At 35.6% G+C, this 72,089-nt stretch overlaps 2 protein-coding genes and 1 pseudogene across 4 annotated transcripts; 2 read left to right on the forward strand and 1 right to left on the reverse strand.

Moving 5' to 3' along the window:
- The first annotated feature begins 9,853 nt into the window (after window positions 1–9,853).
- LOC148875996 (NAC domain-containing protein 73-like) lies at window positions 9,854–12,628 on the forward strand. The gene is made up of 3 exons (XM_088942121.1): window positions 9,854–10,899; window positions 11,046–11,235; window positions 11,514–12,628. Exons 1-3 carry the CDS (start codon window positions 10,744–10,746, stop codon window positions 12,074–12,076), a joined length of 909 nt encoding a protein of 302 aa, XP_088798247.1. The 5' UTR covers window positions 9,854–10,743; the 3' UTR covers window positions 12,077–12,628.
- A 1,618-nt stretch (window positions 12,629–14,246) lies between these two features.
- Window positions 14,247–50,607, reverse strand: LOC148875997 (uncharacterized). Of its 3 annotated transcripts, none has more exons than XM_088965897.1 (14): window positions 50,179–50,607; window positions 39,204–39,365; window positions 29,568–29,633; window positions 29,277–29,420; window positions 29,031–29,144; window positions 28,625–28,726; window positions 28,339–28,524; window positions 28,145–28,234; window positions 27,942–28,076; window positions 26,014–26,136; window positions 17,058–17,143; window positions 16,373–16,985; window positions 16,201–16,278; window positions 14,247–15,850 (listed from the first exon to the last, which is right to left on the reverse strand). In XM_088965897.1, the coding sequence occupies exons 1-14, from the start codon at window positions 50,446–50,448 to the stop codon at window positions 14,807–14,809; spliced, it is 3,213 nt and encodes a 1,070-aa protein (XP_088822023.1). In that variant the 5' UTR covers window positions 50,449–50,607; the 3' UTR covers window positions 14,247–14,806. The 3 variants fall into 3 exon arrangements, with proteins under 3 accessions (XP_088822023.1, XP_088822024.1, XP_088822025.1); XM_088965898.1 differs by having other exon boundaries at window positions 39,204–39,354; window positions 50,179–50,563; XM_088965899.1 differs by lacking the exons at window positions 39,204–39,365; window positions 50,179–50,607 and adding an exon at window positions 30,048–30,187.
- On the forward strand, window positions 36,811–38,239 carry LOC148875998 (flotillin-like protein 4 pseudogene; annotated as a pseudogene).
- Window positions 50,608–72,089: the final 21,482 nt, after the last annotated feature.

Here is a 72,089-nt window from a genome sequence, read left to right on the forward strand (position 1 = left end):
ATCGTTGGATTTCATCTTCGAATTTCATGATACTTATACTTAGGGCCCGTTTGGTTTGCGAGAATAAGGTTATAGGTGTCTCCAACAGTTTGGGTGGGCAGAATTAGAATTTCATTCTCATTTTTGGTAGAATGGAATTCCCCAATTTGAACGAATGGACATTCCCTCCCCCTCCCTTAAGAATGAAATTTCATTCCAGTTGATTTCAATTTCCATTCCGATTAATTCCCGTTTAAATCAAAGAGACTATATATGAGAATACACCATTCTGATTCTAATTCCAACGGATTTTGATTCTGGTTCTAAGTGTGAACCAAATGGACTCTTAAATGAAAATAGGGAAGAATTCTGAGTTTTAATGGTTTTGAATATAAGGGTAAGTGGTCTTAAGATAATCAAAAGTATAGTTACGACATTTTTAGAAAATTTTGAAGTTACACATATTGTTAGGGGTGCAAATGGATCGGATCATAATCCCATTCGATCCTATTTGGTCAAATTCGGATAACCCCTTTTCGGATCTTTGGATTGGATCGTATTGGATTCGGATCCCCCCTATCCAATCTGATATATGTTATATATTTATTTATATAAATATATAATACATATATATATATATATATATGTTATTTATTTATTTATAAATATATTATTTATCTTGTATTTTATAAATTTATTATATTATTTAGTTTTTTTATAAAAAGATGTATATATATAATGAAAATAATTAAAAAATACTTGTATTTTTTGTTTTTTATTTAAATTGGTATATTTTATTTTTCTTTTAATAATTTATTAATTTTTAAAGAAAACAAGTCGGATCAGATCATATCCGAAGATTCGACTTACCGATAGGATTCAAATTCAAATTGAAGCCCATCAGATCCAATCGGATCTGACATGAACAGTGTCAGATCAAATTCAGATAACCCTGATTCGAATCCGATCCGACCCGTTTGCATCCCTATCGTTATGTGCTATAGATAATGGACAGAATGCCAATAGCAAGAACTAAAATGACAATCTTTAGGAGTTCTAATATTACAATGGCACGTTTATGAGACAACCCCCAAAGTGCTAGGATACTATTCTGCAATTTATGTTGTGTTTGGTTGCAATGCAAATAAATTTGCATTGATGCAAAACTATGACAATGCAAATGATTTGAGTGTAATTTCTAACCTATTTTGTTTCAAATTAATGAAAGGTAATTTGGTTCTCCGAATTACATTATGACACGTGGATTTCAAGTGATACCTTGGTGCTGAGTAAGCGGATCACCTTGGCAGGTTAGCTAGTAGCTCCTCACTAGGGCCAACCTAAGGTACCTTGGCCTGGCAACCTGAAGGACCTCTGAGCAAGGAGGGACCTACCTCAGAGACCGAACGAGATAAGAAAGGTACTATTGACGACCTACAAGGCATGCTCATTGACTTGTCACATCGATCTATTGCCAGACCGAGTTCTCTGGAATATTAATGAGTTGACTGTTAGGCCGACCTACCTACATCACGCGCACTAGAGTCAATCAGACGAACCTTAGCCCTCTACGCAGATTACGTAAGCGACGTCACTACTCTCCCGTGACTTAACAGAAATTGTTCTATAAGAATTAGGGACGCATTACAAGAGGTCTCATGTCACTCACACCTATATAAAAGTCTCATTTCCACTTCAAGAAGTATGTGTGATTAAGCTCTCGCACTCTCTAATCCCTTAAGAATCTCTAAGAACTCTTCGTTGACATAAGCATTAGAGTGCCCACCCTAGGTAAAAGCAACCCAGGTAATTTAATTCTCTCTCTTGCAGAATCATACAGTTTGGCCAGACTTATCTTGGCGAAACTCAGCTTGCCCACCATCAGAGGAAACTTTCAATTTGGCGTCCAAGTCATCTACCATGTGAGATCCATTAGATTACGAGCCATCACAAATTTTAGCTTTACTTGATTGCAGTACAAATGAAGTAAAATAAGACATAAAGCAGAATTAAGTAAAATCTAAAACAAAATTAAACAATAATTTGTATTTTTCACATTTGCACTCCTATACATTTGTAGTAATACAAATAAATTTGCACTACAACTAAACACAGCCTTACTCAAATACATAAAATAAGAATAAAGATCAGTTTATAACATATAAGATCTAGAAGGTTATAAATCTTGCACACTTCGGCCATAAGCTTTGCATTAATTGCCCCACAAAATTATTGTACAGTGGTATTACAAATCTGGCAAAAATGGACTAAATATAGGATTTAAGGGTTTCGCTACAGTCTAATCATTTTACGAACTGTAGAACTAATGAAATCTTATATATATATATATATATATTCGTGCGAATTATTATTATTATTATTATTATTATTATTATTATTATTATTATTATTATTATGGATATGAAATGAAATGATTCCATTTGCTCTCTTTCCTTGTCAACAGAAAGGACTCCATTCTGAATAAAATATCATTCCACCGGACCAAGACAAGATATATTTTGTGTATATATGTGATATTATACTATTTTAAGTTATATAAAACATTTTATGAAAATAATAGTATAACATGACACATAAGACAGTGGGGTCATATGTCAATCAATGATAAAATCCCACGTCAGTCTCAATTGGGGAATGCAGTTGTACAGATTAGCTGAATTGTTAGTTAGATTTAAAGTGTTTGAGAGAAAAGTCAAAAGAAAAAATGATTGATGTTAGAAAGACATGATATGAGAAGAAGGGCTTGGGCCAATCAAAACTTTCGTGAATTTTGATAAAAGCCCACTTGATTGATTATTACTTTAATTATGCCGGTTGAATGACTATAAAATTTTTCTAGTATGATGCCTTTTGAGCATCGTTGTGGAACTCAATTCAAAATATATGAATCTTTCTCCCTCATGGGTTGAATGGCCCCAACCCAAGTTTAGACTGATTCTATATATAACTTTATACAAATTGGGCTTGGAATTTCAGTTCTTTAAAAATTGGGCTTTTTAACTTTTTGGAGTAGGGCTTGGGCCTATGCCTTAGATTGCCCGAACCCAGCCTAAGCCCGAGCTAACCTTATAAGTATAGATAAGGAATTAGGGATTCATCACTGAAAATACATTATAAATTGTGTTCACATACTTGTGGGGGGTTGGGGTAATGTATAAACATTGAACCTTTTTAACTGTTTCTTATTTTTTATTTAACCGTTTTTCTGTCTTAAACCATTTTGCCTTTTTCATTTCTTTGTTGGGGTGTTATTATGCATTTGGGTGGGTGTAAACTTTTTATAAATAAATAGTTAGTCGACCCAAGTATAACTTTTATATATATTATCATTATCTTTTTACTCCAATTCTAATCATCTAATTTGGGCATTTTGTAAAGTGATTGAATGAGGGCGAATTCATTTATAAAGAGAATAACCAGGTGGCACAATTCAGCTCACTTCACACTAAAAGTACACCGTTGATTTGCATGATCCAATGGTTAATCTCATCTCAACTCAAATAGGGTGTTTTAGTTTATTATTATTATTATTATTATTATTATTATTATCTTAACTTCCTCAACGTATATGTTTGTATGCCTCTTTCTGAAGCATAAAGCCTAATCGTTTAATAACAGCCAACCTTAACCTTATTAATCGCGGATGAGATTCCAGAATAATCATAAAGAAAGAGAGAGACGGAGATAGCTGAGTTATACTTGCACTCAACTATTATCTTCTGAAAACCCAACCCAACTGCCAGTCTTAGCCCTTTATATCATTAATTTTGCTTTGGCATTGGACGTGGTCTCAATCTGATTTTTGGAAGGCTCCAAAGCAACAAGTAACATGCACACTTTGGCTGGCGTCCTTTTTTTTTTTTTTTTCTAAGAGCTACGTATATATAACGACAAAACTAGATGGAATGTCTATATATATATTATCTCAGAACTCGAACTCAGAAATGACGTGTGATAGTTTTCTTCAGTTGTCCGGAATGCGTGGAGGCTCTAATATATATTTGACATTCTCCCATACCTGCTTTCCGCATGATTTAATTTGTTAACTGTTTGGGTTTGAGAAAGATTTTAGTCTCCAAGATTCAACGATGGAGCTTATTGGGCAACCTATCTAGTCAAAAAAAAAAAACAGGTGCAATTCACTCAAGCCTGCCTTATATTGGAATTTAGAAATGGGACTGTGTTTCTTCTGCATCATTAATTTATATAATCTATGGTTTCCTATTGGGGTGGGGCTAGGTATTTAAGTAAGTCTCATCTCTTTCTTTCTTTATTAAAATTTAATTAATCAGATGACCACTACCCATTCATCTGGATTAATTAAAGTTTAAGATTTGATTCAACTGTCAGGTAATATGAACGTTGAGAATTGGGGGAGGAGGGTTATACAATCAAGGTTTAGTCATTAATGATCTAGGGGCAAGACAAGATTAATTATGATTATGAACCAACAACTATAATATGTTAATTTGTTACCAATGCATGAAAAACATAATAAAAAAAGGTTTTGCAAAACAGTGCCCAGATTGACGCAATGAAGCTACATTTTCAGTAAAGATTATTCAGAATAATAATGTATATTAATTAAATGTATGCATTTGTTTCGCTTTCAGATCTAGATAGGGAAAATTTGCTTTAAAAATGGAGGGTTAACCGTTAACCGAAATGAAGTATAGTAATAGTCTATCCAAAGCTAAGAATAAGTCATATGACCTTTGCCAAAAACTAAAAATCCATACTTAAAAAGAAGTGCGATTACGCAACCCAGAGAGCTGCATCTGGCATCGCTTTCGCCTTTGCTTCCTATAATCGTTACTTAAACGTTTTATTTCTTTCTTTTGAAGGTGGGTGATGATTGCAGCAGTTAGATAGGACTTCAGCATCCACACCCCTGATTGGCCTTGCATGCGAGCCAAGCCAAAGCATACGGTGATGGGTATGCTATCCACAGTACTTGCCCATCTGCATCATTATATATATAATTAGTTTTGCTTTGGCATTGAAAGTGGTCCTTAATCCTTCTAAAGTACTTCGGTTATGATTTTTTGTAGCTTTTCTTCATGGAAATCTGATGATGAATTCATAGGACACCCACCTTATTCGATATACATATATGGGTCTTTAACTTTATTTAGGCTAAGTTTGGGAGTTTTCGTTATTTTAAAAGGCTTATCCCTTGAGGTTTGAGGCCCTACATCTTGAGGTGAGGCGCATAGATTATGTTTCAAACCTTAAACCTCACAACACAACTTTGATGTGAGGTGTAAAAAGGCCTAAGCCTCCAGTACCAGTTATTATTTAGTGATTTAATGCAAAACAATATATTTAATGTTCTTTTAGTTCAAAAATATATGTAATAAATACTTCAATAATTATGAGCCAAATAAATAAAAAGTAGAAATGAAAAATCAATTCGGGAAATTGAGTTCAATTCAAAACAAGTCATTCAAGTTCTTAATTTTTCTTGGATATATCAAGTGATTTTTCTTATTATTCTAATTCTCCTATTATTTTTCTCATTTCTTTTCTTAATGAATTTATTTTCTTTTGCATAGACCAAATTAACTAAGCCATTTTCTTTCTTCTAAACTATTGAATGACCATAAATCTTATGATGAATTAGGAATATAACTTATCTGGATATTATTATTAAGGAGATTCGATCAATCATGAATGTGCTGATCAATTAATTAAATTGGGGAGGTACCCAAATGGCAGATTCTCTGTAAAATCGGCCTACCAAGAACAAATGAAAGGGTGATACGAAAGATTAAAATTTTCTTTGGGTATTAATCCAAATTAAGTTGCCCTCCAAGGAGTAGAGGTTTTCAGGTGGACCCTGAGTGTGCTCATTGTAGGGAACGAGAAGATGAAAACCACATTTTCACTGAGGGTTCTCTGGCAAAACAGGTTTCGGAATACTTTAGTGGACCAGGAGTTGGGTCCAAATGTAGAAAGGCAAGGCATAGAACAATGGTTCACTAGGATGATGGATAACAATATTATTGCAGAAACACATACGAATAATGAGTGTGAAAGAATAATTAAGCTTCCTTTTTGGCATATTTGAAAACAAGAAATGAAAAAAAAAAAATTTCTTTTCAAATATTAAAGGAAACTCTTATAAGGCATGCAGGTAGGCAGTTAAAAGAATTCATGGAGAAGAATGTGGATAATTGTGAGGAAAATGGTGCAAATTGACCATTATGTGTTAAATGGGAATCTAAGGCAAAATAGTTAATTTTCAAACAAGTTTCCTAGTAGGGATGCAAACGGATCAGATTTGAATTAGGGCATATTCGAAGCTGTCTAAAACACTGTAGGTTCGACCCGTTTCAAGCTCATAAACATCAATTTGAATTCGAATCTGATCAAGATGTCGAATATTCGAAATTGATTCAATCCGAATTGATTTAAAAATAATAATAAATTATTAAAAAGAAAAGAAAATATGACTGTTTAATAAAGAAAAATAAAAGCACAAGTATTTTTTCAACTATTTTCATCAATATATATATACATGTTTTCATAAAATAAATAATATAAAAATTTACAAAAATAAATAGCATATATACATATATTATATAACTAAATAAATACATAACATATATATTGGATCTGATGCTTCCGGATCAGAAGGGGTGATCCGAATCCAATCGGATTCAAAAATCCATTTGCACCCCAATTTCCTAGGAAGATCTACAATCAACTTAACAACAGATTTCATGGAGAGAGAAAAATGTGGATCGAAGGAGATTCAAGGCTGATCATTGACAGTCTGGCGACTCCATCGGAGAGAAGGCAACTAGGCTGCTGACTGGTCAGCTAGCTCATCAAGAGCATTTTGGGAGTAACATTTTGCAAGACAAATTGTGGGATCTCTCCTATGTTTGTCTAGGGGAATTCTAGGGTAGGGCAACTCTGAGGTTTCTGGTTGGTTCTTTTCTTCTTCTTTATGTATTAGGGTTATTTCTCTTGTCTTTCATTTTGAGACTTATGCAGCAAGAAAGCTAAGGAGGTGTTCTACAATGTGAAGCAAAAAAACAAGTTTGGTTTTGTTTCGAAAAAGTAATTCATGTTTTTGAAACCATCAAAATGATGATTTTTAAAACAAAAACTAATGTTGGAGTAAAATATTGTACGATTTACGTACGAAATATAATGGGATATATTGGATGCATGATTTAAAATAAAAATATGTTTTACATAAAAATAAAAAAAAATAAAACACATTTATAGCCAAGAACATGTTTTCCATATTTTTGTTTTAAGAAACAATTTGTTTTTGGAGGTCACAACAATAATAAAAATAATTCACATTAATTGAAGAATTAAAGAACACCCACTAAAAGTCTAAAACTATATAGCTAAGTAGGTAATAAGAAAGAAGAAGAATGGGTAGTTGTATGATGGGATATATATGGGATGAGACGGAGAAACAAGTGCCCCAGATTGGACAGTTTCCACTGCTGAAATTCTTGGAGCGCTATCATCAGTTAATAAGGCCAAACAGTTTATCCACTTGCTTGAAAAGAAAGGACCAATGTACTATCCCGATCCATCAAGGTCCATGAGTATGCCATTTGAATTGCTTCCAGTGTGACCACTCGATCAGTTCAACAACCCATTAGAATAGATGGCTTTGTGGAGGCTGATGGTGAAACAAACTACCAAACAGAGCTCCTCAGACGACGTACGTGCACAGAAACTAAATTAGAGAAGAAATCCTTTTCATTATTGTTGTTTGGGCATTTGACTGGATCATAATGTTGATGTTACAACATACAAGATACAACCCCCCCTCCCCAGGCAATAAGGATGTATAGTTGCTGATGCTGATGCTGATGCTGATGCTGATGCCGATGCCTCCGTCTAATTTGCATCCTCTTAAGTAGCCAAGGGACCCCTGTTGGATCTTCGTCGTGGGTCTTTCCTAGAAATTTCACTTCACATGCATGAAAGATGGGGACTTATTCGTGTAACCATGTTTATTCAACCAATGAACTACACTCAAAAACACACAGACAGACAAAAAAGAAAGTAGTAATCCACGTAATTGAAAAACAACCATTTGATAAATTTGGTCCTGTGCATGGCTGAAGGAAGAAGATAATTAAGCCCTTTTCAGTTTTCACTCGCTACAGCTTAGCGCTTATAGCATTCAATTTCAGTTCTCAAGTCAAGTGAGCGATGATTAATTTGTTCATTCCCTGCCATTGCCATTTCTCCACCACGCCACTGCATGTATTCATACATTGAGAATTTGAGAGCGGACTCATCTTGCTTTTAATCTTTAGATTACACTGGAAGCCCATTAGAAAAAAAAAATGGGTTAATTAATGGTCCAGCCCACCTGGCCCAATCGTTGTTGGGCTATGGTCCTCCATGCTATCCATGCTGATGCTGCAAAATACTTGGTTCCCCACCTCCAGGTCCTTCCAAAACCATTTTATATATTAGGATTTAGGGGTTTAGAGACTTCTAGGCTTTTTTAAAGCTTAAAGGTTTGGAGTTTAGATTTTAGAATTTAAAGTTTAAGTTAGAATTTAAGGGTTTAAGGATTTGTGCTTTAGGGTGTAAAGATTTAAGTTTTAGATTATGGGGGAGAGTTTTAAAGGTTATATAAGGATTTATAGTTCAGATTTTATAATTTAGGGTTAGGATTTAGACTTTAGGTTTCAGGGTTTAAATATGAAAATCAAGCGGTGGTTGGACGCATGTCATCCAACTAGGTTGGAGTTAAGTATTCTTTGCTACTTACACGGCAACACCAAAGGATGACAACTCAAAACCCACAAAAGGCAGTTGTGATTGTGGGCCAGGTGGGCCAGGTGTTCTTTATATAAAAAACATTTAGAATTAAAATAAAAAAAAATAAAAAACAGAAATGGAGGAATGCCATCATGTCATGCCCACATTATCCTAGCTATTTTATTGTAATTTTTATAATAAAATATTCTTAGGTCACGTGATGGATTCCAAAACCAAAAGAGCGATTCGGCGATTTCGCTCTTTAGTCTTTACGAACCCACATCCCAAAAAACCGTTTTTATTTTCTTTTTTTTTTTTTAATTTAATTCGATTTTGGGTGAACTGCTCAAGCTCAACGCTGTACGTTGAGATGAGATATATGACATCAGTTGATCGTATAAAGAAAGTCATACACACCGAACAGTTTCTCAAATGAAATGGTACCAAACACGAATCCAACGGTTGGGGGTCGTCATCAATCAAATCAAGAAGCGTGAAACCATACATTCCATTCCTAAATCCAGAAAGGGGAAACACATATTAATTAATCAAAGAAATCAAAAACCCTCCCCCAGAGTCGCAGACGGGCAGACCCAGAGCCAGAGCCAGAGCCTAAACAAAACATAATCCACACGTAAAAGTAAGGCCTTAGGCCTTAGATATATTATTATCTTCGATTCCTCCTGCTTGGCTTGGCCACTTCAAAAGACTTGTTTGGGTGGCGTGGCTTTCCACATAAGCCAACCCTTATTCTATGTATCTGCATTAATAAACCAATTTACGTGTAAATTGTAATGGTTGGAGGTGGAGCTACGCAACACCACCAACCAAACAGAGGAAGCTACCTCTACGTATATGCGTCCGTATGGTATGGGTTCTGTGTTGCCGACGCTGTTGTTGTGTTAACACACCAATATCCATCACCCAAATCAATTCAACGTACGAATCAGAGGGCTGCCATTCGATCCATCTCATGGAGAAGTCTACGTAAAGAAATGGAATTCCTTTAATTCATTCTTTGGTGGGTCATGTGTTTGATCTGCGTCCTTGAATTATTTGGTATTATGTGTATATATATATATATATATATAGCTTTAAAGACACTCTAGGGCGACATTGTATCTGAATTCTGAACCCAAGACTCTCCCTCTCTCCTTTTTCTCTCTCCCTCTCACAGACACACACAAAGACACAGACACAGTCTCTTTCTTTCTCTCTCAGAAGGAGGAGGAGAGGAGAAAGGGTCTGTGGACTGTGGGTGTGTGGTGATACGTCTTTCATTGATGTAAGGTGTAAAAGTAGTTGGTTTGGTATTTTAATCAGATGAATCGTCAGAATTGCCCCATCTCCACTCCATCCTTTTTTGTTTTTTTAACGTTTGGCTTTGTTTTCGTTTGTGTCTGAGAATTTTATCCAGTGTTTTTTACGAGATAAAACCAGGCCGGCTACTGTTAAATAAAAAAGGAAGCACCACCCTAAACTGCATTTATTCTTCCACAAGTCTTGTTCCTTGTTTTTAAGAAAACTTGACTTCCAAGTAACCTTTTTATATTATTTCTTGAAAATTCAGTCCCCTTCTTTCCTTCTCTCTTGATTTATTTTCTTAATTCGCTCTCATATACTCACAATTACATACATACCCATCTCTCTCCTCTCTCTCTCTCTCTGGTATAGTAGGTTGGTAGGAAAGGAAGATACAAATCGTTGCTGCAGATAGAAAGGCGAAAAACTGGAGGAGAATTTAGTTCCTTCCCTACTCTTAACCAAGTGCTCTAGGTTGTAGCTGTTGTCGTTGATAAAAGAGAGAAGCTGCTTTCTTCTTCCTCTTCTTCTTCTTCTTCTTTCTCTTTTCCTTTTTTTTTTTTTTTTGTTATATCTATGTCTGTTGTCTCTTCTTCATAGAGTTTGCTTGCTTATTTTGGAGAAGTGGAAGAAATAGGAGGCCAGGGTTCTCCATTGTGGGATGGGCATAAGAAGAACACAGGAGAGGAGATGACATGGTGCAATGACTGCGACGATGACACCAACGACAGAGCCATTCAGAGAAGCTCCCCGTCGACGACCGCCGTTGTCGATGACAGACCACCCCAAGATCGTCGTTTCATAACCTGCCCTTCTTGTGGTCATCGAATTGAATCTCTGGACCAGGTTGGTTCTCTTTTATTTATTTCTTTCTTTTTTGGTTGAATGCTTTCAAAAAAAATATATATAAATCTTCGTTTATTTATTTATTAATCCTCGTTTCTTAAGTATATATCGATCTGAATTCTGAGCAACAAATCTGGTTGGATTAGGCGGGAATTCAAGACCTGCCGGGTCTACCCGCCGGAGTGAAATTCGATCCAACCGACCAAGAGCTTCTCGAGCATTTGGAAGGGAAGGTGCGACCTGATTTGCATAAGCTCCACCCTCTGATAGACGAATTCATACCTACCCTCGAAGGGGAGAACGGAATCTGTTACACCCACCCAGAAAAGCTACCGGGTGAGTGAATCCAACTTCCACATACAAACAACCCCATCACACTCTCTCTCCTATTCAACCCTTGTACTTTTCTGAACAAAATCACACTTTTACCTGTCTTCTGCTCTCTGCATGGACATGTCCATATATGGTATGGCATATCCTGTTGCATGCACCCATCTTCTGTAACTGTTCTAATATGTCTCACTTTGATTGTTTCAATCGCTGAATTGCATAAACAACAGAAGATTTGATCCATTTTATGTATGCTGATGTTGATGGCGATGGTGATCATCCAGGCTTAAGCAAGGATGGCTTAATTCGTCACTTCTTCCATCGGCCTTCAAAGGCCTACACGACTGGAACCAGAAAGCGCAGGAAGGTGCACACAGACGCTGACGGGGGCGAGACGCGATGGCACAAGACGGGCAAGACCAGGCCGGTGTTTGCAGGTGGGAAGGTAAAAGGGTACAAGAAGATACTAGTGCTTTACACCAATTACGGTAAGCAAAGAAAGCCTGAGAAGACGAACTGGGTTATGCACCAGTATCACCTTGGTAATAACGAGGAAGAAAAGGATGGAGAGCTGGTGGTTTCCAAGGTGTTCTATCAGACACAGCCCAGACAATGTGGCTCAATCGTCAAGGACGCGATTCCAGTTCCAGCTGCTAAATCTAAAGCTCTAGTTGGGCACGATAGTTCTGGTCTCAAGGACACGGGCCACGCACACGCTGCCCTGGTCGAATACTATAATTCCTCCTCGCTCATTGCATATGAGCAAAGTGGGCATAATAGAGCAAGCTCACCTCAGTTAATACCTGATTTCGTTGTTCATCCTGATGGGTCTTCATTTCTTCCTTGAGAGAGATAAGAGTCGCCTCACATCGCTAACCATGCAAATTTCAGACAGAGAAAAGAAATAAAAAAGAAAGTGAAGCAGTAATAGAGAGAAACGTTTAATTAGTTAGTATTTTGGGCAACAATGGCAGCAAGGACTAATTGCTGTTCTGTCTACTAGTTAGTGAAATAAATTATATTGTCATCAGTGATATGTCAAGTTGATATAGGGAAAAAAAAACGAAGGGGTGATGGGGGGAATAAGAGGAAACCATTCCTTCATTAAACACTGAAGTTGTTATTCTTTTAGGTCTGGAACAGAAATCCTTGTGAGACCAATATTGTTTTTTGTACTTAGTTATATAGATCGATACAGGCTTTATCCAATGACCACTGCAGCTTTACATGGGTCATGGCACTTTAGTATGAGAGAGGGTAATGTTGATGTAAAATTGTACAAAGATGATTCTATTTCTAGTCTCACAGGTCCTTACTTCGACCCTTTGTGTTAATGGTCCATACTCCATACTTTGCTCTTTTCAGAATAAATTTAATAAATGTAAGAACTTTTATTTCATATTTTTTCTTATTTTTCTTCTCTCTCTCTCCCAATGTTGTATTGGTGGAATTTCTTGAAATATATATACTTGCCTCTGGACATTGTATGTTTTCTTCTATTTGGTAGAGAAAAAAACTCTACTGATAACAATGCAGGGATGCTTGGAAACCATGATTCATGAAATGGCTCTGGAAAGTGGAGAATGAATGCAGACTTGGCAGTTGAGTGCAATCATCACAGCTTACAACAAAGAAAAAGAAAAAGCAACCATGGAACAAACAGTATTTTACACTGGCATCTCTGTAGGACGCGTGGTACACGAGTAGGTAGCAGTAGGACCACATAAAAGGCTGAGCATAAGCATTCTATCGAACTTTTGGTGTATAGGTACTTGATTCTTTCTTGAGAAATTCTCTGCCTCAGTGGTTTGGTTTGGCACTTTGGCACTTTTCTGCATTAAGAGCAAGGTACTCAAATGTGATGCATGCCTGAGGACATACCTGCTTCTAGTTTTGGATATAAATTCCATTAGAAGATTCTAGAAGCCTCTAGAGAAAAAAAGATGGGGAACATTCTTTTATTTTTTTTTTAAGGATCTGGGTGTTACAGAATATAGGTCAAAGAAAAACGACTGGATGCAGATATCTAGCTGCAGGTGTCTTGATAAATGACGCTAGAGAAAGGCTTGCTCCTAACCAAACAACCTGACATCTAGTTTTTCAACTTGAACGCCATGTTGACTCAACTGCACCCAGTACCCATTTGATTTATCAACAAATGCATCTCTACTCAAAACAAAGAGGTTATTTTTCATTGGTGGTAAGCTAGGTTAGCTAAAGTCATTCACAAGAGGAACCAGGAATACGTTCAGTGTCAGCTTCCGCAGCTCCTTCAACGGGGAACCCAGGGCCTGCCGGCCTGGTGCCTCCAAGGCTCTAATCAAGGTTTTAAATTTCGAATATTTAAGCCATTTCGAAGACTTTGTCTACAACGAATACAAAATCCAAATTCGCCCTTTATTTCTGGACCTAATTAAATCTGCTCGAAGTCTACATCGAATAACAAAGCATTTGAGAGAAAGTCATGTGGAAGTGACCAAGTAGCTGGTCTTAGATATGACAAATACGGCCAGCAAAAGTAACTGAGCAACGGTAGACTTTGGTTTTTGGAGAGGGTATCTCTGTTGTCAGTCAAAGTGCTATAGGTGATGTAGTCATCTCCACAGAGTTAACCACAAGTGCATCTCCCCGAAAGATAACAAAGTCCAACCTCAATAACACCAGCTTCATGGTTTCAATTAGGCCAAAGCTTCGCATTCTACAGCACATACAACAGGAAGATTGATGGTTCATGTAACTATATATGATCAGCTACATAAATCCTGTTTCTGTTATGTTAAGTGCCATATCCATTGTTAAATTATAAACATTAGAATATCCTTTTCGATCTGCCCCCAGATCCAGTCCCTTCAAATTGTTACGGATCTGTAACAAAATAAATTGTTAAGAAATATCGTTAAACTAGTGAAATTTCAAAATCTTAACACCCAAAAACTTTTCGCATATCCAAATCCAAAATTAAACAAATTCACCGACACTTAAAACCATGCCTCAAACGTACCGATGAGAACCAAATATAAAAGCAAAAGCTTAATGACAATCCCATACAAGGGGACAAGGCAATATATCCATTAATGGAGTCCATACTTGTACAAAACTACAAATAACACAGAAATGCAATCAAAAGCTAAAAACAAAAAGAAAAAAAAAAAAATGAATGCAGAAAACAGACTCGTCCAGTCCAGTGGCACTCCAATATCAGTGTAACACTCCTCCCCGCTTTCATATAAAAAGCTTCAGTGGAACTGTGATAAGAAACTGAACAAGCACAAAGTCTGTGAAGTAGCATTCTCAGCTAGGCAACCAGACAAGTAGAATAAATCCAAAATGGATGGGGTAAAGGTAAGTCTTGTAGCCCCATACCCAAAATTTTGCTGTCTGAAGTATGAATAACTAACTACAAAAATTACAGTGCTAGGATGTTTCTCAAAGCCGTGTACCTAATTAAGGCGGGGCATTTCAAGGGGATGAGACCATCAGAATTCCACTCTAATGGGCGACCTGATCTATGAGTACTTTTAGTAATAAATTACAGACTTCCCTATAGAAAGTCATATGCTAAAGAGAGGAAGAGGTATCATTTCTGGAGGACATGTTTCTCATACAAAGAGAGAATGTCCTTCTTGTTGGGATTCCTTAACTGAAGCAACTCTGCACCAAAGCCATGTTTTGTGAGTTCTTGCTTCAGTTTCAGTACAGTAAACTTGGTATAGTCCTCTGAGTCGGTATGCTGATTGTGATTGTTATCATCACCTGCCTTAAAAACCGATCCCCCATCTTCTAATTGGGTATACTTCTGAGGACTACTTGTGCTCTTGGACCTCTTCCTTCCTCTGGTTATTTTGTCATCAACGTCCATGTCTTGAACAGATTCCACACCCCCATCATAGTCATCGTGCCTCAAACGTTTACCATGTGATGCAGTTTTTAGTTTACTATCTAATGCTGTTTCATTTAGACGAACTGAAGTCAATTCCTGCTGAAGTTGATCCAGTTTGCCCTGAGTTGATTGCAATTGCATAGATAGGGATTCTGCCCTATTGCTTGCCTCTGTCCTGGCTGCCCGTTCAGTAGCAAGAAGGCCCTCAAGAACCTGGACTGTGTTTGCCCTCTGTTCATTGTTTGATTTCAAAAGTGACTCAATCTCTTTCTCCCTCTCCTCAACCCTGGCCTCTAGTAGTGCAACTTTGGCCAAGGCATCCATTTCAGAAGCACGAAACCTCTCTACTTCCTCCACCAGGTCAGCTTTCTGTCTCTCCAAGGTCTCAATATTCCTTTCTGCCCTTTCAATTTGGGCTAATCTCTCCATTGCCACCCGCTGGACTTCACTCTTTTCTTTTTGAGCTGTGACTGCTTCTGCCCGTGCTTTATCAGCCAATTCGGTAGCTCTCTTAGCTTCCTTTTCGGCAATTTTACACCTTTCCTGAACCTCCTCAAGCCTTTTGAACTCAGAGAGATACTTTTGCTCCAGATGGACCTTCTCTTGCTCCAATATCTTGGCTTCTCTTTCAAACGACTGAGATGTGGCTTTGACAGCATCCAACTTGGCAGCCAATTCTTTGATTTCAAGTTTCAAAGCTGATGTTTCTGAATCATAGCTCTTCAATTTTGACTCAGCAGCCTGCAAATGGATTATATTAGGTGAACTTCATTATTGCTATCATCATCAAGCATGCATGTATACATGGAGAAACAGATAAGCAAGCAATGCAGGCGAACACATACATAAAAGGTGGTTTGTCTATGTTCAAGACAAGTACTGTCATCATTCTTGGTCCTTGATCTGTGGTTTGTAGCCTAATTATATGATTATGTTCATCTGAAGGTGCATGCTTTATGGTCATAATTAATACACTGATGCACATTTCCAACAATTTGATTTATGTTTTGCACAAGTGATAGCATATACAGAAAGCTGAATAAAAGAGATAACAAACATAAATACTCCATCTAGGGACTTGAAGCCTTTACCTTCAGTCCCAAACTCAAAGTAGTCACATGCTGCTCAGTGGATTCAAGTTTTGCTTCCTTCTCCTTGATTTCCTCTTCCTGTCATTTATATATGGAAAATGAAAACCATCATCATTATCTGATGTCTTCCCTTTTATGGCTGGGGGATTGGAAGAAGGGGGTTGCACTTAACCTTTTCAGTCAGAGTTGCTGAGAACTCTTCCCTCAGAGCATCTTCTCGTAATTGTGTCTGTTTGTTTGTCCGTTCCTGCACTGCTGCTGCCTTCTCCAGAGCAGCCTTGGCTTCTCTAACAGCAATACCATACTTCCGTTTCCACTCCTCTGCCTCCTCTTGAGCAGACTGAGCTTGTTCACGAGCAGCTGCCAGTCTCGCTTCAGCCGCACTGGTTCTGGATTTGAGAACTGCTATTTCTGAATTTGCTTGGTGTTCCTCAGCTGTCTGCTTTGAGAAGATCTGCTCATACTTTCTTTTCCATTCCAAAGAATCCTGCCTGGCAGAATCTGCACTTTTTGATAAGCTTGAGCACCTCTCTTCCAAGGAACTGCATTTGCTTTGTAAGGAAGTAATACGGTTCATATATTCATCAGAAAGCTTCTTTTTGTCACTGATAGCATCATCATAACGTTTCAGATATTCAGTTTTATATTTTTCACTTGCTTCCAGTTGCTTCTTGAGTAACTCCAACTTGTCTTCAGTTGAGCGGCATTTCAGCATGAGGCTACTCTTCTCTGACCCAATTTGATCTTCACGCTTCTTGGCAAGATCAACTATTGACCCTTCCAAGCTGGGAAGTTTAACAGCATCAGCTGAAAGTAATCATTAAAGCACAAATGATACAGAAGACAATGACACAAACCTCTGCTGTAAGAAGACTGCAAGTTTTTGCCACTTTCCTGGACCATGAGATGATACTTCATACTCAGATAGAAGACCTTCAAGAATCTACACGGGTAATTCACAACCATGTCAAATAAGAAGATATGCTGATAACTAATACAGTATATCAAACACCATAGAAAAACAATTAAATGCAGAACTTGCAGGGGAAGATTACCGCCCCCCTTTGTTTTTTTATTTTCAATAGTGATTTTTTTAAAAGGAAACTTTCATTAGAAACAAAAAGAGAGAGGGATGTACATTAAAGCAGAAGCCCAAAAATCCCAAGAAACAGATTCACCTGGACAAAGTATTGGACTATACAAAAGAGCCTTATCCTCCCCCGATTTGGCTAGAGAATCAGCCACAGAATTAAAAATAAAAGAAATACACAGGTGGTACATGTGCATTGTGGCATCCCTTTCCCCTTATTTTCCTACTCTAAAACCAAGAAATACTACTAAGACACTAGGAATATGACAAACCCTGGTAACTTCTGACATGGACTGAGAGAATAAAAAAATTCCTAGTTGACTTAGAACTAGGATTCAGAAAATCCCTATTTGATTTAGGGGCATTTGATAACAGCTCAAGTGGCTGAACTGAAAAGCTTATCACTTTGTCTTTTAGTGAATAAGTGGCCTGAATACTTGAATTTGAAACACTGAAAAGAAGAATCTCCAAAGGAAATCAAATCTGAGCCACCTTACTAAAATGAACAAATTTCTTGTGTTTCCCCATTCCTTGTTGCACATAGTTTTCAAGGCATCTAGGCGATTCTGGGCAACACTGGGGAGCCTAGGCTTCACATAGGCGATAAAAATTCTATAATATAAAAAACTAACTTTTGGATAGTTCCCTAGTTTTATATACCATTCAGCATGTATATTAATTGAAAAATAGCAATTCTCTTTAGTAAGAACAATAAATTTCCTCTAAAAATGTAGCAAATCATCACATCTAAAAGATAAAAATCTTTTACATAAACTAATTTCATTATTTTCAAAAATAATACTACTATAATAAGTATTTAACAGAGCAATTTCATATCAATTAGCAGCTAAAGAAGGTTATTAACTTTGTATGATAAATATTCAAGATGGAAAGTAAAATAGAAAAAAACAAGGATGGAGTTTCTGTTTTATTTAATTAGAGAGAGAGAGAGAGAGAGAGAGAAAAGAAAAAAATAACCTCTTTATAATTCTATTATTTCTTTCCTCTTTCTTTTTTTCTTTCTTTTTGCTGAGAATTTAATCAGTTTTGTGAAGATTTAGCAGTAATCTTTTATATGTTTATTGTTTAGATAGGAAGTAGGGACCACAGCACTCTTGTTGAGCCCTTTGTTGATTGCCTTTTAAGTGTTTTATGCAGTTTTAGATGCTTGCCGCTCTATAAGGGTATATTTGTCATTGTACTCCACTTTATATTTTAATATAGATACTAGTGAAGGGGGCAGCCAGATTAAGAAATCTCTTTTCTCTCTCAAACCTCTTCCTCTTCAAGAAAACATCTTTTCTTTCACAGATTTTTTAATTCAGCAAGATTTCTACTTGGTACCAGAGAAAGGTTAGGGTTTCTTGGAGTTCCCCCATGCAACCCTAGATCAGCCGATTGCATGAGGAGATAAAGGGCTGATTGATCTACTTCAAACTACCCAGTTCTTGGGTTTTTTTGTGTATTTCAGTCATCAAGAAGGTGATTTAGGTTTTGGCATCAAAACCAGGAAGAACTGGAGTGTGGGAAAGAATCCTAGGTAAGTTGGACTCTTCATTCTTGATCTGATCTTGGGTGCTTGGACCTTGTTGGACTTCTCTAGGGTTTTTATAGTGGGCGGTTGGGTTTCTGGATATTTTTAAGCTTTCTAGAGTGATCGAACTACTCTTCTCTCCAGTGGGAAACGGTGGGAGAAGAGGGTTTTCTCTCCAAATAGGGTTCTCCTTCCGAAAGGGTTAGCCGCCACTATGAGTGAGATCGATCTGATCTTAGAGACTTTTTACCTAGTGTTTTGCTGTTTTTAAATTGTTTGAAGCCGAAATGGAGGGCTGGAGTACTGAACAGAAGTCCACCGATAACATGGGTCCAGGTGTTGGAGGTACAAGTGATATGTTTGGGTCTAGAATTATTGCCATGGTCAAATTGGATGGTACAAATTATTTAGAATAGGCAAAATCAGCCAAGATGGCCATTGGTGATGTCCTGGCTATGTAATTCTATGTTACCCCACATTGGCAAAAATTTTCTATGGGCTAATACAGAAAATGAGATTCGGGATGGAATTACTAAAACCTATTCCCAAAAGCAGAATGTAGCCAAAGCCTATCAGTTAAGGAATCAGGTGATTAGTATAAAACAAGGAGATAAACCACTTGCCATGTATTTCTCCATGCTGAAAACCCTTTGGTAGGAGATAGATCACTTAGAAACTATGGTTTGGGAAAGTGTGAATGATGCAGCAAGCTATCAGAAGTTGGTAAAGAAGAATAGGGTTTTTGAGTTCTTGGCTGAGTTAAACCCTAAATTTGACATTGCTAGGCAACATATCCTTTCTAGAGAGAGTGTGACACTTTCTCAAGTCTATGACTTTGTTTCTAGAGAGGAGAGTAGGAGGAATGTCATGTTGAAACAACCTAGGATTGATCAATCTACTATGGTTAGTACAACCAGACCCAATCCAAATGGAGTTAGGGGGAGCAGTGAGACTAAGAGGGAGAACAAGAAGGACTTGGTGTGTGATTATTGTAAGAAGGCTAAGCATACCAGAGACGCTTGCTGGAAGCTCTACCCACACCTCACACTAGCTCAGGTCAAGAACAAAAAAGGAAATGCAAATGTGCCAATTACAGGAGACTCTTTGGGACCCCTTACCCAAGCTGATTGGGAGACCATTGCAGTACAGCAATCAGAACCGAATTGGAGAAGGTTGGACAGCTTATGAGTAAGAAGGATTCAGCCGGTTCTAGTTCTTCAGATGGACAGCAGAGTGCAAGAGCCAATCACACCACCTCTTATTGCTCATACAGGTAGCTCATATGCAACTACAAATTATGCATCCACCTCAGGTAAGGAGGAACCTCCCTAGATTATAGACTCAAGAGAATCTGAGCACATAACTAACATACCTACCCTTTTCAGTTCTTACCAATTGTGCTCTGGTAAAGACAGAGTTTCTACAGCAAATGGTTCACATGTCCCCATTGCTGGGAAAGGGAAAGTTAGAGTGACCAATAATATTACTTTATCTTCTGTCTTACATGTCCCTAGACTTAATATTAACCTCTTTTCCATTAGTTCTTTGACAAAAAATTTAAACTGTTCAGTGACCTTCCTCCCTAGTAATTGTGTTTTGTAGGATCTGGAGTCAAAGAGGACGATTGGGAGTGGTCATGAGGTGAATGGGGTCTACCTTTTGGACAAAATACCAAGACATCAGAGCCACCATGTTAGTAGAAACAATAATAGTGGATCAGAGTCAGTGAGTCAGATTATGCTCTAGCATAGTCGGTTAGGTCATCTTTCTTTCAGGTCATTAAAGGTTTTGTTTCCAAAGTTGTTTGAGTTTATCCAGTTATCTAGTTTGGAGTGTAAAAGTTGTCATTTAGGAAAGCATTGTAAACATTCTTTTAAATCAAGTAATAAAAGAAGTACTTTTTCTTTTGATGTTATTCACATTGAAGTATGGGGCCATACCATATTCTTTCCATGGGTGGCTACCGTTATCTCTTGTTTGTGGATGATTACACGCGGTATTCTTGAACATATTTGATGAGATCCCGTGATGAAGTACCTATTTTGGTACAACGGTTCCACCAGATGGTTCTCACACAATTTGGAGTGAGAACTAAGGTCTTCAAATCAAATAATGCCAAAGAATACTTTGAAAAGGATTTGGCCACATACTTTTTAGAGCATGGTGTAATTCATCAGAGTAGTTGTGCATATACACTGCAACAGAATAGAGTAGCAAAGAGGAAAAATAGACCATGGTTTCAAATGTTGTGAAATATCGCTAATGTCACCCGACATATGTCAATGTTGAGGCTCAACGACATGAAAATAGATGGTAATATAAAAATTACATTATTTCAGTCGACATTTCCTATATTTCGGAAATGTCGACCAAATTGGTCCAAATAACCAAAAAAATTACAGTTTTTCCTATTATGTCGATAGGATGTCGATAATGTCGACAAGATGTCGACTAATGTACATTAATAATATAATATATTAGTATATTAATAATTTCTATTTAATATTTCAAATAAAATATTAATGAAAAATAATTAACAAAATATAAAAACAAAAGAATAAATTAATTACTTTATAATATAAAACATAAAATATTTTTCAAGTAATAAAATATTAACTAGTTAGTATTTTTTAAAATATTTATTAAAATCAGAAAGTGTTTATTAAATTTTATAATAAATCATATTCTACATTTAATATAAAAAATCAGAATAAATTATTAAATTTTATACTAAATCATAATTTATTATAAGTTTAGTATTAAAAATCATAATAAATTCATTAAGTTTTATAAGAAATCAGAATTTATCATAATCTTAATACTACAAAAAGGAAAATCGGTTTATTAAATTTATAATAAAACATAATGTATTATAACTTTAATATTTAAAAAAAAAATCAGAAATGTATTTCTATTTACTAGTGTGAAATAAATATATTAAAATTTATAATAAATCAGAATTAAAATAAGAAAAGAAAATATCAGATGACTTTGTAAAAACATCAAAATGCATAATAAATCAGTAAATCGTCATTTACTAATTTGTTATTGATCTTAGTTTCTTAGCTTTATATAATGGTTGGGAATAAGATAATAGTCTAGAAATATGTATTAATGCTTCTTTTATCATTTTACAAAATATCATTGCATATTTCCACATATTTCAAAATATTTCCACAATGTCTCTAATTTTTATAATATTTCCCCTCGACATTTCCGACATATGTCCTATATTTTGGTAAGCGACATTTCCATCGACATCGACATTTTAAACCTTGAAATATACACATTGTGGAGGTGGCAAGAAGTCTTATGGTGTATGCTTCAGTTCCTATTCGTTTCTAGGCAGTTTGAAGTGTTTTATGTAGTTTTAGATGCTTGCCGCCCTACACGGGCATATTTGTCATTGTACTCCACTTTATATTTTTAATATAAATACTAGTGAAGGGGGCGGCCAGATTAAGAGCTCTCTTTTTTCTCTCAAACCTCTTCCTCTTCTTCTTCTTTCTTCTCTTCTTCAAGAAAACATCTTCTTTCACAGATTTTTTAATTCAGCAATATTTCTACTCTTTTCTCTCCTCAAAACCCTTTGATCTTTTAAATTTCAATAGTAAAACATTAAAACAAAGTATAATTGATATATATAACATATAATAAAATCTTCTAACACAACTTAATAAGATATAACAATATAAATGATATTATAAAAGGTGCCTGCCTTGTCATTTTTGTCGCCTAGGTGGGCACCTAGTTGCTAAAAGTCAAGGCATTTGGGCAAGGTGCCCAGCCAAGGGTGCCTAGACGCCTTGACAACTATGTTGTTGCATATATAACAAAGGGTCCATTTGGTTCACAGTCGGAATTGGAATGGTCTATGTCCATAGTTTGTTTGGTTCAGACAGGAATTGGAATAAGTTGGAATGGGATTTCATTCCCAAGGGAGGGGACAGAATGGCCATTTCGCCAAATGGGGGAATGCCATTCCACCAGAAATGGGAATGGGATTCTGATTCCCCCCAACCAAACAATTGGAATCGGAATGGCCCATTCCAATTCCAATTCTAGACCCCTATTTCCACGAACAAAATGGTCCAATTAGTTCTCCATCTTGAAGCTTCTCTTCTTCAATTGCGAGTATACTACCAAACACCAACAGCCATGCAAATGCTTCCACTAAAAGAGGAACCAAATTGACCCACTTACCTTTTTTAGGGTGGATACCAGAAATTTTATTGATTATAAACAAAAAGAGATGTACAAATTTTACAAGTAAATCAAAGAGAGCATAGAGACATCCTATCACTCCACGTATATTCCTTTTACAACTGTGCCCAAAACAAAAGATCCCTATTTACTCCTTGTTTGGCTAACACATCAGCCAAACTTGGTACCCATTTAATTTTGACTTGTATATTTCTAACCAGCCACTTAAATCTTTTTTCAGTTCATTCCAATAGGTCCACCCCACCTTCTCCCTATTCAATAAGCAGCCTATTGCCACCTTGAGTCACCTCCAATGATTAATTTTATTTGGTCCACATACCTTTGACATCATTGTTCCCCACCCAGTTTCGAATAATAGCATTATAAAATGATTTAGGGTAAATTACAGACTGCAACCTTCTACTTTGGGGGTAGTGACATAGGATTGAAGACCAAGAAATATCTCAATGTGGCCTCTTTTTTTAAATTTGTTCAATAACCCATAAGAAGGGAGAGATTGATGAGGATGTTTCCCATAGAATTAGAGCAGGAATGGCAAAATTGATGGGTGCATCAAGATTCCTAAATGATGGGAGAATACCACTTAAGCTAAAAGAAAAATTTTATAAAATGGTTGCAAGGCTAGTGATGTTGTATGGAGCATTGTGTTGGGCAATCAAAAAATAACATATCCAAAAAAGGATTAGCTCCAATAGGTGATTAAATGAGGGAAAGTAGACTAAGATGACTTGGTCAAGTACAAAGAAGACTATCTACATCACCAAAGAAAAGAAGTGACCTATTACAAGTTGAAGGGTCTAGATGAGATGGGGCCAGACCAAAAAGGACAAGGGTGAAATCCCAACTAGAACAGAATGGCACAACATGATTTATTTAGCTGATCTCATATAGTTGCCTAGTTGGGACAAAGTTTAGTTAAGTTTAGTTGAAATCCTAATTCCATTAGGAGAACCAACTCCTAATGCAACTAGGATAACCATCAATGACTCATTATCAGAAAATAACTACTGAAAACTACCATGTAGATGTAGAAGTACTTAAAAATGCACAAAACTCCAAATATCCCACATTTGATTATTTGTTCCTACATCATTAACTAGCTCAAATAGAACAAGTCATATGAATTAGGACCAATTAGCTCCCAGCTCTTCCACAAGAATCCAAAATAAAACTAGCATGCATGATAGCTCTACTACATGGGCTGAGATTAGGGAGATCTCTCAACATAAAAAATCTGTGAATAGAAGGTGATTCCAGAACTGTCATCGGATGGTTGAGCCAAAATAAGCCAGGCTCACGGTGCTAAGGCTTTTGAGGTGTTCAAGAGAAAGAGGATGGAAGAGATCAAGAGAAGCTGAAGAAATTGGAAGTCAAGGAAAGGGGTGAGATGTAGAAATTGACGAGGAAAGTCTTGAGGAGGAGATGTAGGGAGATTGGGTGTATGGATTCTGATTAGGGTCTTTGAGTTCAGAGTTGCTTGAAGGTGGTTGATGTGGAGTCTTTATTTTCTCTTGATTGTTTTATGTTTTTAGGCAGTTCTGGGTGTAAGTTTGTTAGTGTCTGTTTTCCTCTCTGGTGATTACTTGTCACCTTTCTCATGTAATCTCTTTTTCTTTAATAATTTTTTCTTTTATCCTTCAAAAAAAAATATTCACATGGATACACAGATCAGCCAATGGCATAGCTGCTTCCCTTGCAAGACAAGGACCAAGGGATCAACAGAGATCAAATGTTTTGGGGAACCATCTAAGTGATGTAATGCTAACATGGGGCTGCAATGTATTGATTGTGAGTAAATTTGGGACACATTCTATTTTAACAAAGTAATAAATCAGTTTATAAGTTATTGACAAAAAGAAAAGAAAAAATGCATGGTTTTGAGATCCCAAGGAACTCATCAAGTAAAAAATGTTGGCATGTTTCAGTGGATTTCCTCAGCGAAAGAAAACAAAAGTTTGCAATCTTGTTTTCCCAATATAATCAGATTCAGACAGAATGGAAAACCAGAATGCTTGCTGCAATACACATTTGACGGTTTAACTATTAATTAAATTCCCGATCATCCAGCCTGCAAAACACATCACAAAAAAAAGACCCAAATTGCTGGCTGAATCACCAGTTTACCAGTTCAACCACCAGGTCCAATTTGAATCTGGCAACACAAGATTTTTTTTTCATCGGTAACAAGATCAAAAACCTTCTATTAAAAACATAAAAGATTTTAATTCTGCACTATAAGTCAAAAAATAAAGACAATTAAAAAAAGGTGATTCTCAATCTAATCAGAACATGTAGTAGTAAAAAAGGAAAAAGAGGAGATTTTTTCATGGTAATGAATTAAATATTTTCAGTAATTGATATACCTATTTAAGTCTCTTAATCTTCTCTTATTTCATATAGACAGTTATCTGCTATGGTTTCTTGAGTCTTAAAATGTGCAATTGTACTTCGTATACTCCTCAAATTTCAATAAAAAATTTCATGCTTTAAGTAATTCATCTCTTATTTCTTTAGATTTTCCAAATATCTCAGAAAATTTAGTGAAAATATCCCCAAAATTTCCCTGTTTCGGCATGGCAATACATCCATTGATATTAAAATTATGAATCATGATCCTAACTGAAAATTACAGTGATAGGACATGGATCTTTTTGGTCCCCTACTAGAATATACCAGATTTAAATGCTAAAAGTGTGGTGAATCAGGTGCTTGTAGCCCAAACAATTCTTGACTTTAGGCAAGAAGGTGATACAATGTTTTCAGAATGCAGACTATAATAAGAGAAAGAATGACTACCACACATAATATGACCTTAATGGGACAACAAAGCTATATGAAGAATTGAAGATAGTGACTACCATCCTAAAATTCGTAACTTACAAAATAGAAATCCAAATATTCAATGATATATTAGAGAGTTCTTTAGCAAAAAAAAAATGTAAGAATGATTAATGAAATAACCTACCTTCAGAACATCATCAATTTTTGCACCAGGAACAAGACATGCTGCTCTTAACTTCTTTTCCATGCCTTGTATAGCATCTGAACATCTTAGGTCTGCCTCCATAAAAGCATTCCTCTTGTAGTCCTGCATCAATTACCAGTCCAGATAAATAACACCACAGGCTCAACATATTCTAAGAACCACACATGTGAGTAAAAGTGGATATTTAACTTAAAGAAAATAAACCAGGGTAAGAAATTTGTATCATATATTTCCAGAGAAGCTAAAACATTTGGTTTACCATTCCCCCCTACTTGTAGCTTTTGAGTGAATAAAAAAAAAAAAAAAAAAACAGCTAACCATCTATAGTTTGCATGAGACATGATTCCCTCAAAGGGAACGATACCACTAGTGGATATTGATAAACAAAAGAACATAAACAGAAAATGCAACTTCTATATTTTTATGGTGCTTGTGGAAAACAAACATAAACAAGATGATAAAAAACAATCATAAGAAGAGGAATATAATCCAGAAAGCTATATTCTACGATTCATAATTCAAACATTTATAAATCACGGTAGAACATGAAACACACTCCTCAGCCCTCTCTAGTCCCTCCCATCTCTCCCTCTAACTTTTTCTTATTAGCTCAGACCACAGAGTCATCTCCACCCATCACATCATTCCCCTCTGTGAGCTCTGGAAAGCCCACTGCTGGTTCCAACAAAGGAGTCATCACCCAATTAATTCAAGAGGAAATGGATCCCCTATAAGCTTTGAAAATTGATCTTGTTTGTCTCTCCTTTTTTTTATTTAGTGACTCCATTGTTCCACTCATACAGCAATGTACCAAGAGACCAATGGATTCAATTGGATTGGGAAAGGGAAGGTATTTGGCACCCCTCTCTCCAAGCTGCAAATGGCAGCCTGATATTAGCTTTGTCTAGGATCAAGAACTTCATGAATTTAAATCGAAAAATGATGAAATTCCAAAATCTTGTGAAAAAATTCCTTCTAATATCTCTTAATCTCAGATTTCCAACAGGACCAATCAGGATGCCATAGATCTTCAATACACAATAATGGAAGAAAGTTCCAAGAAATATGTAAATCCATGTAAGATACTGTTGCCTCCCATTATTGTGCAAACAGCTCAAATATGTCTTGAGTGGGCTTTTGGCTTCTTTTTTTTTTTGTATCAAAGCCCCACTTCTGCTATATCCTTTCTTGTTTCTTCTCTGCTTATAAATATAATACCTTTTCCCAAAAATAGTTGTCAAACCAAACCCAGTCTAAAAACTGGGAACAATTTTCTTTGTTAACTCAGACTACCTTTTTCGATCTGTAATGATATCAAAGAATTTATTAAAATCAGCAGTAAAGAAAGCAAACAAGATATAAATAAACAAAGTATAAACCCAAGATTGTCTATAACCTTAGTTTCTTGGTTTTATTTGATGCTGTCAAATAAGATGATAATCCGAAAGGATATATTTATGCTTCTTTATCAAGTCATAAAATATCATTTGTATTTCCATTTTCCACATATTTCACAATGTCTCTGCTATATCTATAACTTTTACATTAACATTTCTGACATGTTTACTGTGTTTGGATAACTGGAATTTCAAACGACACCTACATTTTAAACCTTGTATATGAAAAACTAGAACCCATATGTAAAACAGTTGTATGATTAGGTTTCATGTATGGAATTTAAATTTATTATTGGTTAAGCTTGTTGACTCCAGTATATAATACCACCAAGTGCTGAACAGTAAAGGTGACTAGATTGTACAAAATACAAAACAATTCAAACTCCATCAGTAAAGTTTCTATAAACCTCATTAGTATGAATTGTCTGTAGGAAAGAATATAGATAGCCGCACTTAAAAATTATACAGTTATCTATGTCACCATCCTAGGAAAAAAAATATAATCATTACCTCAAATGCCTTTTTGAAGAAGTTCTGAAGAAGCTTTTCATACTTTTGTCTTGCTGTACCAGCCCCCACAGCACTAGCATTAAATGCAGAAACCGCTTTTTGAACTGCCACCTCATGTGCTTCTCTTAGAGCAACCTAAAATAACAAAAATAGAAAATTAGAAAATAGAAAAAATAACCAAGTCATTCACATGTTGCACTAACCTCTTCAGGAGGCTTTGAGCAGTCAAAAGCAGACATGTAAACTTCAGTTGCAGAATCGTAAGCCCTTCGACATTCTGCTTCTTCAACACTCTGCAAAGAAGAGTGGTTCAAACACCTTGTTCATAATTAGGTTTCCTCATAATGACATGCTCACACTACTTAAATAAATGCAATCAATCTTCCTCATCATTCACCTGCCATGAGGAAGATATTGTAGGCACTGCACCATTATTAAGAGCATCCAGAAAAGATTGAGTGATGCCAGCAAGAATGGGACCTGTCATTACTGTAGCACCCACTTGCTTGGGCCTGGTTCTCTCGAACACAAACCTGGTCAATGCATCCAAGCCAGATCTAAATTCTGGTCGTAATTTGTCCAACTGTATAAAATGAAACAATACCTTAGTTTAACTATGAGGTACCATTCCAATCTCATTTACAAAGGACAAGAACATACATACAAGGAGTAAGGTAACTCACAGAGATCTGGTCAAGTCGTTGGAGATCATTTTCATTGTTCAAAGGTCGAACAAGGGTGAAACATTCACGTTCTGGAAAAAGAGCACGAATGGACTCCCGGATCTATTGAACGTTACTTTATAGAATCAGAAATTCCATTTGAACATAAACAACAAAAAGAATTGAAGAAAAAAACAACATACTTAAATTCTAAAAGCACACTTTTTACCATATAACATGCAAATCTGAGAATTTAATGGATGTCCAAGAAGCCCAATATAAGGCTCTTTCTCTTAGGTGGAATAGTAACAAAAATAAAAATAAGTAGTGGATTACATGCATTTGGAATGTTGGGAAGAATGTACCATTGCTTATAAAAGCTCATGCAAATTTTCAACATAGGAAATAAGATCAGAGATCATGGTACCTCATTCTTGGCAGCTACATCTTTCCTGCCCCCTTGCATTGGCCTCAAGGCTAGTTCTAGATAATCACGTGGTGTTATTTTCCTATTATCCTCTACTAAATCCAAATAAAAATCCTGACAAGTTACAAATTAAATATTATCAGGCAATGCTCTGAGCATATAGTTATTTATTTAACCAAAAGTTAATTTGCAGTATTGAGCATGTCATGTCTCATCAAAATATTTCCAAGGCATAATGAAAATCACCCTCAGAAGCCAAACAAAAATCGGTGAAAACTGCCCAAGCTCAGAAGCTGTACTCCTTCCTCCAGAAGCTCTAACACGAATATGTTTAGTCATTTCAGTAACAAGAGAAAGACGATCAAGGGCAGCTTCATCAATACCACCCATCTGAAGTAAGGAAAATAAATTAGACAGATGAACCAAATAATCAAGTAAATATCAGAAAACTCCGAAACTCCTTATGAGGCTAAAAAAATGCATCAAACATAAAGGATTAACTTTCAAAAACACTCCATTTGCACAATAAGCTACAACCTGATTGTAGATAAACATGCTAGATAAAAGGACAGCCAAGGAGAATATCTGAGTGCTGTATGTTCCCTGTTGAAGAATGGAGAACACAGGAAAAAAAATTAGATAACATAATTACAAGAGTGTAATAACAAAAATAAAATGATCAATGTATTGCAAATTTAATAACAGATTGGTTTTATGATTTTTAATGGATACAATTCTGCCGTTACAATGACATAGTTGAATAAATTCATGCAAGAAAGGAATTCAATCAAGAGTAAGTTGCATGATGACTGGACATTACAGCAGTTATTTGAGCAATAAGTAAGTTATTGACACTCAGATCTTAGTTTTTATATTTTTCTCAAGAAAGCTAAAATTGATTTCAATTCATCTCATAATCAGTTGCAGGATATGATTTCTAAAATGGACAAAGAAGAAATTGAAAACCAACAAGAACAAAAAATAGAGTTGTTTCAACTACATTACAGAAACAATTACCGTTGCAGAAGAATAACTAAAGTTGAATGACAATCAAAGTAGCATCAAACTTTCTAATGGAGTAACAAACTCAACATTTTCTACAAAAGAAAGAACTTCAGATTACTGATAAAAAAAGAACTCCAGATCCTAGAAAGAAGAAACAAAAGAACATGTAACAAAAAGGTCATCAGTGGAGTCTTCATTAACCTTGCAAAGTATGCACATGAGGTAACAATAGCAATTAGGACTTCAACGTAGAAGCAGATCAAGAGTTTATTTTAAATGTTAACGTGGAAAACCTCTCAACAGAAAGCCCGAATCTTTGGTCAATTGAACCCAAGTCTTTGCAAGAAATTGAGTACGGTACAGGAAAACAATAAAGTGTAACTGTAGAGTCTCACCACCAAAGTTTTCCAGCTCCTCCCCCACCCCCACCCAAAAATTAAACAAAAAAAAAAAAAAGAATTTATTTCTACTAGCACATTTATATCTGATAAATTAGGCAAAACCAAAATATGGATTTCCAAGGGCATACCAATGTAGCCCTCTTAGCAAGTCATGCATCATAAATCCTAACCATTAGAGATGGAGCCATAACTGCTTCAGATGACAGAATGCCAGTCTCACATTCAAAGAAGAACCTTAGTAGCAGCATAACAAAAGAAAAGTGTTCTCATATTTGAGTCTACTCAAATACAGTCCCCTTTTCATTTCACCAAACACTGATTCATCACAGTTCAGGAGTATGTGGCCCCACCGATGTTACATAAGTGGACGAAGTGTTAGTGTCAAACATACATCAGATCCAACAGTCCATGGTTCTTGATGGACACTTCAATATAACATTTCCCTTTATCTACTTGCTTATTTGACATAAATGAATGACTAACACATACGGTGAATGCCATTCTTTCTAGAAACCATTTTTTGACAAAATTAACAGAAATTGAAAGTTTGAAACCGCTATCAAGTAACAAAGATAAGGTTCTTGGGCTTTTTTATAATATATAATGCTAGAATTTGAAAAAACTATGGACTATTTTAGTATAGGCATCTCCCTGCAAGTCCTTGCTTTTCCTTCTTGCCATCTAGCTGCATCAGACTCCCAGACACACGTTGAGTCCTGAATCCCATATCTGTGTCCATGCATCACAGAGCCCCACCATGGAGGGTTTGGAGACTGATTGTTGAAACCTTAAAAGAGAGTTCAATTGAATGACTATACATCTTATGTCTTGTCCTAAAAATACAAGCCATGAACAATTGAATTATCAAGTAAAATTGGTTAACCCAACTAAATTTTAACCTTAATGAGTTACTGCAGTTTATTAGGCAGTAGGAACTTTAACTAACCAAACAAAAGTTGCACCTAAGTAATCACTTGGCAAATTCAAGGCAGCAGGAGATGAGGAGAATGCACATATCTCAAGGTTGAACCAATTGCAATTCAAGGATTAAAACTAGCCTCTTCGTTGAGATTAATAGGGTTGATGCTGGAATTAGAACTGTCAAGTGGTGATCGGATGGCTTTGTTTTTTTATAAGTAAAAGATCATTAAAATTCATTGAAATCAATAATGAAAAGCACTATTACAAGCATCCCAAAGGGAGGCGCGAGATGCAGCCTTGCTATTAAATCAGAGCTAGCACAGTAATTACAATTGCGTCCAATACAACTGATCCCTTGTTAGACAGTTTTGTATGCCCTTAGCTTCAATCAAAATTGATGTACTTTATGAGTTTATTGTAAATGAATAAAAGTGCATATTTGATTCATGTTCCCTTGGTGTGTTTCTGTGTAATACCCTTAAACTGGACACTTGTTGAGACTCGTGTTAGTTTAGAAAGTTCACAACCAGTGGGTCGGTCTGGGGAGACCTATCCTGACAAGGCTGACACTGTGATGCCTTCAAGTCGGTTGAGGTGGCTTGTCTCAGCCACCGGGGTGAGACCCCAGGCACATACAGTGTGGGATTAATTGAATCTTTGAATTGGACCAGATTTCCAATATTGCCCTGGACCTGGAGATTGATGGGCAAAACTGGAAAGTTACACCCGACCCCTAGACTCGATTATGATACTGCACTAGGTGTCGGATTGGGGTGTCTTTGATGTACCAATCAGTGAGATCCTTAGCGGGGGTCAAAACCTGGGTATGTTGGGACAATCCGAGAATTCATCTGAGTGGGTGATCATAGTGACAGGATCAGCCCCTTTGTCAGACAAAGGTAATGATCGGGGATGCGCTCTCACTATTGGAAACCAAGACTACCGGCAGCCGATTTCAACCGTTGAGATTTGTTTTGCAAAGTATATTTTATATGAGATATAAAAGTATATATATTATGGTTTCTAAAATGTTTGCAAAAAGGTTTTAATTCCCGGGATCCATATAAGTGGAGAGTGCAACACCGTTCCTTGCAGCCGAGGGAGAGGTCCTCTCTTGTCGGGCAGTGTATGATCATTAAGGGCTGAGAGGTTAAGTGTAAGACCATTGAGGATAATACCTGATGGGCTAATCTTGCATCTGCCCACAGTCCCTGGGTGTTACAAGGTGGCTTGGCCCAGGGACCACTTAGGGTAAGTGTTGGGCCCATAGAGCCCATTTGATGGGTTTCAGGGGGTGCATTGTCTTTAACAGTGTATTCGACCAGGCCTTGTAACAAAGGCTGGGCCGAACCCATGTGGCTGATGTGTAGATCAATGCTTAGGTCCCACGCCATACAAGGAAGCCCAACTGGGCAGCAGTTAGGAAGGTTGAGTGAGCACATAAGCTTAATGGGCCTAAAGCCCATTTCGAACTGGGCTATTTATTTAGTTAAAGGGGCGAATTCTGAGATGGATTAGCAGATAGGATAGGGTCTTAATCCTATCCACTCAGAGAGTCCAGATCTGAATGTGATTCAGATCTAAAAACCTCCTAATGGGATTAGGATAAAGCTAATCTAATCTGCAGATAAGATAAGGGTTTATCCTTATCACTAGAAGAGAAGGCTGATCCAAAAGAAGGAGGGGGCGGCAGCCTTGAGAGAGACCAACAAGAAACACATCAGATCCTCCTTAGTGCTGAAATCAAGAAGAGAGAATTCTGCAGTCTGCGAATACTCTCTTGCCGCCTCCCTGCTCTTGCCGCCCTGTTTGCCAGTTCGATCTCCAGCTGTGGGAGAAGTCAAGATTGGATCTTGACATCAGTTCGTTGAGAAATGATTGAAAAGGAAGCTGTGTTCACGTTCCATCCTACTGTTTCTTGCGAAGGACAGAGTTCTTGGAGAAGAACACTGTTGATTCTGCTCCATCCTGCACTGCGCCATCTTCAGTGGGAGCAGTCTTTGGATCCTTCCTTAGGCGTGAACACCTTCGTTGGGAGATATTACTTCTCCGTATCAGGTATTATTCTCTCCCATTCCTTTTGGTTCAGATCTGGTTCAGTTTAAAGTTCAAGATTTATCCTTGAAAATATGATTTTCTAAATAGGGAATGTGATTCCCAGTTGAAGGGAGAAGAAAATTTTTGAAATTCGCCCCTTATTCCGCAATCTTTGGGCGTCCATGTGATGGATCTCTCATCCCTTTCATCCCTAACTACCCCTTGCTTAGCTAATGAATCAGCCAAAGCATTAGCCTCCTCTACACCATAATCTAGCTACTCTCTCCATCACAGTATGGATGACGTGGTGATGGGTGGCTTTCTCAAGTACAAATGCACCCATATTCAAAATATGGAAACCAATATTGGAGAGAGTTAACAGGAAGTTAGCTTCATGAAAAACTACATTATTTATTTTAGGGAAGGGGGGGGAGGGGGAATTAAGGCCCCATTTGGTTCGTGGGAATGGCATTCCCCTATTTGAGGGAATGGCCATTCCCTACCCCTCCCTTGGGAATGAAATCTCATTCCTGCTTATTCCAATTTTCATTCCCATTCCTGTCTGAACCAAACAGACTATGTGAATAGACCATTCCGATTCCAATTCCAACTACGAACCAAACAGACCCTAACATTAATTAGAAATGTGTTAACTAGCCTTCCAACTTACTATCTGTCTCTATTCACTATCTCTGTGAGGGTGACAGAGAAGATAGAAAAATTTATGAGGGATTTTCGCTGGTTGGGGTGGAAAGACTCAAAGAAAAATCATCTTGTTGTTTGGGATCAAATTTGCAAACCCATGGATCAAGGAGGTTTGGACCTAAGAAAAGTGAAAAGTTTCAACATAGTTCGCTTGGGAAGTTGGTTTTGGCAGTTCTTCACCAAACCAAATGATCTGTGGAGGAGGTGATAGCAGAGAAATATGGGTTTCATGCAAATGGGTGGGGTGCAGAAGACTCCCAGTTATCCTACAGCTGTGGTGTGTGGAGGGATATAAACGAGGTCTTCCTAAATTTTACCAAAGGAATTAGGTACCAATTGGGATATGGCAGAAGAACAAGGTTCTGGAAAGACCTATGGTGTGAAAATAGGGTGCTGAATGATTGTTTTCCAGAGCCATATAGAATAGCCACTAACTGAGAAGCCCTAGTAGCAGATTCATATTCAGTTGCAGGAACATCGCCAACTTGGACTCCTTCAAAAGGAATTTCAATGACTGGGAGATGCAGCAACCAGCAAGTAGCAAATTTGATAGATCTACTCCAAAGCAAATTAACAGGGAAGAACAGGACTCATGAAGATGGAAGTGGACTAAATCAGGCTGTGAGTGGTATGGTAAGGCTAAGTGTGGTGGTCTCCTTGAAGGACGAAGAAAGGCTGGAAGCAAGGGTAGGCTCAAGGGTTTCTATTGATAGAGTTCTATGTTCATTATAATTAACGCCTCCTTTTATAGGGAGAGACCTTGAGGTCCTAAAAGAAGGAGCCAAAAGAGTTTGATTCCCATTTGGAAAGGGAATCTTTAATTCGGTGTCAGTCATCAGGGGGACACTGCTAGGGGTTCGCCATGTGTCTTATGAAATCTCTCCAGAACGAAGTTTCCTTTCGTCTAAGGAATATCATAATACACGTGTGCTACTTCCTTTTGCAGGTCTCCCGGGCTGACATGGTGCAGATGATGTCAAGACTAGTCTGACGTGTCCAACTTAATCCTACCGTAAACGTTTTTGGCTAACTGTTATTCTTTCGTTCATCACCAACCTGCGATGGCTTTGAGCTCAATCATAGGTCTATGGTGGCTTTGAGGCTTTGAGCTCATTGCAAATCTGTGATGGCTTTGAGTTCATCACAAGTTCATGTCGAGTTGTGAACTCATCGCGGGTGTCTCTGTAGTATTGGTTTAGTACCTTCATTTCCATTGCAGTCATGGTAAACATGTACCTACACAGGCATGTTTTCAGTTAAGTCATTTGGTTTGATTGGTGAACCAGATCAGTATTTTACTACCAAGGCCATTTGGGATACAACATCTCCTTCAAAGGTCAAAAAAATTTTTTTTTTGATGAACAAAGGTCAAATTTTTTGTCGCATGGGAGAAGTGTTTGACCAAGGAGATGCTTGTAAGGAAGGGAGTAGGCTTACCTGATCTCTTTGCACTATGTGCAATATGGAGACTGAACCTCCAAATCATCTATTTCTCTTTTATAAGTATACTCCAACAGAATTTGGCTCCATTTCTGTAAAGTAATTCCATTGTACTGATGTTGTCCAGCTTCAGTGAAGAGTCTCCTGGCAGGTTAGCAGGTTCAAGGTATGTCTTAAGAGAGGAAGAAAATGCTGGACAATAGTGCCTCTAGCAGTTTTGCGAGCAATTTGGCAAGAGTGGAATGGTAGGATTTTTTAGCACAAGGCACACTATGTGGAGGTAGTAATTAATATTTTGTAGAACTGATCAAAAGCTGGATATCTAATCTAAAATATTTTAGAGGAGAAGAGGACTTTTCTTCATATTTTTTTGAGAATAGACCTTTTTGGGAGTCCATAGGATTTGTATAATGTACAGAAACTCTGTACAAAGGACCATGTATACTTTTTGATATTAATACAATACAAATGATAGTTTACCTTTTTCAAAAAAAAAAAAAACAACAAAGAAAAAAAAAACATATCATTTAGCCTGAACTGCTAGTTCAAATGAGTCCATATGACAGCAAACAGAATGGTAGAGAGTTCTAAAAAGGCAAGGAGTATCAAGGACAGTCTGATTTGAGAAAACCCAGTGCTTTAAAACTTAAGTAATAAGAAAAGCACAGAGACCTAGGGGTGAGCATTCGGTTTATTTGGTTAAAAACCAAACCAAATAAACCAAAATTTTAAAAACCAAAATAAAAAATGAAAACCAAACCGAAACCAAATTACAAGAAAACCAAAATAACCGAAATCAAAATTTTCGATTTGGTTTTCAGTTATTTTGGTCAAAACTGAATTTCATTATAACATATTATTATAGATTATATAATATATTAACATATAAATATATAGTATAGGGTAAAATACAAAAACCTCCCCTATAGTTTCACTTTAGCAAAAACCTCTCCGCTATTTAAAAAGAAAATTGACAAAAACCTCCCTTCCGTCAATGATCATGACGGAAAACGTTAAACAGATGATCAAATATTTCCGAATACCTATTTTACCATTTTGCATGTTTTTATTAAAATACGCCTGTTGACATATTGTCGTCTTTCCCTTCCCATCGACCTCTTTACCGTCTTCTTGTAACAAAATCCCATGCCATGCACGGCTCCCTACTGGTTATAAATATACAAATTTCGCCCCCTTTTACATTCGATCACTCTCTCTCTCTTCTTTTTCTTCTTCTTCTTCTGTGTCTCTTACAATACTCGCCCACAGCCATGTATAAAGTGGCAAGCCCGTCAAAGTACTTAGTGATCACCAGCGTCGGGACGAGACATCAAGCTCGCCAAGAAGGCATGGGTCCTTTAGGGCAATCTTGCACTGTCTTCGTCATCTCTCCAGTAAACTACACGTTCAAAGTACAGGCTATGAGCGCAGAAAAGCTCCCCTTCGTTCTCCCGACGGTGTCCACTATCGGCCCCCAAGCCGACGATGAAGCCAGCCTCCTCAAATATGCCAAGCTCATCACCCCACATGACAAGCTCTCTAGCCACATTAAGGAGCTTGTTCAAGGGATCATCAAGGGTGAGACTCGAGTTCTAGCAGCGTCGATGACCATGGAGGACACCTTCAGAGGAACCAAGGAGTTCAAGCAAAAAGTGTTCGAGAAAGTTCAACTAGAACTCAACCAGTTCAGCCTTCTGATCTACAACGCCAACGTTAAGCAGCTGGTCGACGTGCCTGGTCATGAGTACTTCTCGTACCTTGGCCAGAAGACCCAGATGGAGGCTGCCAACCAAGCTAAGATCGATGTGGCTGAGGCCAAGATGAAAGGTGAGATCGGAGCAAAGCTTCATGAAGGGCAAACGCTGCAGAATGCGGCAAAGATCGATGTGGAAGCAAGGATCATATCAACCCAAGGCAAGGAGAAGGGAAGAAGGAAGAGATTAAGGTGAAGACAGATGTGAGGATATATGAAAATCAGAAGGAGGCCGATGTTGCAGAGGCCAACGCGGAGTTGGCGGAAAAGAAAGCGGGGTGGAATCAGCAGGCTCAGATGGCGAAAATGGAGTCAGCAAAGGTGGTGGCCATCCGAGAGGCTGAATTGCAGAGAGAAGTTGAGAGGATGAACGCATTGACCCACACAGAGAAGCTCAGGGCCGAGCTACTAAGTAAGGCCAATGTGGAGTATGAAACCCGAGTATGGAACATTGCCGATCGATCTAGTCATGCTCTTTCTGTTTTTTTTTCTAAATAAATCCAACTGTTCTTGATGAAATTTCTACGATTTCTGAGGAATTAACATCCAAAGTACATATTTGTTTGTAACGCAAGGTTCAAGAAGCAAATTGGGAGCTTTATAAGAAACAGAAGGCAGTAGAAGCCATACAGTATGAGGAGAAAGAGGTTGAGGCACAGAAAGCAATTGCAGAGGCATCTTTTTACGCTCACCAACAAGTTGCAAACGCAGAACTGTATGCAAAGAAGAAAGAGGCCGAGGGAACAATGGTGCTTGCACAAGTGCAGGGCGTTTATCTGCAGACTCTGCTGGAAGCATTGGGAGGCAATTACAGTGCACTGAGAGACTATATGATGATCAATGGCGGAATATTCCAACAGCTTGCTAAGATGGAAATCGTCAAGGCGTATTTGGAAAGATTTAGAAAGGGTAAAATAGGTATTTGGAAAGATTTGATCATTGGTTAAACGTTTTCCATCATGATAATTGACGGAAGGGAGGTTTTTGTCAAATTTCATAAAAATTGTGGGGAGGTTTTTGCTAAAGTGAAACTATAGGGGGTTTTTATGATTGTCAAAAAGTTTAGGGGAGGTTTTTGTATTTTACCCTATAGTATATTATATATTACATGTTATATAATGAAATTTGGTTAATTTGGTTCGGTTAACCGAATCTCTAATTCTGAAAACCGAAACCAAAACTTGCAAAAACTGAATTAACTGAACCAAATTAACCAAAAACCGAAAAAACTGAAACTGAAATTTTCGGTTCTGTTTTTCAGTTTTTCGGTTTCGGTTTTTCGGTTTTAAGGAATCTCTAATTCCTTGTAGTGACTGAGGTACAAGGAGAAAGGTAAGTTGTGCATCCAGACAACGTAAGGCACAAATTTTTGAAAAATTCAAAAACTGAAAATATTAATTGAAAAAATGCCAAAAGGTGAATTTTAAAAGAAATTAAATATTTTAAAAAGCTTATCAGCTCAAATCAGAATATATAAACTAAGATTCAAACAAATTCAAAGTGAAAGTGAAAGTGAAAGCAAACAGATGTAGATTGTACTTTAGTGCCTCAATAGTTCAACCACTCAACAATTTAAGCATGTGAAACTCCCAACATTTTTGTCTACCTCTTAGTTGCATTATTTCAAGTAACTAGTATGATGTTAGACATCTTGCATTCCTAATCCTATGTGGCTGCTTTCGTGATTTTGGTGATTTAGTCGCAGTTCATTCTATTTTAGGGTCGTAGATCAATGATCAATTGTATCACTTTTGCTTCTTTAGTGGAAATTTTGCTGCCCAAGATCCTATCTGCAATAACTAGGGCTTCAAGTATTCACATCCTCTTGTTGTAACCGTTTTTTATTTTAAGTAATTAATAAAGTTTTTATGTGTTGCTGATAAAAAGCAAACAAATAGAGTCAGAACTAACCGTTTGATCATAAGCATCAATTCCTTCACTGTCCAGAAGTAGGAGATTGTATTCGGTTCCATCGAGTGCAGTTCTCTTTAAAGGTGTGCTCCACATCCAAAGTCCTTTAGTGCATGGCCGATGGGTTGATGCAACTTGAAATCCAGTACTCCTGCCGAGAAGCTATAAAGATTTACACAGGAAACTCACTCAAGTCACATGAATATTCTATTTCTGAGATATAACAAAATCTTACAACACAGTAATAATTAAATACTCCAACAAAAATGACAAACAATTTATCAGGTTGCTATAGTTCTTTCATATAGTCTATGACAAGCCATGCATAATTAATAAAACATAAAAAGATTAATGGCATTCACTCTATTTGCCGATCAAAGAAACAAGAACAACAATGCATACAAAGATACATGTGTGTGAATGTATATATGCAGAGAGAATGACAGGGCATGAAGAAAAGTCTAGGAATAAAGACAAGTAAATAATTGATTGCCTTGCCAATTGATATGGTCCCCTCATATTCCGACCAATATCTGCTTCAGATGGAGCCAACCGATAAACTTCTGTACTAATCACTTGAATTACTCAAACAATTGCATATGTGAGCCACTTTGAGGGGCTCAATCCTCCTATTAATAGAAAAGATGAACTGAGAATAGGGAAGGGGTAAGAAAGAGAGGGAGAAGAGAATTAGAGGGAATCTCGATATTTTTCCTTAGTTCTTTTGTATCAGGATCTAGCTACTTATAGCCTCATTACAATCAAAGTGTCACACCAATTGCATGTCTTGGTTCTTGCATGGGTTTGGTTCAAGTGGTGTGGCTTCCTCATGTATACGTACTTAATAAGAGGTCTTCTTATTCATCAAAAAAATAAGAGGTCTTCTTGCCTAGGTACACGTTGAAGCAACCTGAGAATGGGCTGGCTGTGTATAGGCCACACCTGGACTTGTGTTTTAGGATCTATCAATCCCTCCCTCCTTAGGAACAACCTTCTCTTCAAGGTTGATGTGATGACACTGTTGCTGCAGCTTAGTAAAATCTTCCCATGTGGCATTATCAGGCAGCAGGTTCTTCCATGAGACCTGAGCTTGTTTGATGATTTTTCTTCCAACCTTGATTCATCATAATTCCAAGACTAGTCAGGACCCGTACGACACGCGGGCTTTATTGATCAGCAAATTTGAAGATGGAGCTCTATGACATTTCCAATTAAATGGTGTCCATCTAAATTCAATTCAAGTATTATTTTTTAGGGTTATGTCTAGTTTACCTGATCATAATCTAAGTTACGCTTTAGTGAGGGTTGCCAATTTCCTATTCTCTAGATAAAATTTGTATTCTTTTTTTTTGTATCTTAATGCTAATTTTTATTTTTATTTTTGAAAAATATTTGTTTATTAATTTTTATTGGTTTATTATTATTTTTGTATTATTTTTAGGTAAGTTTATAAAAACAATCCTCTTATAACAATTCTATAAACCACCTTTGTGTTTTGACCTAACAAAGGCTTTCCCAGTAGCTTTGAGAAAGAAAAAAAGTGCAAATACCTCCTTTCCCTTGTCTCTTCAGTAACAAAGACACTAAAGTTACCAAAATACCCTTATCATTGTTAGTGCATTATCATAGATAACTTAAAGTTTCAACTTTACCCTCCACTAACTTATTTTGCTAGACGACTTTCAAAGAATAATTCTCCTTACTCTTCTTGGGCAAATGTAAAAAGGCTGAAGTGAAGTAAAATTAATGTATTACATCAACATTTTTTTTATTTGGAATGCCGAATGCTGACTAAAGGAAGGTATTTGCACCTTTTTTCAAAACAATAAAGGTTTCGTTAGGTCAAAAAAAATAGGGAGTTTCATAGGATTGTTAGAAAACTCAAGGTCCTTATTTTTAAATGGAATTTAAATTGATTTTAAAATGATTAAACTATGTTTAAAACTAATATTTATTATTAATTTTTGAAATTAGTAAAAATTGAATTTATTTAAGTATATTAAGTTTTTATTAAATTTAAATTCCATATGAAATTTAATTAACTATATAAATTTTTATTTTTTAGTGGAATTTAAGTTTGTTTTAAATTAATAAAAGTTAATTATAAAACCAATAATTGTTAGATAATTTTGTATTAGATTATATTAATTTTAAATTGATATTCACTTTTAATTTATCTTATTCCTTTTATTAATTAAATTACTTTTATTATATTAATAAATTATTTTTATCAATAACAATAATTAATAATTATTTTTATTTTACTCAAGTAACTTACTAAATTATTTTTATTATTTTCAAATGGATTATAACTTTAAATGGAAGTAGGTTATTTAGTACAATAATATATCATTGAATATCTCAATTTCAATATAATTAATTTTACTAATAATTATAGTTTAGTGCAAATATATTTAATATATATTATAGTTAAATTGAAATTGATATATATAGCTAAAGTTAATGAATTTTATGCAATTTAATGGAGTAACGGAGATGAGAGAGAATTAGTGGCATGAGTTATTGAAAGAGAGAGTTAATGGCATAATTAATGAGAGATTATTAAAAGGTCAATGGGAAAGAAGAGAGAGAGAGAGAGAATGATTTTTTAATGAGGAGTGTTAAAAGTCTTAAAAGTAATTGGTCACTTGAGTTATTTTGTTCAATTTTAAAATTAGAAAATTCAAAAAAAAAAGAAAAAAAAAGATAGGTGCCTTTGAGAAGAAACCAGGAAAAAAAAAAAAAGATAAGTGGCTTTGAGAATAAACCATAGAGCAGGAAAGTGCCAGCTTGGCACATTGCATTTTAATATATAGATATAGATGCTTTGGGGTTCTACAAGGAATTCCCCCTCATCTGAAAACTGGGGTAATAGAGCTGTAACTTTAGCAGGGCTTGCTACAGATGGTTTCAGCATGGAGATATGAAACACCGGATGTAAGAGACAAAGAAGATTTGCCATATGGTTGTAGCTTCAAGCATATTATGATCTCCTACAGCTCCCTGTGCTTTTTGTCATAAAATAACTCTTCGTTCATTGTTGTGCTCTCTGCAGGTGCAGCTTGAGACACTTGAGGATGTCATCTCAGGAATACAATTGTGCATCAACCTCGGGCCACAGATGACTTTTCCATAAGGTAAAAGTGCAGGTGGCTCTTTGCCATTTAATACTGTAAATGCAGATATGCCAATAGAGATGTGATAGGATGTGTTGTACCAATATTCCACCCACGGTAGCCATTGTGTCCACTGTTTGGGCCTTTCCCCAATAAAACATCTTAAATGTGTCCAAGTAGAATACTTTTGCTGCTGACAAGCCATGCAATGATTAACATAATCATGTACCATCTTCTTCATTCCCTTCCAAAAGTAATGAGATGCTAGGCGTTGCACATTTGCAAGTGTCTAGCACCCCTGAATGCCCACTAGAAGCTGAATCACGGAACAGATTCAAGAGTTCTTGGTGATTTGAAGATCTGTTGGAAATAACCAGTCTGCCTTTGTAGAACAAAGTAGAATCATATACTGCATACCCAGGTACTTGTGGCAGGTCCTGTAACTATTGATTTTGAATTTGGGCCAGCTCTAGGTCTAGATGTGCTTCACTCTTTAGCTGGTCTAGTAGTGGGAATTATGACATAGATAAGCCCATCAATTGGAGTTCCTCAGCTATAGAGAGAGCATCGGCCATGGCATTGGAAGGCCTGGTCTTGTATTCGATCTGGAAATCATACCAAAGCAACTTGGAGGTCCATTTTTTCTGTTCAAGGCTGATTATGTGCTGGTCAACGAGATGTTTTATGCTTCGGTGACAGTCCCCACAGTGAACCTTCTTCGACCTAGGAGATGTGCTCACCATTTCTAAACAGCTAAGGTAATAGCCATTACCTCCTTCTAGTAGGTTAAATTGAGTTGGGCTTGCGGACTCAAGGCTTTGCTGAAATAGACCAGCAGTTGTCCTCGTTGCATGAGGATGGCTCCAAGGCCCTTACCAAAAGCATCAGTTTCTACAGTGAACTCTTGGGAGAAGTTTGGAAGTATTAGAGCTGGTGGTGTTGTCATAGCCTGTTTGAGTGCATTGAAGGCCATTTCAGCCATGTCACTCCATTTGGAGGTGTTCTTCTAGAGTAATTCGGGGTGAGGAGTGTTGCCAAAACAACATATCCCTTAATGAACCGGTGATAATAACTATTTAGGCCAAGGAACCCCTAAGGCATTTGAGTGAAGTAGGCTGGTCCCATTTGACCATGAAACCTACCTTCTTCAGCTTGGTCTGCAGTTCTTTACCTTGCCCCCAACAATGATATGCCCCAAGTAATGAATGTGCACCTAGTCAAAGGAACACTTAGTTGGCTTGGCGCAGAGCTGGTTTTTCTTTTCATCAGCAATTGGCGTAGAGTTGTTGTTGTCATAAAGCATTCAATGTAATGCCCAAATGTTCCATGTGATAGGGCCAACTTGGGTTGTAGACAAGTATGTTCTCAAAGAAGACCAAAACAAACCAACATGAGTAAGGCTTGAAAACATTGTTAATGAGGCAATGGAATGTTGCAAAGTGTTGGTTAATCCAAAAATCATGGTGGTCATTGAAGGTTCTAAAGGCAATCTTGTAAATGGCGTCCAGACTTCAGGTGCACACAAATCTGATGATACCCTAACTTGAGATCCAGCCTGGAAAGGAAGTTGGCTTGGTCCAACTCATCAATAAGTGGAATTGGAAACTGGTCATTTATGGAAATGTTGTTTAAAGCCCGATAATCAACAAAAAATCTCCATGACCCGTCTTTCTTTTTGACCAATAGAACTAGGGACAAATACATTCTACTACTAGGTTGTATGTGCCCCTTTTCAAGTAAATACTGAACCATCTTCTCAATCTCTACCCATTGGTAGTGAGGGTAGTGGTAAGGCAGCACATAGTGGGCAAGACCCCAAGCCCAAGCTGCACTGGAATTCTATGGTCCTAAATTAGTTCAAGTGGCAAAGTAGTGGGTTCCTTGAACACATCATTGTAATCTCGCAACAAGAGTTGAAATTGGGCTGCTTCCTCCAGTGAGATTGTGGTGTACTCTGTACTCATTTGGTATTATTTGCCCTAAATAGTAAAATTCATTGTCAACTTCAAGGTTTTAAGTATTGGTACACCTGATATGCATGAATAGGCATATAGGGTGTTTCGATACTTCAGAACTTTTATTTTTAGTTTTTTTTTTCCAAAATTGTTTCAGGGGGTCAGTTTTAAGCATGCCTAGTGCCTACCCCATGAAAGTGGCCAAATTCCAAAATACCTCTTATTTAGGGTTTCAGAGGATACGATACAATACACCCGATACAGGGTGTATTGCATCAAAATTTTGAACATCAGTCAACTAGGCCCAATCACATGTAACTGGGCCTAGTTGATGAAGCCATTGGACCCCAACCAATATCAGCTCCTTAGAAGTCCAAAGGGTGAAGGTCCACTTGAAAGAGGTCTCCCTAAATCTTCAACCCAACTGCTTTGCAAAGCCCATCACATGTGATTTGATTGTTGTCTACAGCATGGACTAGGAAAGAATTCATGGGCTACACCAAGTCACTACTAGGCCCAAGCTCTTGGCTAGCTAGGGGTAAAAAAATCAACTAAACTCCTACTAACAATTAGTATCAACACCTTTCAACCCATTATGAGGCCCATGAAGCCTCATGGTTTGTGAGGAGTTTGATCCTACTAGAGCTTGCAATGAGGTTTCATAATACTCGGCATTAAGACCTTCTCCTTCTATCGGTTGAGCCAAAACACATTCACTGGACAAATCCTCTTCGGTAATTCGATTAAGTCATCAACCTGAAGTAAAGTCATTTCTCCTAGAAGGCTTGCATTTCAGTCCATGATAGCTTTTTGAATGGTAAGGCATGAGTGGTATTGATAGTGGCCTTCCCTATGAAGAGTTTGGGTTTCATTGGTGAAGTCTTGAGGATTGGACCTATGGGCTTAGTGATCTTTTTGGGGCAATTTAAATCACTCCTCATGAAGCTTTGCTAGCCCAACTATTGCTAAAATGGTGGTATGCCGCATTCCTTCACCTCAAGTCTTAAGTCCTCCCATAAGCAAACAATAAAACAGTTGGACCTCCTAAGGCCAACCATGAACCCTAGTAGCCAACCATTCAAATACAATGTGCAGTCCCCAACCAATCCAGTTGTGTCAACCAAGGGTGAGTTTTGCAATACCAGTGGTACCACATAATGGATTCACCACCTAAATGAATTAAAGCAATTCGAACCCTCGTGAAGCAGGTTTTCATGATATTTGAAATATCACTCAGCTTTATAGATCCAAGGGACCAGATCCTCACCCGAGTACATAGGGAAGTAAAGCTTAGTGATCCAACCTAGAAAATTGTCATTCCACCATGCCCTTCCATTACTAGAACCCTCATTGTCACTATCCTTAACCGAAGAGCTCAACATCTTTCCAAACTAAGTCACCATCATTGATAGTCTCTTTGATATCCTTTAGGTCGTCAATAACCTTATGGAGGTCAACTTCAATTCTATCAACTCTTTTTTCCATTGGAACAGATCTGGTAATGGTCATCATAGGTGAGGCCCCAATACCAATTGATAACATCCAGTATTAATTGAATTACTCAAACAATTACATATGTAAGCCACTTTAAGGGGCTCAATCCTCTGGAAATAGAAAAGATGAGTTGAGAAGAGGGAAAGAGGGAAAGAAAGAGAGGGAGAAGAAAATTAAAGGGAATCTTGATACCCTTCTTTAGTCCGTCCAGATCTGGATTTGGCTACTGATAGCCTCATTACAACCAAAGAATCACACCAATTGCAGGCTTTGGTTCTTGTATGGGTTAGTTTGAGTGTCGTGATTTCCTCATGTACATATACTTAATAAGAGGTCTTCTTGCCTAGGTCGGTGTTAAAGACTGGAACAAGGATTAAATGATGATGATGATCTGTATCATATGGAGTGCCTACTCAAAAGAGATTTTTGACCAAAGATAACCTTAATGTGGTTTAAAATGTCCAATATTTCCTAATATTTCGATAGTGTACTTCCATTTTCATGGGTAGGGATCATTATTTAGTGTAATGGGTGTATTGGTAAAAAATTAGGTTTACAAGCTTGAGAATGAAGGTTTGAGTTCCATGGGTACAGATATAAAATATTACTAGTGTAGGTAAGGTGGCAGCTAGGTTAGGGAAGTGGTCTCTTTGAAAGACAAAGAAAGACCGGGGATCAAGGGGATTGAATCTAAAGCTAGGGTGTCAAGCTGGGATGATAGAGTTGGGAGTCAATGATAAGGATACTTGATAGCTGAAAATTTCATTACAAGGAGGATCTCTATTTATGGGGGAGATCCCGATATCCTAAAAGGAATGAGCTAAAGGTGCTCATTTCCTATTAGGAAAGGGAATATTGGGTTTGTTGCCAATCATTAAGGGCACTACTAGGGTTTCACCACGTGTCCCTATGGGGATCTTTTCGAGGATTGGCTTTCCTTTCACTCGGAGATCCTCATAACTCACATGTGCTACTACCTCTTGTGTGCCTTACTTAATTGACGTGGCGCTAATGATGTCACCATCTGGCAGACGACATCTTATTAGACTTACGTGGTGCCTTGTCACGTTCTTCCCTTCGACATTACGCACGCAAGTGGCATCTGGACACGGTTCTTAGTGGATCGTGGTGCCGCAACGATTGAGGGTTTATCGCATGGCCGAGTGTGTGTGAACCTCATCGCAGGTTCAACCCAAGTTTGCTTTGGCTCGAGCTAAGAATGGGCTCATCGAGAGTATGCGATGAACCGCGGGTTTATCGCGGTCCTGTGATGCGTACTGTGGGTTCATCGCAGAGGGAAGGTTGGCTGCAGACTGATTGCAAGCGTCCATGTGGTATCAATGTGGTGTTTACTGTGCTCTGAAGGATTGAGTGAGCACTATATACCTACAACTAGAGGTCAACACATCCCCCATTAAAAACTACTAGCATAGTTTTCAAGGCGCCAAGGTGAGGCTAGGCGATAGGGGAGCGCCTTGTCACCTAGGGCCTGTTCGTTTGCTCTGAAGTCTGACATCTGAAAGTGTAATAATTACATTTAGAGGTATATTGGTATTAGTGAACTTTTCTTTCCTCTAAACTCTGAATGCAAAGAATGTTGCTCTGAATTCTGAATTCTGAATTCTAAAAGCTATCAAATATCCATTTTGACCCCATATATGAAAGTTTTTGTTTGTCTTTTTAGGGGTATCATTGGAAAACAAAAAAGTTGTATGATTGCACTTTAAGAGATAAGAGATAAGAGGAAACGAACAACCAATTTTCTCTTAAAGTTAAAAGGTTCCTCTTAAGAAATAAGAATTAAGAAGAAACGAATAGGTCCCTAGTCGCCTAGGCAGGCGCCTAGGAGATGGATTATTTTAAGTAAAAAACATACATCCTAGGGTAGTTCCCTAGGTTCCATAACCATATTTCCTTAATAATTATCCATAATTTTCATAAGAAAAATATAAACTTAATGCTAAAGTATAGAAAATCAACATATTCATAAGAAAAAGAAGAAAGAAAATAAAATTCAAAAAATATGGGATCTGAACCCCTATTTTGTTATAGGAAAAGAAGAAAATAGAGCATTTAGCAATGTTTGTGTTGATTAAACCTTAACAAATAAGAAAATAATAAAAGGAAATTAGTATGTAAACGCACAAAATGAATATTTTAGTTTAATAATGTCTAATTTAATAATTATAATCTCAAAAAATTATGAATATAAAAGTATTTTATAACACAATGTACAAAACTACTTGGCAATTAAGCGAGGTGAACCTCCAAGGGCACCTTGTTGGTTATCACCTTGACAAATATGATTACCAACAATGATATGTGGTGTATAACTATATACAAGATGGTATCATTACAAATATGAGGAACAATGGTATTATCGCCAATGTAATGGAGATAATGGCTACTTTGAGCCAGCTCAAAATTTTATTTGGAGGTAGTGTTAAATCTTAGTTTTGTTTGTGTGATAGATTAATTGGTTAAACCAATGTTCAGATAACCGAACCAGGCATAGAACCGAAGAAGAGAGAGGTTCATGGTTCAGAGGTTTGACTGGGGTCGAACCGTAATGACATGGCATATACATATATATACTACGAGACATATAAATACTATATATAATATATTTTACAACTCTTAATGTTATAATGTACTTGAATATCGTGGATGGATGGTAAACTTCTTAATTTTTAAAGCAAATGACTATGGTTCAAACCTTTTAACTTACATTTTCTTTAAAATATGTGCATAATTATGTAATATATACAATAAATAGTCATTACTTAGCATAAGTAAAGAGGTGGATAAGTAGTAATTAAGTAATTTGTGAAAATAAGAGGTCTTGGGTTCAAATCGTATTAACAACATTTTAAAAATTCACTTATGTATGGATCCGGGCGGTTTCATGAAACCGGGACCGGTTCACCGGTTTTCAGGTTAAAACGGCCGCTCAGCCGGTTTTCAGGAGGTTTTGAGCAAGTCTGGTTACTGGGGTGTGACCGAACCGGCCAGAGCCCCAGGTTACGGTTCAACTAGTTTGACCAGCCGGTCTGGTCTGATTTTCTAAACACTGGGTTAAACATATTAGAATCATTTGTACTTTATGTCAGTTTAAATTTTGATTGAACTTAGTCCATTATGTAGTTTTAACTCCTAAAGTCAACAGGACAAGTTCATAGCATATTATTTTGTCCATTAAACTTAGTTTCTTGGTTCTATTTGATGGTTTGGAACAAGAGAATAATCTAAAAGGGTGTACATGTGCTTATTTTATCATTTCATAAAACACAGTTGTACATTTTTGCATATTTTATAAGTTCTGCTATGTTTATAATTGTTACAGTATTTCCATATGACATTTCCAATACATTAAACATATTTCCTATACTTTTTTTGATAAATGAAGATCATATTATTAAACACTTAAAAGACTACATAACAAAAGGTCCAACCAAACAGGAGAGTAGTCCCACAAACAAAAACTATCAGTGAATTTGGCCTTCTGAGCCACAAGATGAGAAACGTATTTCCTATACTTGTATGACCAACATTTCCACTGATACTGACATTTTAAACCTTGAATGAATCTTACATCTGAGGAGAAAAATCAAAAAAAGTGAAGGTGTGTTGTGTGCCACAGAGCCAGAAAAATACAGCATCTCCTAATACATTGCAACTTCTCAAACAGTAATGTCATTTTGTTGAACTCTCCGATCAGCAGCGAGTCATTCCAGGTAATCTGGTAAGTTCATTCTTGGCTTACAATTGACTTTAGCAAGAAACGTGGTATTTTGTGGAACCTAACTCCCTTTGCCATATAATGGTGTATACTGTATATGGAAATAGAGGGACACGTGGTACAACTTGCCATGTACCCTCCAGGAAGTGCATATTATTTAGAAGTCCCAAAAAGCAATGTCAGCCTCGAAACCCAGCGTTTCTCCATGAGTGCGTGTGTCTCTATGTGTGAGAGAAAAATTGTTCTGTTGTTGAGGGAATAATCACATTCACATGGAACTCACAAGTTTACAACGTCAAGGCGGATATACCCAACGATGTTTCACAATAATACTAAAACAACCCATAAAACACGAACCAAATGCTAATTCTATCGAAATTATGAAAAAGAGGAAAGAAAACGGAAAGGCATTTATGCTTTATGCCAATCCTAGACAGCTAATGTTCACAAAAACACAAACGAGCAACAAAGGAATTTGACGTTTTAGTTTCTTACATTGTTCTTTTATTGCGTGAAGAAGGGATTCGAAGATGGGTCTGTGACACCAAAACTCAAACACTCCTTGACCATAATTTATTATTTTCCAGTTGAATTTCTAAACGACAATAAAGACAGACTACAAAGCCCTAGAACAGTAAGCATAAAGACAGGGTCAAGTTCGAAAGACCAACCTGATTCAAAATGAAGCTCTTGCCCTGACGAGCTCGACCGCAAACCGAGACAACCCCAATAGGTCCATTGACGAGCTGGAGCACGGCCACGGCCTCAGGGTCCATCCTGAACTTGCCCTTCTCATCGCAATAGACAAGCCGAAGTGGCCTAGCGGGGCCCGTAGCGACTACAGTCGACGAGGAAGTGGAACGAGGGACGGATTGAGGAGAAGTGTCGATTTTGTCTTTAGAGGCAGACGAGCTGCCTCTACCCCATAACTTCTGCATCATCTTCTCACTAACGATTTACTGGCTTCTTTGTTTTCAAGTTTTCTCTTTTCTAAATTCTGATAGAGTGAGGAATAGAAGGAGAGATCTTGAAGGTAGTGATATTTTAAAATGGCGGAGGGAAGCTCAGGAGCCTATGGGTTTCTTTTATTGAAGAGCCCTACTGCTTAGAGCTTACAGTTAATGTTAAGTTCTTTTTCGTATTTACAATTACAAAATTGTCTCTCTTGGGATCTTGAATCAGCTTTAATTATTGGTCTTTACTTAGAAAGGTGAGGGTGTTTTAGTCAGTAAAAGAAGAAGACAGCTGGTTATAAACCTGGTCACGAGCACGACACGTGATATAAAGAATGTCAATGTAGTGAGACTCGGACCGGACGTTCAAACCGTTTGGACCACAACCAATTCCCAAAGTTGGTTATATACTTATTTCCTGCTTCCATGTGTTTATTATTATTGAAATTTTAAATTTTAATTTATTATATTTATTGTATTTTTGTTATAAGTTATTGATTTATATTTATTAGAGATTAAATTATTATTTGAGATTATACTATTTATTAACCAGATTAATATATTTTTAATACTTATTGTATTTTTTATTATCAATATAATTTCAAAAATTGTGTATTTTTGCTATAAATTTTCAATAATTATTAGAGATTAAACTATTGATATTTATCAAAGATATGACTATTAATTTAGCTAAAATTATGAGTGTTCATGAGTTGGTTTAGTTCGATCATGGGCTATTTAGCAACCAAATTGACCTGCTCAGGTTAGAGAGTTGGTCAACTGAAACCAACTAACCTTTTGTGAAAACCGACCCACTCAAGTTGTATCGGTTTGGGTCAGTTTTTTGCTTTGGTCAATCTCTTCAAAAGATTTAAACTTAAAATTTTAATTTAATTTTAAAAAGTACAATGTAATTATTAAAAAATAAATTTAAAATTTAGATTTATTATATAAAATATTTTAGACTAAGAAATATGGAAAAATTCTCACTTTTTTTGTATTAAAATTATATTTAAAATATAAAATATTAACATATATTCATGGTTAGGTCGTTCGATTTTGGTTGGTTTACAAATGGCCAAAGTGAAACTGATCCAACTTGATCGAATTGGGAAATTTTTTAACCAAAGCCAACCTAAAATGCTAGAAAACCGACCAACTCGGGTCGAGTTAATCGGGTTGGTTAGTTTCATTAGTTTGATAAATAAACTTAACTGAAATTAATTATTGTTATTTTTGTATTATAAAAAAAATTATTAAAAGTAATATATAAAATATGAATAACTATTAATTATTTAAAAAGTTGAAAATATAAAACAATTGTATATTGCTATGTGTTTCTATTAGGATCATTTATTAGAACACACTTTTAGGGATGACAATTTTCCCCATCCCCAAGGGGACTCGACTTCCCCAACCCGATGGGACTGGGGATGGGGTTTGTTTTGGCGGGGCGGGGGTGGGGGTGGGGACGGGGATTAATAGGAATCCTTGGTCGAGGTCATGGTCGAGGTCGGGGATGGGGATTGAGGTCCCTACCTTGCCCCGACCCATATATATATATATATCAAAACATATTTAAAACATTATTTATAATTTAAAATTTTATTTATTTTAAATAAATATATTTAAAAAAATACTATTATCTAAAAACATTTTGGGGATTTGGGTCCCCATGGGAAACCCATCCCCATCGGGAATTGGGGATGGGATTAATTTTAGAATCGGGGTCGGGGATGGGGAATACGATCCCCACCCCATTGTCATTCCTACACACTTTATAGTTTTACATATTTACTTAAACCTATCATATAGTTTTCATTTTACTAAAACATCCCATATACTTTACCACTTATTTACTTAGTCAACCTTTCATTAAGGAGTGTTTGTTTTGCCATTAATTTTCATTGTCATTCCTACACACTTTATAGTTTTACATATTTACTTAAACCTATCATATAGTTTTCATTTTACTAAAACATCCCATATACTTTACCACTTATTTACTTAGTCAACCTTTCATTAAGGAGTGTTTGTTTTGCCATTAGGCCCATGAGTTTTTATTCAAAAAATACCTTTTAACACTTTTTTGTATACAAAAATTGACCAAATATAGCCAATAGAGTGGTTGCTCATGTCTTATTAAGGGTAAAAATGGTACTTTTATTTTTATTTTCTTTTGATTAAATTTATTTAAATGAACATTAGGGTCAACACGTCATTTTTCATTGTCATCTAATGGAAATTTGATTAAATCCATTGCAAATTATAAGTGGTGTTTTAGTAAAATATAACTATAGGGTAGATTTTAGTAAATTCATGAAACTATAAGGGGTATTTTATTATATGACCCTTTCTATTATTTAACTTTCTCTTAATGAATCTTGTGCATTGCACGGGTCCCCGCTAGTGTTTTATTAAAGAGTGGTTCTCAAATACGGCTTCCATGAGAGGTGAGTAAACTAAGTTCAGATCTATGCCCCACAACGTCCCACAACACATTCCTGTCGTGTATTGGGAACATCTCCCGATGATAGTACCAAAACCGATCGGGAGATGTTCCCAATACATGACGGGATGTGATGTGAGACATTGTTGGGTGTAGATGTGAACTCGAGTAAACTAGACCAAGGAAAACATTAAGACTATGTTATCTTGTAAAGGTTTCCTTGTCTTTCCCTTTCTTTCCCTACATTTTCTTTCAAACCAAACATAGCCTAATGTAACATACCATTGCATACTTGAAAATTACAAATACAATGATTGGATCATTGCATACTTGGATGAATCATGAATGAAATATGAAAATGGAATAATGTTAATAAAATATAAAAAATACAATATCGTTACAAATTGAAAATACATAATTACATTATTAAAAAATTAAAAAAATATATCAAATAAAATTAAAAATTTTACAATAATTTGAAAAAAAAAATTCTATACAAGTAGTCAAATTCATGAATCCATCATTCATGTCTTTCATCATTTACTTTGGGTGAAATATCCGGTGTAGTATCATGCCCTCCATTATCTTGTAATCTATCTTTTGCATCTAGTCAATCCTTGAAGTAGATGCACATCTTTATGTTCTCATCGTTCATGCAATTTCTTTTGTCATCCAACACCTTGGTACTTGCACGAAAACAAGAGTCTGATGGAACTATAGACACCGGAGGGGTTAGTAGATCATGTGCCATGGAGACGGGAATCGGATAATTTTTCGAATGTTCACTCCACCAGGCTAAAATATCAAAATTATTTGATCCTTCACCTAAATTAGAAAATTTTCCTTGTAAATAAAAATTAAGTTCAGTAAATGAACTTGTTCTAGAACTATCATATTTTTGCCTTCTACTTATTAAATAAAAAAGTTTTTCTCTTCTTCTACTGGGCTCAAGGTCAGAAGTAGAAGAAGATGATGAACAAGTTGTAGGAATATTTCCTACAATTTCAAATTCATACAAACTGTACATTTCAAATTCATATTTTCATAATATGATTCAAGTAAAATATCTAAACCATCTTTCCTAGTCCTAGGGTCTAATATTGTAGTTAAACAGTAAAGGGGAGAAATGTTCTCCCATATTTTTTAAATTTATTTTCCATAATTTCAACAATACATTGAAATTGTGGGTTATTTCTATATTTTGCAAAACAATCACTAATTACCATTAATTGACAAGGTAAATTACAGCTAGTTGGATAATAAATTCTAGATAATTCATTAGTTGTATCATAAAAATGTTTTAAAAAGTCTCTTATACAGATTTTCATTTCCCAGTCTTCCTCAAATATCATATCATTAGGCATTTTTAAATTATAAAAATCAGAAAGAATTTGTTTATAAGACATACAACTTTTAACATAGCATAGGTAGAAGTCCACCTATGTTTTACATATAATATAAAATGTTTATATTTTAAACCATAATTTTGGCATAAATATTTAAATTCCTGTTTTGTTGCCCCTAAACTTTTTATATATATAATACAATTTCTAATTTTTGAAATATGAGTAGAAATAATATTCAAGGTATCTTGAATACATAAATTTAAGATGTGACATGCACATCTACTATGAAATAATTTACCATTTAACCATGATTTTAATTGAGATTTTAAAATATTTATTTCATAATCATTATTCATTTTCTATTCCATAAGCATGCAAAGTATTTAAAATACTTGAAGCAATAGCTAGACCACTATGTGGCCATTCAAGCCTAGTAAAACTTAAAATTATTTTATTCAAAAGCCAATTTTTATCAATGAAATGGCAGATAACACAAATATAATTAATATTAAATTTGGATGTCTAAACATCCAAAGTAATTGCAACTTTAGAATTAAAATTTTCTAACAAAGAAATTAAATTTTGTTTATATGAATAAAAAATTTTAAAACATCAATTCTTATAGTATTCTTAGAAACTTTTTTTATATTGTGGGTTTATAGAACTACACAACCATTTTTCTAGCTTTGGATATTCATCTAATATAAATGGTTGTTCTGCATGTACAATATACTTAGCAAGTTCTTGTCTCATTTTTTCTTGTGAATATTTAAAAGTACCAAAACTAGTCCCCCTCCCAATCTGTGTTTGGGTTGTTTCTCTCCCTTCATCTTTCTCTTGCTCATGTGTGAGCAAATGTTTTCTCAAATGACCCGTACCACCCTTGCTACAATAACTAAAGTATTTCCTACATTTTTGGCAAATGGCTCTTTTCTCCTTCCCCTCAATATCCTCTACTCTGAAAACGTTCCAAATCAGGTTACTCATCTTAGAAGCCCTCCTTTTCCCCCTAGTATCACTACTACTAGGGGTGAAAGCTCCACTTCCATCGACATCAATAGCATCAGTGCTAACATTATCATGATGCGATTGAATACCATCAATGGTGAACATGTTGGGGAATCGGTTTTTAGAAGAGCCGACCATTTTCTTTTAATTCCAAAAAGATAAAAATTAATCTAATTTGACTTACCCGGATTATCGGTTCAAAACCCCAACTTGATTTCAACGGTTGAAGCCTTTCAATGTCCAAGCCTCCCAAATTGAGATACTTGAGCTCATTGAGCCAACCTTCTTCTTGTTGAAAGTCAAAACTTCAATAAAGTTGAGACTTGAGAATTGGAGAATGCAGAATCAGACAATCAGCTAATCAAAATTTCTCAAATTATAGATAATTGAGAATGTATAAGTATGAGAGAGTGAGAGAGAAAAGATTAAGAGAATTATTGAATTAGTATGATGAGAATGGTGGAGGATAGGGCTATTTATAGGAATTGAACATAATTCAATTGCCCAAAATACCAAAAAAAATATCTATTATTTAATTGTTGGGAGGGGTATTTTGGTCATTGTAAAGTTACTTATAAGTTTACCCAAAATGCCTCCCTAAACTAGTTGTTATATAGCTGTATTTATGTCTTTTTTTCAATCCCCATAAGCAAAATACACAAATACCCCCCTAATATGGCTATTTATAGCTATTGGGGGGTATTTCTGTAAAACCCCCCAAAAAGCTGAAACTAGTCGTTGGGCCCCTTTGAGGGGGGGGGGGGGCAATGGCTATATTCCTAGGTAGGCCAAGTGCGGCCTGCTACAGGCCTGGCGGGCCATGCCGTGGACAGCCGGCCCAGCACGACACGTACCTCTATGTCAGGCCTGGCACAGCTCATGGGCCTTTGTATCGTGCCATGCTAGGCCATAGGTGGCTCGACCCGATTTACACTCCATTTGCATCATTTCCAAATGCAACTTATTGAGGTAAAAAGTGATTCCTACCTCGAAGATCCTTTAATTAATATGAGGGTTATCAAGGAAGCTTTCAAAAGAATAAATGAAATATGGATTAGAAACTTGATGGTTGAAGACAAATATTCATTCTTTGGATGGAAGGATCACTCTACTAAAATCCACTATTGGCATGACCCCTTATTTTTTTTATAAGAGCATTTAAATTGCCAAAAATAGTGATAAAATGGACAAAAAACATAAATATTTTCTCTAGGGCAAAATAAGAAAAATTTCATGTACTCTAGTAAAATGGAAGGTCATCTATAAATCAAAAGAAGGAGGATGGAGTGTAAAGAACATTAGAGGAATGAATGCAGATGGTTGGCTAAATTGGGATGGAATGTTATTACAAACCATTTAAAATTGTAGGTGAAGGGTATTAAAAATAAATAACTAAGACAAGAACTTGTGGGAAATTAAACCCAAGAATATGATTTTTGGGCTTGGAAAGGTGTTCTAAGCCAAAGAGATCTCCTTAAAAAGGGGATGAAATAAATGATAGGAAATGGGAAAAGCATCAAATTTTGAAAGGATACTTGGATAGGGAAAATATTTGGAAGAGATAATTAGCCCACCAATTGAAGAGAAAGATTTGATTATTTATGATTACATTAATTGCCTAAATAATGAGTGGGATAAAGAAAAAATAGCTATATATGTTTCACTAGAGGTTTGGAATAAGATAAGAGCAATTCCCCTTCCTTCAAAAGAAAGAGAAAACATTATAACTTGGAAGCCTGACCCAAATGGGAAATTCACTATGATAATTAACAACCTATGTTATTTAACTAACAAATTATGATGAAGAGATAAATGTAAGAAAGAGGAAAGAGATGTGATTTCTAAGATCCCCTCCAAAGGTAGCCTCTTTTATGTACCTCCTCCTAAACAAGAAACGTTCTCACTAGAGAATGGCTTAAGATATGAGGATGGAGCATTGAAGAGGAATGCCCATTTTGTGGAGAGGTTGAACATATTAATTATATTTTAAAAAATTGTCAAATAGCCAAGCAAAATTGGATGAATATGGAGCTAATAATTCCCATGCCTCTAGAGAATGAGTCAATGATTGAATGGTGTGGGATCATGTGTTCAAAGAAAAAAATAATAACACCAACTCTACAAGCAAAAAGTTGGTGCTTGAAAATACTAACATGCTTCTTTGGATTTTGTAGAAAATAGAAACAAAAAAAAAAAAAAAAACAAGAACAAATACACTCCCATTAGACGTTTAACCAAACAAACTCGTGTCAATTGAAGTGGTTTCATTTGTCTTCATCAAACCTGTTTCTATTGCATTGAAGTTACAAAATCTCTAGTCCTTGTTAGCCAGAAGCCACTGGTGAGAGAAGACATCAAGATAAACTTTGATGAGTCTAGGAGAAGTGATGGAATATGTGTTTGTTGGAGTCATTGCTAGAGACAAAAAGAAGGATGGACTAAACATGTAGTTTGCAAGGATATCGAGGTCTACAAGATAAACATGGCAGATCTTGAAGCCCATAAGTTGGCTATAGGAGTAACGTTTATCTATTAAAGGTGTCTCTCTTATAGTGATCAATAGACTCCTGGGGATTGAAGACCATCCATAAAATACTTCAGAACTAATAAGAGAATGCTATGAGATTGCTAAGCTTCACAACCTCACCATTTCATATAATCATGTGTATTGAGAGGCCAACATGGCAAAAATGACTAGTTCTAATCGTGTTCATGTAGAGAATCTTGACAATGCTTATATTAATCGTAGAGATTTAAACCTCATATGTATTTTCAATGCTTGGGATCATGTTATCCCATGCTTTTCTTAATATATTCCCAAATCTATAAAAAAATACATTATACCTATACTATTATTACAAGTATGAACAAGTTTATAAAACTTTTTTTTACTATAGTACCCCTATTTTTAAATTTAGTTGCTCTCTTTAATTGTAAGATCATAAAATGCAATTTGAACTATTTATTTTCATCTCATTAAATTCACTCTTACAAAGATATTTTTCTATGTCGCAAATGAAAGTTAAGGGGGGTAATTGTCACTAACCCCATAGTATAGGGGGTCTTTGTAATTTACCATAAATAATAAAAAGAAAATGAAGGTAACAAGAATGAGTGGTTTACCTTTCCCTTATATAATGGGTACTAGTGGGGACCCATGCATCCCACAGGTATGAAATTGAAGAGGAAGGAACCCATGACATTTCCAATTGAATTAAGTCGGTCCAAGTCCAACTCAAGCATTATTTTTTGAGTTTTGTGTAATTGGTCAAGTATAGTTTTACTTACATATCATATTCAATTGAACATTTTGTTTTTCTCAAATATAAACTTTCTTAGGCCATGTTTGGGAGTGCTTATGTTAAAAATAAGTGCTTAAAAACAAGTATTTATATGAATAAGCATTTATTTGCATTTGGCACCCTACTTTTTCAAGTGATATTTCATATTAGATGTTAGGTAGTCTTTTTCTCCAATAAACACTTAAATAAGCATTTGTGACTATTTTCTCCTTCGTTTTCTTTCAAATTTTATGAAAGCACTTTTATAAAGGTACTTTTACAAAGGAACCTTTATAAAAGTAATTATTTTAAAGGAAACGTATAAGTAGATTCCCTCTCTTCTCTCCATCTACTTCAACTTCATATAAATAAGAAAGTTGTATGGAATTTTCTTTTGGTCTTTGTAAGCTTCAAGAAGCTCATGGTCGATTCAAAGAGAAAGAGTCACCACTCATTTTTTAGAAAAAAATTGTTCCTCATTTCAACTTCAAAATTTGATTTTATCTGCATAATACTAACTCCATTTTTCTACAGGAGAGGGAGGATGTTATGCATCCTTTCTCCAAGTTGTTGTAGCAATTGATTATGAAAATTGTTTAAGCTTAAAATTCAACAAAAATCAACAAGAATTGCTAAAAAAATTTCGAAGTCTTGTACAAAAAATATTTCCAACTTCTTTTAAAATTTATTTGGTGAGATGTTATTGGGCATTAGGTATTTATTTCCCTAAGACTCTTGTCTCTCTACCTATTTATCCAAGTCTTAAAAGAGTTGGAAACGCAAGTTCCCCAAGTTTTTGGAACTTCAAGCAACTCATAATTGGAATAAATCTATGAACTACAACTTAGTGAGCAAAAGACGAAGGCAAAGGCTTATTTCTCGTATATAACCTTGGCAATGAATTCCCAAAATTTGAACTACATTGGAAGGGTGCTTAAACAAGCTCTTGAGCTTGTGGTGTTCTATTTGACCCTTTAATGTCAAGGAAAATCTAAAACTGTCAAAGGCTTCGAGATTTCTTGAAATTTTGAAATCTAAAACATAGTAGAACAAATTTGAAGATCAAGGCTCAATGCTTAGATATTTCTTGCAAATGAGAACTCTATAGAGGTTGGGATTGCTTTTAGATTATCTAAACCTCCTCCTTTTGGCTTTGATTTGGGTTCACTTTATAGAGAGAATAGCGAAAAAAGGTTTGAAACTCATCCAAGTGATATTTGAGATCAATGCTAATTCTTTCTTACCAAATTTTCAAAAATCGATAAATTTTGCTATTTGGTATCATTTTTGCCATTTAAGTCATTTTTTAAGAAATCAGCTTAGTCAATTTGGTACTAATTTTCAAGGGCCATTATTTTTGCATTTGAAGTTATTATTCCAAGCCGCATTGAATGCCATGTAATCCTAAAAAAATTGGAATTAGTTGGAAATCAATGAATCACAAAAAATGGTGATCCCTAAAATGGGCTAATTTTAAGAATTGATTTTTAGCCAACTTCCCAAAAATCACCAAAATCAGCTATCCAAATAGAAATCTCAACACCAATTCCTCTAGCACTAGCATGGCTCCGATGTGGCAATGATTTTTAGGAAATTGGCATTGATGCCAAACATCATTCCAATTACATAACTAGGATTCTAAGAATGCGTTTTTATGAAAAAAACAAAGGATTTTCAAATCGAGAAGGTTTGTAGTCAACATTCTCCTTCTTGGTGCAACATTTGTCCTTGCTTTGGAATGTCTTCATGGATTTTGTGCATCTAATGAGAGGTTAGGGTGTGCGTGACATAGTAGGCTTATATTTGGGGTTCTTAATTGCCTAAAATATAAATTTGAGTCGACCATAAATATCATTTTAGTGGATGTGTCATTGGGCTTTTGGGTTTTTTATGTTTACTACGTTCAACTTTATTGGGTCAAGTGTTTTAATAGGTTAAGTTTAAAGATGACATCATTCCCCAACTTCTTGAAATTTCAAGTTGGGATAGATGGAGGAATGATTTAATTTGGTAAATCAAATAGAACCTTTGTACTTTTCTTTTGTTGAGAAAATGCAAATAGACCAGAACAGAAACAAAGAAACACAGACAAAACTCGATCCCATAGAAGCTAAAGAGGATCAACATCCTCCCTTGACAAATCAGGCACCTACAGCATATCTTCGGCTCTAAAGAGAGGAAGCATCCAAAGCGGGGGATGACCCCAGAATTCTTGAACACCTGCTAGGCCTTTGACAGCCAATCGATGCGCAGGTCCAACCGAGTCCCTCTTAGCTAACTTTACCTTTAAAACAACATCAGTCAAAGCATGCAAATTGTGGAGAATCGGCCAAATGATTGGATCACAGTCAAAGGATTTCCTGACGATGACAGATACAATAGTAGAGGAGTCACAGACGATATTAACAATTTTTAGGCCTTTGACAGCCAACCGATGCGCAGGTCCAACCGAGTCCCTCTTAGCTAACTTTACCTTTAAAACAACATCAGTCAAAGCATGCAAATTGTGGAGAATCGGCCAAATGATTGGATCACAGTCAAAGGATTTCCTGGCAATGACAGATACAATAGTAGAGGAGTCACAGACGATATTAACAGTTTTTAGGCCCAATTCATAAATAAAAAAAGCACACTCAAGCACTGCTATGGCCTCTGCATAAAGAGCATATATAACTTTGCAAGGTCCACATTTAGAAAAAAAGAAATGACCTCTTTTTAGGGAGACCCAAAACCCAAAGGCGATTTTGCCTACTCCAAAGTTGCCATCGGTCATAGCTTGGCAACCTTCAAACTCCAACCAGCTACACAAAAAAGGCTTGTTAACTATTTTCTTAGGTTGAGAACAATCTACTAATAATTCCATAGCATCATCACACAAATTGGTCTGGTGTTGTTCTTGACTAAGCCACCAACACCACCAATCAGAAAAGGAGTTAAAGAAAATGAAAGTGTCCACATGAATGGTTAAATCACTACCAAACCAAGATGCTTTAGCGTGATCACACATAAAAAGGGCATGCATGACAGTTTCTATTTCTCTACCATAGATTGTGCACAGGTCTTCGGCTCCCATCTGCCATCTCACTTAAACCTGTTTCATAGCAATACTGTTATGACAACATTTCCAGATAAAATGCTTAATTTTCTAGGGGATCTTCAGGGCCTAGATTCTCTTCCAGAATTTGTTGTCGGAGGGGCTTGGGTCTAAACTTTGGTTGATGGGCTGTTCCTTATTAACTAAGCACTAATAAGCAGATTTGACTGAAAATCTACCTTTTGGATTTGGCTTCCACATTAGAAGGCCCTTCCCACCTAGCCTAGGAATTTCAAATTTACTTATCTTGTCAATGATATTTTGGTCAAAGAACTCATTCAATTTCTTATAGTCATAGTTCTTGGTTTGCACATCAATCATCTCATAGAAACTTTGTACTTTAATAGTTAAATAGATGGATTAGGTCATGAAACTTAACTTATTGAGATTTTTTTGGCATTTGAACATGGTGGTAAGGTTTAATTGGTCACATAAGGATTTCATGATAGGGATTTATGGTTGATATGCTATAATTAATTAGATTTGTTGAAATAAAACCTTGGCTTAATAGTGGGTGGAATGAAGGAATCTTGGGATAAAAAATGGTGGGTAGGCATTTTTAAATGGCCTAAATCTGATGAATGAGATAGATATTTAATTAGAGTTATGGATTGAAAGATTTGGTCTAGATTAAGGCTTTATCTTATAACTCATCAACCAATGGAATTGCTTAAGTAGAATCTTGGTTGTTTTAGAACGAAATGAAGGAATTTAAGGTTAAAACTAGATTGGTGGGGTATGTTGAGTATTTTGGACATAATGAGAAAAGTTTGGTTGTTTAGGTTATAATTTCTAATGGGATTTAATCATAAATATCAAATAAAAAATTTTGTTGGTTAGACGATTAAACAAAGGAAATTTGAGTTGAAATTTGGCATACAAGCATGGACTAAGATAAGGAGTTGGGTGGAAGATTTAGATCTGAGAAAGAATTTGTTGGCCTTAGTTTTCTAGTTTTATTCATCCAAGGGTGTTGAAATGGAATGTTGGTATTTTATGGTTAATCGTTATAAACTTGAGGAGGTTGAATTTTGGGGTTTATTGTATCTTAATATCCTTGAGGCAATGGGTATCTTGAATTCAATTTTATGAAGTCAATGTTTGAATATTGTGTATATCGAGATAGTCAAAAAGAAAGTTGGTATAATGAATGATGGATCTTTGAAATTGGTCATAAAATTCAATATGCAATTAAGTTTTAGTTTTTTATATATAGGGATTGTGTTTGATCAAGGTACTAAAACCTATGTGGTGTCAAATGTTGATTTTAATTTTTTCATTAATCAGATGTTAAGTTTATTAGTGTAGTTAAATTAAACATTTGACATGTAGATTGTGTCAAAAAGAGGGAAATTTGGGTTTTGGTAAGTCTCAAGTTAATTTGATTATATTTTCAAGTTCTAAGCAAAAAAATTGGGTGTTAACATCAGCACTTATATTTGAACCGCTAGCTTGTAAATGATTGCACCATGCCTATGAGGTAGTGGTTTTTTATCTTTGAGCTAGCAACCTTGAGATAAGCCAATAATGCCTAAGTTGGTGGTCACAAAACCATTGGTGCATGTCTAAATGATTGTTTTAAGGGCTATGCGACCTTTTATTTAACTCATTTTTCTTGCAATGATCACTAAATCCTTGAAAATCCTTCTATAAAAACAATATTAGTTTACAACATCAAAACTATAACAAGTAATTAGAAATCAATTATTTACATCAAGAACCAAAAAGAGGAAACATATATTTTATTATATGAAAATGTAAGTAGTTATAGTAGAAAGAAATGGATTCCATTCTAGTGATCCAACAAATGAAAAAAATTAAATTATTTTATAATACATATTTGCTTATATTTGAAAGTCTTCTAAATGGGTCTCTAACATCATTGACTTGTACGAGGACTCAAGTTAAATAAAAAATTGAAAAAGTACAATTAAACCATTTAGGTTGCATTTGGTGCAATGTAAATCAAGAACTGATGTAAAGTTTACATTAGTTCGGTTTTGTAGGCATTTGAAAAGAGGGTGAAATTATTATTAATGTAAAACTCCACTTCGATTAATAATCGATGGAACGGAGTTTTACAATGTAAAACCTCATCAACTCTAAAGTTTTACATCCATAATCAATGCAAAAACTATATTAATTTTATTGATGTAAAACTTTACACTCTTCTACTCATCGCTACTTTCATAAAGCAATGGTCACTTTCATGGTTCAGTGTAAAATGTCATCGGTGTATTTTTACACCGATGATGTTTTTACACTGATTCCAAACCCAACCTTAACAACTCAATGATCTTAAAACAATAATATGCTTTTATAGTTCTAGACCCAAAAAGCCCTTTTTCCACATTATCAATTATAGCACGTATATCAAGTTAAGGGATGTCCCACTTAACCATTGATAGACTTCCTAAACCTTATCATTGAAAGAGAAAATGAAGGAAAATCAAACCAAGTTAAAATCACATGTTACCAAGTTACAAAAATACATTGAAATGAAAATTATAGGTAAAAAAGGACTAACAATTGCATCAACCCAAAGGCATACTTACATAAATAACTCCCTGATTGGTAGTACTTTTCATATTTTTAAAAGAATGAAAGTACGAAAAGCACCAGAACATATTTGTTTGAAGTGTTTTTTACTTAAAAAAATAAAGTAAAAGTATAAAAAATTCAAAAAACATGAAATCAACTTTTGATACTTCATGCTTTTTCGCCCTCTAATATATTTTTGATGTGTGGCTCATTGTGACACTAGCAAGTGCACTAGCCGTTCAAGTAATAAAGTAGTGAGTGAAGTATCGTTCCCACGAGGATTTAGGAAACAATTACCAATACTAAATTGAGCACTTCTTATCTGATCAACAAATAAATCAAAACTTTAATGGAAGCTAAAAAAAATCCTAAATTAAAATCTATCTAAATCATTGGTCCAATTGCCTTCAAATTAGGTTAGAAGAGTAAGCAGTAAATGTCAATCTCAGAATTTAGCAATCTATCAATTTGGATCATTCGAATAAATCATGATTGAGCCTTGGTTTGGTGAAACCCCAAGGTCATGAACAGCCTCTCTCAAGCGCATGTTCATCCTATGCATGAGTGACGGTTCTTCTATCTCTAGCAAGAATCTAATCCCTATGCATGCATTTCTTCAAACACTTCTAAGGCATCAATTCAAATCTGAATTGATCACCAACTGAATTGTGCAAGTTATCTCTAACCTTGCACTCAATTCAGTTCTTGAATAGTAGATCTGAATTCCTAGAATCTCTCTCAAGCACTCTAGGAATTCCAAGCTGTAGATTAATTCGGCCAATCTGAAAATTGCAGATCTGAATTCTCTTTCAAGCAATTCAGATCTTGCAATCTCAGATCTGAGAATTTAGATCTGAGTTTTGAAGGTTAGTTGGCCGAATAAATCTACAATAACACCCTCATTCAAGAAACTTCAAGTACAATTCATGACCAATTGAATGAATCAAAAAGAATTAGATTGCTGAACTGAAATTTTACAAGCTGAAATACATCAAGGAAGAATGGAAACAAAGAGAAAGAAGAAAGAAAATATAACAAAGAAACTGAATTCAAATCAAAAGAGAATGAAACTACAAATAATTTATTACAAAAGATCTTTGAATCACAAACCCTCAATTCGAACTCACCTTCTCTTCTAGCTTGCTTGTCTTGAACTTCCTTCAGCCCTTCTTCTTCTTCTTCCTTGCGCCTAACCTTCTTCTCTTCTCTTCTCTCAAGGTGGCCGAACCTCTAAGAGTGGGAGAGCCTTCCTCTCAAGCAATTGAACACTTTCTCCCCTCCTAGAGGCCTCCTTATATAGTTTTTCAAGGGGGCTCTTGCCCCTTCTTGAAGCCTCTAGAATGGGGTGTATTACACCCCTCATGAACCTTCTAGAGTGCTCCCTCCTTCTCTTCAAGAAACTCCTAAAAGTTGTCGCCCCTAGCTCCCTTTGGGCTGCTATTTGGGCTATAACTTAGCTTGCTTTTGAGCTCATGTGGGCTACACTCTAGGCTGTTATTTGGGCTAAAAATGGGCTGGGCCGAAATTTCCTTCTTACTAGGCTTCTTCCCTTGGATTTTCCAAAGAGTTTCACTTGCTCTTCTTGGGCCGAATGAAATTCTCTTGCTCTCATGGCTGGGCCGGGATGAACTTGATAAATTTTGGGCTTTCTTTTCTTGCTTTTGCCTTTTTTTTTTGTTGATTTGGCTCCCACTGAAATCTTTTTTGCAATCAAGCTAAAATAGGGCAAAATCTAATAAAACTAGCATAAAATTTCATGCAACAACCTCATAAAATATAGATAAATTGTAGGTTCATCAATTTTATATATTTTTAAAGCATGTTCATCAATCACATGTATGATACTTATACACTTCACCATGTGGTAGCATATATGAATGTCAAATGGAAACATAAGCATATTAATGTATTTAGTGACACATGCATGTCACGTGGCATGTAGTATCATTGATTTACTTTCAAGTATTGCTTGCTTTTATTGGCTTATTTGACCTAATTGAGTGTTGAATAAGGCTTTATTGATTAGCCCCGTGATAGTTGGCATCAGAGCAGTAGCTCATTTCTAGACATTTGGCTCACGATGCAAGCGACACTATGAAGCACAACAAGGGCGTCGTGAAGGAGACCGAGCATGGACTCTCCCCATCCTATGGGGCTGATGATGCACCCACCGATGATATGATTAAGGACAAAGCATCGAAGAATCGTACATCAAAGGCAAGCAAGTGTGGAAAATCCATTGACAAGCATTCTGCCATCAACCTACGCATGCAACATTGTGAAGCAACCATGTGTGAGATGTATGATCGAGTAGACAAGCTCCAACAAAATGTCGAAGCCATCGATCGAGAATGTGGTGGTAGAGGTGGAAGGCCGCCTGAGTGGTGTTGTCAATAAGGTCCATGACATGCTAAACGAGATGCTCAAGGAATTTTGTAACACCGCACACCAACAAGAAGGGATCTCGTCCCACTCCAGCATTCAAGACAGGCTAGACAACTTCTAGGCCCAACTCAATGAAATGAAAAGTAATTGGGTAACATCGAGGAGAGCCATGTCCTCCCAAATGGCCATTCAAGCCCAATTAAATGAGGTGAAAGTGAAGTGGACAGCCATGAAGTCAGCCGTGTGTTCCTCCTCCGACGTCAAAGCTCAGCTAGATGAATTGAAGGCAGAGTGTGCAGTCCTGAAGAGGACTATTGCCAATCCAACTAGCACCTCCTCTGTGCATACTTCTTCCCACATCAAGATTAGGGAGCCAACTCCTATTTAGGCTCACACAATGCATGGAGCTTAACAACTTCATGTGGAAAATGGAGCAATATCTTGTCGCAGCCAACATGATTGATGAACTAACTCAGGTACGTATGACTATTATGTATTTGACTGATGTCGCTATGTTGTGGTGGCGTAAAAGGTGCCTTGACATAGAATGTGGTACATGTGCCGTTCATACATGCACCAGCTTCAATAGGAAGCTGAAGAGACAGTTATGTCCATAGAACGTGGAGTACCTCGCTCGTCACAAGATGAAAACACTCAAGCATGGCGACTCACTCCATGAATATGTCAAAGAATTTTTAGCTCTCACCTTGGAGGTCACTGACATGTCAGACAAAGACTAATTGTTCAACTTCATGAATGGCCTAAAGATTTGGGCCGAGCTCGAGCTCCAGCAACGCGATGTTCAATACCTTGCTTTCGCTATGGCCGTGGTTGAACAACTTAGTGAATTGAGATTGTCGGATGATGAAGGAAGCAAACTAGCCAGCCCGCATGCCACACATTTGAGTGGGGGAGATAGGCAACCAAGTCCCCCGAAGGATAAGTAACCCTTCCACCACAAGCTAGTTGAATATCACAAAAGAAAGAAACCATAGGGAAGCAAAGCTCTTACAACAATAGATATCAAGAGAGACAAACTCGTCCTCCCACTTGCTACATTTGTGGGGAGGAGCACTTGATAAAGCACTGCCCAAAGCGGGAGAAGCTGAATGCCCTCATTGTTAAACTAAGCCCTACATTAGCTAGTAGCTCAAGCTAAACTAAGCCACGATTGACTTACCTTCAAGCCGTTAGCCAAAGACTTAACATAGGACCTAACTATAGGTTTCCCCATCACTCTAAGCACTTTCAAACCTATCACCAAAGCACTTGCTTGAGCCTTGGAATGGAAGAAGTTTGCAGATCAGCAAAAGAACCCTCATTCACCAACAATACAATAGGCTCAAGTAGCAAACAAAAGATAGTCTTCGAGGACGAAGACCAAATTGAGTGGGGAAGATTGTCATAAGTGACCACTTTTTCATGCCATTAAGTGCCTTTGCCATACTTTCAAACCTTTTACCAAAGCACTTGCTTGAGCCTTGGAATGGAAGAAGTTCGCAGATCAGCAAAAGAACCCTCATTCACCAACAATAGGCTCAAGTAGCAAGCAAAAGCTAGTCTTCGAGGACGAAGACCAAATTGAGTGGGGAAGATTGTCATAAGTGACCAATTTTTCATGCCATTAAGTGCCTTTGCCATGCCCGTAACATGCCATTAGAGCACCATCAAGTATGTCTTGGGTGGGGTTACACATGTATTTTGTATGGGGGGATGCCCATGGCATTATTATAATTATACAGTATGATTTTTCGGTATTTTGATGTAATTTTTTGTTAGAGCACGGGGTTCCCTTAACACATTTTGATGTAATATTATGATTTTTCAATATTACATCAAAATATTTTGATGCACTCTTTGAGGAGAGGTATGTAGTTGAGTGGTGCCACTATCGTGCAAAGATTAAGCACGAAGTCCCCTCAATACAAACTTGTGTGCTTGCCATTTTTAATGCAATATAAAGTGTCTTTTAACTAATTTTTGTGCATTCTTTGTTGCTTTTTGTATGTTATTGTTTGCTTTCGTAGGTTTATTCCACCTAATCGAGTGCCACATGGGGCCTCGTCAACTAGCCCTATGACAATATGGCATATGATGCTATGTGACATACATACGTATAAAACACTTTGTTGTACCCAAATGTCATCAATTACTTTACTTTGAAAATTTTCCATGTAAACAGTTTTTGAAGTAAAGTACAAAACAAAAAATATTCAACGAATTTTATATTTTGGTTTTGTTGAAAGTACAAAACATGAATACTGTGAAACAAAAATATGACCAAACATTTACATGAATCTAAATCAAGACCTATATAGGGGATGATTGATTATGTTGCCATTTATTAAAAAAACACTACCACATTAGCGCCGCATGGGCGTTTATGTTTATTGTATATAAAACCACTATTTTGTTCATTATTTATCAAATGAACACTAAGAAACCGAAATGGTTGGTTTTGTTTTTTGTGCATAGGGCATTTGGGGAAACGTCAAATTTTCATTTCCCCTGATGCCCCAACATTCTTGAAATGAAATGCTGATGTGGCATGCTTTTATGGGTGCTAATCTGAAGTAAAAAGCAATAAATGTTTAAAGTGATGCCCAAACAAATACAAAAAAAGCAAGAAACATTTAAAGTAATAAGTGGCTTCTTTGTAAACTCCAACAGAACCAAACATATACATGAAAGCCTTCTAATTTTTAAAGAATATCTAAGTCCCTCCTTAGTGGTACTTTTGAGAATACTTTTCATACTTTCAAAAGTATAAAAGTACGAAAGTACCAAAACACGATTTGTTTGGGGTGTTTTTTTTACTTTTAAAAAATATGAACTAAAAGTAAAAGAAAGCATAAAAAATATGAAGTCATCTTTTGATATTTCATGCTTTTTGTCCCTCTGCCATATTTTATACATTCTAAAATGTATGCATCAACCACATGTGTGATATTTATACATTTCATCATGTGGTAGCATATGCGAATGCCACGTGAATGCATAAGCATATTAATGTATTCAATGACATGTGGCATTCCATGTAACATGCAATATCGTTAACTTATTTTCAGGTGCCATGTGGCATTTATTTATGCTGTTACATGGCATCCACATGTCACCGGTCCAACATTCAGATGCCATGTAGCTTACATATATTATGTCACATGATATATATATATATATATATATATACATATATATTATGCCATCACGTGGCATCTAAACATAATTAATGACAATTGTATGACATGTGGCATTCATTTATATTGCCATATGACATGTAATATCATTGACTTACCTTCAATTATATATATATAATATATATATATATATATATATATATATATATATATATATATATATACATCACGTGGCATCTAAACATAATTAATGACAATTGTATGACATGTGGCATTCATCTATGTTGCCATATGACATGTAATATCATTGACTTACCTTCAATTGATACATGACATTTATATATGATGCCACGTGTCATCTACATGTTAATGACCCATATTCAAATGTCATGTTGCATCCCCAAATCTAATATATATATATACATATATATATTAAAGTAATGATTTCAGGCCAAAGCCCCTACTGTAAAACAGACATGTGGCTCATTTACATTCATTCCAAACATTTAAACAAAATGAATAAGTGTTAAATTCTGATTAATGGTAGAACAAAAATAGAACCCACTAGACATGTGTCAAATTCTGATTATGGTAGTTCAAGAAAAGAGCCCACTAACACGGAGAGTGGAGCCTACCACCATGTAGAGTTGTGAGAAGTGGGAAGTTCCCACTTTCAATATTTCTTAAAAAAAAGGAAATTGTGTTATGAATTAATGTTAACTACTAAACTAATTAATTAATTCTTGTTAACTACTTCTAATTAATTAATTATAACTATTAAAGACTAATAATAATTATTGTTAATTACTGTTAACTACTTCTAATTAATTAATTCCAACCCTTAATTATTAATAATAATTACTCACTGATAATAATTAATTACTAAAAATTATTTATTATAACAATTACTGCTAATACTTAATTACTGGTAATTCATTACACATAATATTGCTCATTATTAATTCGAAATGATGATTACTAATGATAATTAATAAATATTTTCATAATGGTTATTAATAATTCAAAAATAATCATTTTATATTTATATTAACTCATATTAATTATTTTGAAAATAAATATTTAATGTTAATTATTTATATTATAATTATTATAAGAAATTATAATTCATACATTTATATGAAATACTTAATTATATTATTATAAGTATTTATAATTAATACTATTAAATTAGTTAATACAATTATATTATTATTATTATCATTAATTATAATTAATTATTATTAATACTAATGATGATAATTATTACTTTATAATGTTTATTAATAGGTATTTTAATAATGTTAATTATTAATTGGGATATAGTCATTTTATATTAATATTAATTCATATTATTTATTTTATTAATATATAATTAGTGTTACTTATTTACATTATTATTATTACAAGTAATTATAATTAATACTATTATTATAAATAATAGCAAAATTTATAAAAGAAAATATTATTTTATGAATAAACTAAAAATCGTATTTATAACAAATTAATTACTAAATAAAAATAAAAATAAAATAATAATAATTTAGTAGTAATAATAATACTTTAATATTACTGATTTCATAATTATTAATATATTATTAATCTCTTAATAATACTGATTATTATTAAAAAATGTTAATAGCAAAATTTAATTACTTAAAATTATTTTCTGAAATTACCCATTTTAATTCAGATAGATAATTAATTAATAATTATAATTTCTTAAAATTATTATTTACTGAATAATTTTAAATAGTCTTTGATTAACGACCTTATTTTTGAATAATTGGTTTTTTATGTTCAATAATTGTTTCTTTAAAAGTTCCAAATAATTTTTCATTTGCATTGCTAACCATTTTATTTTTCTCTTATTCAGTTTTTCAAAAAATAAAAAATAAATTAATGATATTGACTTATTTTTATCAAATTATGTATTTATCAAATTTCTGTCATTGATGATGATGATGATGATGAGTCAACTTTTTGAAAGAGAGGAGTACTAATAATAATTAATGACTTCTAATTAATTAATTTTGGCTATTAGTTACTAGTAATAATAACTCACTGATAATAATTTCTTTTAATAATTACTGCTAATACTTAATTGCTAATATTAAATATTTACTGATAATATTTCTCATTATTAAGTCAGAATGATAATTAATAATGATTTTTATAATGGTTATTAATAGTTCAAAAATGATCATTTTATATTTATACTAACACATAATAATTATTTTGAAAATAAATATTTAATGTTAATTATTTATAGTAGAATTATTATCAGAAATTATAATTCATACATTTATATGAAATAATTAATTATATTATTGTTATCAGTAATTATAATTAAATTTATGATAAAATTTAATTAGTGATTATAATTACTTA

The sequence above is a fragment of the Nelumbo lutea genome, chromosome 1, assembly GCF_056320005.1.
Source record: "Nelumbo lutea isolate HS-2025 chromosome 1, American lotus-T2T, whole genome shotgun sequence".
Classification (NCBI taxonomy): Eukaryota; Viridiplantae; Streptophyta; class Magnoliopsida; order Proteales; family Nelumbonaceae; genus Nelumbo; species Nelumbo lutea.

Coding starts and splice junctions, on each gene's coding strand:
- LOC148875996 (XM_088942121.1), top strand. CDS start 10,744: ATGACATGGTGCAATGACTGCGACGATGACACCAACGACAGAGCCATT. Junction 10,900..11,045: donor GAATTGAATCTCTGGACCAG/GTTGGTTCTCTT, acceptor TGGTTGGATTAG/GCGGGAATTCAAGACCTGCC. Junction 11,236..11,513: donor CCACCCAGAAAAGCTACCGG/GTGAGTGAATCC, acceptor GTGATCATCCAG/GCTTAAGCAAGGATGGCTTA.
- LOC148875997 (XM_088965897.1), bottom strand. CDS start 50,448: ATGATGCAGAAGTTATGGGGTAGAGGCAGCTCGTCTGCCTCTAAAGAC. Junction 39,366..50,178: donor AGAGCTTCATTTTGAATCAG/GTTGGTCTTTCG, acceptor AAATCTTTATAG/CTTCTCGGCAGGAGTACTGG. Junction 16,279..16,372: donor CAGCAACTCTGACTGAAAAG/GTTAAGTGCAAC, acceptor TATAAATGACAG/GAAGAGGAAATCAAGGAGAA.